Source organism: Populus trichocarpa, chromosome 7 (assembly GCF_000002775.5).
Source record: "Populus trichocarpa isolate Nisqually-1 chromosome 7, P.trichocarpa_v4.1, whole genome shotgun sequence".
Lineage (NCBI taxonomy): Eukaryota > Viridiplantae > Streptophyta > Magnoliopsida > Malpighiales > Salicaceae > Populus > Populus trichocarpa.
In genome coordinates, this window is record NC_037291.2 from 8585586 (window position 1) to 8646828 (window position 61243).

The following is a 61243-nucleotide window of genomic DNA, read 5'->3' on the forward strand; positions in this document are numbered from 1 at the left end:
CCAGTTTGGCAACATCAGGCATATCTCTCAAATCGTACATCGGATCAAGATGAAATTTTACAGGGAGATCCTAGACATATAAAAATATGTTTTGGTAAGCTTTCAGGTCAAATGAAGTCCAATGACATATATTTTAAAGGGTTGAAGTTACAAAATGAATCTTGTCAAATCTGTCAAACTAGACCTCCATGTATTGTTTTGAAACTATCTGGAGCTACACGTTGCCTTTTGTTGCGATTAAAGTTGGGATGAAAACTAGATATCTCAAGCTTTCCAACCATATATTGTAGGCCTAATAATTCATCCAGAAAAAAAAATAATGTGTTTGAAGTCAAGACTAAAATCCGCTAAGAATGTACAGAAATTGGAGATTCAGGCTACATGGAGAAATTTTAGCTGAAAACTTTGTTTTTATTATCTTATTTTATTTATTTATTTTTGAATAATTATTTTTAATTTGGGTTTGTTCTGATCTATTAGACATTGTTTAGGGGTTTATTTTATTATTGAAATTATGCTAGTTAATTATTAGTTTAAGCCCATTAACTTGCACCAAAAGAGGTTTATTAGGGTTAGTTAGAAGAGATCATATTATTTTTTTGAGCTGCAAATTTAGACAGCAAGTGGAAGAATAAACGTGATTTTTTCTTTTGTTTGTTTGTGGCAAAACTTTTCTTTGCAAGGACAAAGATCATATACTAACTTATTAAAGATTAACTGGCTTAGTGGCATTATTCACATACTTAGAGTTCTTAGATATAAGATTATCTTTGGGACCAAGTCTTTTTCCAATACATTTGGTTTTTAGGTACAAGGTTACCTCTAGGTCAAGGTTATATCAAACCTGATTGTTGGCTTTCTGGGTTGTTATCTATTTTGTTAGGGGTTACTTGACCACGTGATCAAAAGCTTCGCATAAAAAAAAGGTCGAGAGGTTGTCTTTATGCTTTGTAATCTTGATGAAGAAGGATGAGGATACATATATGCATCTCGTTAGCTCATTACTTATCGCACTGCACTTGCAAACGTGGGAGAGACATTAACTCTTGATGATATCATGGTCAAGGATGAAGCCACTTAGGCTCCTACAGTTGTGCTATTAATAAACTCGGCCCATCCATTATACGACATACGATATTATGTTGTGTTGTTTTGTAATTGTGAGTTTTATGTTGTGTTGTTTTATTAATTATGAGTTTACAATTAATTTTAATATTTTTAGTATAAATAATTTTTTGGATTTATGGTTTTTATACGATGTTTAATTTTATAAGAAAAGAAGTCTAATCCAAACGATGTTAGGATTAGTTCACTATCACAAAGGTTAATCATGAATGGAAAAACTACATGGATAATTTTCATATGGCTTAGATCTCCACAAGTGTTTAAATATTTTGCGAAGATGAAAGTTTTAAGCTAAAAATAAACTTAGTAAGTTTCATTTTTAGATCATTAAGATAAAAATTATGTGATCATGATAAATTACCTTATTGTCCTAACACCAATAGCCCAATTGCCCTCACTTGTTGAACATAGACAAACACGATAAGCAATTCCTTTTATGCCGTTGTCATTTAAAGATTATTTGTGATTTGGTGGTTGTCACTGTTTTAAAATATAACATAAACGAGACATTTATTTTATGTCGAGTTTTTCAATTGTAACTTTTTTATGTCATATTTTGAAATTGTCACAAGTACAAATTGTGTTATTTCCCTAGAATTTTATTGTAGCTATGTTATTATATCAAAATTTCAAGTTTTCTTTTACACACACATATACCACTGCAGGGCAGTGCAACATGCAGCTTTCAGCATTCAATTGCTAAGATAGTCTTGGGAAAGTGAGACCTTACAGTGAAAGCGTGTGCCATGGAAGCTTTCTTCAGAGAATTTTGAATGGGGTATCTGGTTCAAAAAGATTTCTTTGAAAGAGTTATCTAAACATATTGCACAATCTTTTGTTATCTTTAGAAGAAAGGAAGAAAAAAAAAAGATTCCTGGTTTACCTATACTGTATCAACACAGATTTAGATAAATCAAAAGGGCAACATGGGAATACAAAAAATACAATGAAACTGCTAAATAAAGGACACTAGGGGGGTTGCTTCTAGTTCAAAGGTTTATCTTTTCATGAGCCATTTGCCACAAAAAGCAAAATGAGGAAGAGACAACGGAAGAGATATGAGGATTTTTTTTTGTTTAGACAGTACTCATCGTATCAGGTGCCTCTGCCTGCCCTTCCCTTCATATCCCATCAACCAACTTAGCCAGCAATCCCGTGATTTTTCTGCCCACTTGTGTTTAAAGAATGGTTCCCTCCTTAATTAAGCGGTGTTCTTATTTCTAAAAAATTTACATATTCCAGAGGGGGACGTAGTTTTTAGATATTTCAGAGGGCCCAAACATGGTTAAAAAATCCTAGAGATTATATGAATAAAAGCAGCTTCTTTTTTCCTTCTTCCAGAAATGTATGGTGCTTTTCAGTTTTCACCCTAGTTTGCAGCTACAATCTTGAGGTTAGCTATTCTAGATATCTCTTTCCCCACCATTGCCATTGAGGTAACTTAATCCTATATATTCTCTCAATCTACGAAAGAACCAAACAAATTCTCGAGGGAATTGATCACAGTTACTTGTGACAGTCGTACTTAGGGGCTTTGGGGGAGGTACTGTCATGATCTGACAGAATTGCATCTGATGTCTTTTTTATCCTCTCTTCCAAGTGGGCTCTCTATTCATGGTCCAACAACCTCATGTTGGTGCATGAGGCCTGGAAGTGAATCTAAGCTGTATCTTTTTTGAAGCATAAGATCACTACAGCACTTTACCTATTCTTTAATTATTTCAACTCTAGAAGTATTCTTGTTCTATAGAGGACACGGCTTTTGTTTTTCTCTTAGGCATGTTGAGAGGATCCTTTGTTCAAAGATTTGTCAAGCTTTTCTTGTGCAAGCAGCTTGGCAATGCCCCCTGATATCAGGTTGCTTTTCTTGTGCAAATCTGGCAGAAGATTTGACTGAAACAGCAATGTTCGTGCGACAGAAAAAGGACGTATATAAATAAGCATGAAAGACAATCCCTCGTGAAAAGATATTGAGATGTTGCGAAGAACAAATTAATTATTAATCAAGCAATAATCCCCTAATCCTGTTTTGCTTTTGCCAATGGCCTGTTTTAACATGGAGCTTTATTCTGGCATCATGGCAGGGATTGTATATGTTTAATTATCGCTCGATTGCGTTTATGACTGGGGAAAAAAAAATGGGTGCAGGTTCTCATTAAGATTGCCTGATAACACCCGCTGCTTCAACAATTCACAATTTAAGATGCAACTTCAAAGATCCTTCTTGATTGATTTATATTTATTGCAGGTTACCGTTGGAACTCGAAGAGCTTAACAGTGAGGGAGGGGCGGAGGGAGAGAGAGATGAGGTGAGGAGTGATGGATAATGCCACTGAAGAAAATTACCTCTTGTATGAAAGTAAATAAATCAAAATCTTGCGAAGGTAATGTCGACAAGCACTTATGGTCGGGCAGGTCATGCAAATAACTCCGATTATTTACACAGAATATGCCTAACAATTCTAGTTGCTGAAAATAAACAGGTAACTTTTTTTCCGACAAGTCATATGCCTTGGAGAATTTATGCCAAAGCAATCCTCATAGAAGATGGGAACGACTTGATCCGCGACCTACAAAGCATGGCTGTCGGTTGAGTTAGAATAGAACCTGTTCAAAGCTTTGTTAAGATGATAAATATTTGAAATCAGTGATATTAAATTACACAAAAATAGTCATTACTGATAAACTACAAAAACAAAAGGTCTATTTCAGCAAGGCAGCTTCAAACCAATGAAAGTTCATGTGCGAGTATGCAAACACCCAGATGAGAAGGAGAGATAGCCCTAAAAGGTTTCATCCAGGGATATTGGCAAAATCATTTCCTCTTTATAAACCAGAACAGAAACTTACCCCCACACACCACCCCACCTCTGACACACAGACTGAAGACTAGGAACATGCATACCTGATTTCTATCTAGAACCTTGCTAGCTACATGACAGCTTGAGGCCTAGTGTATGTTGCGATTAAGCAATCCTCGGAATGAAAAATAAAGATCTTTGTTATCTGTCCCGAATATCTCTTCTGCTTTCCTTAAAGTTTCCTGAAAGATAATATACAAAAGCATGTTACTCCTATCAACAAACGAAGTATGAAACATTCAATTGCATCAATATATTTTGTAAATTGAAGGATTCAATGCAACCTCTCGAGTTTGCTCTTGACCATTTAGTTTCTTGATGTTAGCCAGAAATGCACTGAACTGTTCATATGATAGGCGACTCCTAAATTACACATGTAACCAAATCAGTGATAGAAGAACACAAATAATAGAGCTATAAATTTGAATAGCTGATACAATCAAAATACTAGACTAACCTGGCCTGACGAAAGAACTCCTTTCCATCCACACGTGGAGCACGCCCTAAAGAAAATTCCATTATAAAATCGAATAATGTCAGATGAGAAAATGTTATATTAAATTGTGATAGGATTGTAAGATTCCATAGACATCAATCAACAAATAACACAACATAATGAGCACCAGAACAGATACCTGCTTGGTAAACTGTAAGAGGAGACTAGACTAACAAACAATAGCAGCAAACAAACAGATGTGTTGCAAATGGTCTGATATTGATATATGAAAATTTGAAATCATAAGAGATATAAACCTGGAATTGGATGTCCCCGGGGAGGAGAATTTGCCGCTGATGATTGCTGGCTTGATGGGTACCATGAAGAAAGGGAAGCTCGTCCATCATATTGAGGCTTTGTAGGAGATGTTGCACCTGAGGTTTTCTGAGGAGATCCAGCAGCAGAATAACCTTTAGGAGATGCACTAGTAGAAATAATTTTTGGGGTTCCAGATGGAGTAAGTCGTGGTGTAATATATGGAGTGATAGAATATCTTTGCCCAGCATGCCTTGGAGCTGTTAGACCAAACAATCAGCTTATAATTCATGAATAACATGTACAGTTAGCCCTCTTAGCAGTAATATTATCATTCAGTAATAACCTCATGTAATCACAAGAAATCACCAGATTTCATAAAAGCTAGCCTGTTTAACATCAATCAACCAATAATCAAAAAATAAAATAATTACTATATATAATACACATAAAAAAGGTCTGCTATAGGATATAAATATACTCCAAGATGCATATTGTGGTAACCATTTAGCGATTGAAGAAATCACAAAATCTCTCACAATAGAATGGGGAAAATTATACAACAGGCAGCAAGAGGCTTGTTTCAGTAAAATTAACATTTTTAGATAAAAGGGTAGAGCTGAATACAAAGAGCAACTTTCTTGATACTCAGTTTCTGAGAATTAAGATAAAAATCCAATTACCACTGGTTTCACTATATTTTTAAGGCAGTCGTATTTGAACAAGACCTTTCCCTCTGAATGATGGCACATTAACGCATTACATCATTAATATAAAAAATTATAGTGTACATTTTCAATTGGAATGATTTGTGCAGATTCTCATTTGCAACTCTTACTATGCTAGATGATGTTGTAGTAAAATGCTACTTTACTACTTAAATAAATGCAGTCTATTGTTTATGTTTGAAAAGTAGCTAAAAATGAATGCACAAAAGGTAACAGAACCCTACTTAAACCACTCAAAATAGATACTCTTTAATACAGGATATCATAACAGATGAAGGGATCTATTCTAGAAAAAACATAACCATATATATTAAAAAAATAATAATAATAAAAGAAGAGCAGTCCAATACCCTCATCAGTGTTTCCCATATCTGTAGATCCATTGAAATTATGGTGGGCCACATAGACATTCATCCCCTCATCTACAAAGCAAGAAAGTGTGGAGATAAGAAAATTGGTAATTTCCAGGGAGAAAACAGTTAGTATGCATCATGGTTTTATTTCAAAGAGTTTACTCAGTAGAAACAAACTTTATCAAGCCAGGTTATTAGTACCTTTTTCAGAATAGGCTCTAGGAACTGATTGATCACAGGTGCCAATATCCACAGTTTCAGCTTGCTGCTAAATAATACAACTAATCAGTGTCTCTTGAACTTCCAACAACAAACTCTACATATAAAAAATCATTATTAACTTGAATTATAAATCAAATGACCTATAATAGCTAAATGTGCCATCTTACCGATGAATTATCATCACTCAGTGACTGCATCAGTTGCCTCTTAAACGTCTCCAACTGCCAATACTCAAAACGTTTTAATAGTTCCTTTCGGCAAATGTCAAACATCATAAGCAACACCCTAGACTAAATATACAAAATGACATTCTCTTATAAAGATGAAACAATGAAGGCTAATCAGCAAACAGCTATTTTTGTTGCTGTGTTTAGGTGTAAGATGTTAACAGAATCCTAAACAGAGACGACCCATGTAAGCAAAACAGGAAGAAAAAAATACAAGCATTTTGAATAACTAGAAGTCTAGAATCTCACCTTTGCCAAATCACGTCCAAGTTTCTTTGCAGTCATTGCCAATGAATCCTTTTCCTTCGAAAGTTTCACCTTCATTTAATATCAAAACAATGATCAGATTCAATTCTGTTAACAAATACTAATAATCACCAAATAAGATTAGAAAAAATATATATTGTCTATCCCCTTCCCAATAAAACAAAAAACCCACCATTTATTTTCTAAAACCCATATCAAAAATCAATCAAATTAAACAAAATACCCCATTTTTTTTCAAACTCCCATTTGAAATATATGTAATAGCGATTCTGTTCCTTTCTTTTCCCCCAACAAATTCAAAACCAAAAAAAGGAAAAAGAAAAAAGAAATCAATCTTTTATCTTCCTTCCCCAACAAAATACAAAAACCCACCATCAAATTCATTTAAAATATATATATATATATATATATATATATATATATATATATATATAAACTAAACAGCCAAAACCCAACAACAAAAAAGGTCACAAACTTTCTCTCACTTAAGCCTTTATGAAGACCACCTACTCACATTTTCATCAAGTGCGAGACTCAATTTAGACTCAGATTCCTGGCAGACACGTTGCAAGTGACCCAATTTCTCTCGAAGCTCAAAAATAATCCGATCCTTATCGAACATCCTCTGCTTCATCCGACCCCTTTCAGATTCCAAATAGGAGACGCGGGATGCAATTGCCATGGAAGTAATCTTCCGTGCTAGATCCAATTGATCATATGGGTCCATTGGTATCACCGCTAAGATCTCATCTGGTAAGCTAAAATCAGTCCCTCCTGTTGTAAGCTGTGACATAGTTACTGATTATTAGAACAGAGATGAAGTTATGTTTTTTTTTTTTTGGTTTTGGGTTTGGTTAAGGATGGTGTTGTGTTTTTTGTTGCAGGAGGGAGGAGAGGTAAAAGGCAATAATAATAATGATAGTAATAATAATAAAAACAAGTGGAGTTTTAATTTAAAAAAGACGGAAAGATGTGTGTTTGGGTTTGGTGGTGGTGGTGGTGGTGGTGAGTGGTGGTGGTGGTGGTGGTGGAAGGTGGTGTTGGTGTTGGTGTTGGTGTAATAAATTTGAATTATTGGAGGGTTAGTTGTCTTCCTCTAGGTTTGAAACTTGGACAGGGAAGGAGGGAGGGTTTTCTAATCTAATTATCTAAGCCCAAGTTTCAACTAATGTATGGCAAGTGCTCGGCTCCAGCGCAATATTTAATTAAATTACTAAATTATATTTTTATGATTTATGATACATTTCTATTTTTATAACCCGGGGATTGCCGTTTGAATTGGCTCACAATATACCTACTAGAAAAAAAATAAAAATTTTACTTTATCTAAAAGAAAAGTAAAATTGGGCTTAGATAAGAAACCATTGAGCATACATATTAACAAAAAAAACTAAACCTGCTCATTTCATTGTACAAGCCCACAATAAAACGCTGTTTTTATTTTTTTTGGTTTTCTATTGCCTTTATGGGTTTTTTTTTTGCTTTTTTCTTTGTGTATTTTTCTTTTAATGAATTTTTTTTGTTTAATTTAGTTTGTTAATGTTAATTTTTTTATTTAGTTATCAAATTTTCATAACACGGATCCCGGGTTTGACGGGTTAACCTGATTTGACGAGTTAACCCGAATTTTTTTTTCTTTTCTTTTTAATTAATTGTAATATATAATAAAACGGATCAGTGTTTTACTGTGGACTGCACAGTGCAGTCCACAGTAAAACACTGATCCGTTTTTGGTTTTTTTTTTTTAAGTTGTCTTATTTTTTTAGCTGTTTTTTATGTCTTTCGAGATTTTTTTTTTGCTTCTTTCTTTATTTTTTTTCTTCTAACAAAAGTTTTTTGTTTAATTTGGTTTATTAATGTTAAATGTTTTTTATTTAGTTATCAGACTTTCATGACACGTTTTCCGGATTTAACGGGTTAACCTTATTTGACAAGTTAACCCAGAAATATATTTTTTTTGCTTTTTTTCTTTTTAATTAATTTTTTTCATTTAGTTTAGTTTGTTAATGTTAAATTTTTTTCTATTTAGTTATCAGACTTTCATGACACATATCTCGAGTTTCACGGGTTAACCTGGTTTCACGGGTGAACCCAGTTAATTATGGGTTGACCCGTCAATTTTTTTTTTGTTTTTTATTTTCATAATTTTTTTTGATTAATTTAGTTTGTTAATGTTAAATTTTTTTTATTTAGTTATCAGACTTTCATGACATAGATCCTAGGTTTAACGGGTTAATATGGTTTGACGAGTTAACCCGGATTTTTTTTAATTTTTTTTGATTAATTTTTTTCGTTTAGTTTAGTTTGTTAATGTTCACTTTTTTTTATTTAGTTACCAGACATTCATGACACGGATCCCGGGTTTAACGGGTTAACCTGGTTTGACGAGTTAACCTGAAATTTTTTTTTTTGCTTTTTTTTTCTTTTTAATTATTTTTTTTCGTTTAGTTTAGTTTGTTAATGTTAAATTTCTTTCTATTTAGTTTTTTTTATTCTTAGAGGTTTTTTTCTTTTATTTTTTCTTTTTAATTAATTTTATTTAATTAATTTAGTTTATTAATATTAAATTTTTTTCTAAGTAGTTCTCGGCTGATGCCTTTAGTTTTTCTTTTTGTTTTTTTGTTGTTTTTATGCATTTGACTGTGGACTGCACAGTGCAGTCCACAATGAAAAGGCTCATCCTTTTGTTTTTTTTCTTTTTAATTAATTTTTTTTGTTTAATTTAAATTGTTAATGTTAATTTTTTTCTATTTAGTTATCAAACTTTCATGACAAGGATTCCAGGTTTGACAGGTTAACCTGGTTTGACGAGTTAGCCCAGTTAATTCTGGGTTAACCCATTAGTTTGTTTTTTTTCCTTTTTAATTATCAAACTTTCACGATATGAATTCAAGGTACGACGGGTTAACCTGGTTTGAAGGGTTAACCCAGTTAATTCATATTTTTTTTCTTTTTCTTCATTAGTTTTTATTTTCCTGTTGGTTTTTTTTCTTTGTTTTTTTCTTTTTAACTAATCTATTTAATTATCACACATTTATGACACGACCTTGCAGCTAGACCCACGTCCAATGCTATTGGGTCTGGTATTGCAGTCAAACCCACTTAAATTTAGGCCATGCAAGTTTAATGTTATTATTAATATTATAAATATTACTCTTGGATTAGGCGTTATAACCTAGTATCATCTATTTATCTTCTTTTGTTAAAGTATATCAAAACAAAAAATTTGAGAATTAAATGTGATATCTTAAAATAAGTGGAATAGTTTAAAGCTTTCTAAGTGGCATTGAGTATTTTTTTTTTTTTAATGATTGTATAAAATGTATAATGTTAATCATCAATCATTGTTGGGTCTATTTGGGATTGTGATAGCGGTTGCGGTTTAAAGTGTTTTTCGCTTAAAAATACATCAAAACAATTTTTTTTTCATTTTAAAAAAATCATTTTTGAGATCAACACATCAAAACGATCTAAAAACGTAAATTTGACGATTTCAATTTTTTGATTTATTGAGTTTTACTTTTCTAGTTTTACACTTGTTATTTAAAGTTGTCCTTAATATTACTTTTTTTGCCTAAGAAAAATCACACCTTGCATTTTTATCTTTTAATTTTGACTCATCAACCTTTTTCGTCATTGTTATCTAGCATCTAGTCCTCTTTGATAATTGTGAGTCCTTACTTATGACATTGTGATTGATTAATCATTTACACTTAAGGGTCTAGCAATACACGTTTAAAATTTTGTTAGTGTATTTTGTTTTTGGTTAATCTCCATATTAAAAAAAAAAATTAGTTTTATTTTTGTATTGTGATTTTACTTGTAGAAATCGTATGTGATCTCAATTCTATTTCTATGTTAGAGTTGCATGTATGTGTGAATAGTCATCTAGTATCCAAATTTAAGTTTACAACTACCATGGATTCGACCTTGAGTGATATCTTTAGAATCAATCATAAACAAAACATCGTAGAGTTTGAGATGATGAGATTAGGTGTCGTTAGATATGCCTTGACACAACCTGAGGAAACTAAAGATTGGAGAAGGACTGTTATCTTTCACACCTATATCAAGTGTAAGGATAAGGGTTGCAAGATTATCATTGATAATGAAAGTTGTATCAATGCAGTATCTTCAAATATTATAGCTCACTTAGACCTAAACAAATTCCCCCCATCCTAAGCTATATAATACATCGTAAGTTAATAATAACTCCTTAGTAGTTAATGAGAGATGTTTGTTCCTTATCAAATTCCTAAAATATTACGATGAGATTTGGTGTGGTATGACTACAATTAATGTAGGACATGTCATTTTAGGTAGGCCATGAATATATGATTTAGACATCACCATTTCTAGTCGATTAAATTTATGTTCTTTTTCTTTTAAAGGTAGAAATATCAAACTCATTGGATTAACACCAAAACCTAGCAATAAAAACAAGAAATGAGATATTGAAGGAACAAGAACTTAATACAATGAGTCTAAATGAGTTTGAGAATGAGGTTAAGGAACACCTTTTTTGTATCCGGTTTAGTTGTAAAAGAAATTTCAAGAAACTCTTTAGTGGAACTACCTAAGAAGGTAAATATGGCTAGCTTAATAGGTCCAAAAAGTTTGAAAATGAAGTTCATAAAGAGTTAGTTTTATCTATTTTAGTTGTAAAAGTTTCTAGAGACTCTCTAGTAGAGTTACCTAAAGAAGTAAGTACAATATTAGGAGAGTTTTAAGAAGTATTTATTATGAGTTTCCTAATTCCTTAATCACTATGTTTGACACCCAACTTGTCATAGATTTTGAGCAGCCTCCCAAGCTTCCTGATTCTTCACACCCTATGCTTGATATCCATCATATCATAGATTTTGAACAACCTTCTAAGCTCCCTAATGCTTTTTTAAAATGATAAAATTCCCTCGAGAGTTTAGAGGAATAATTGATATGATTTATGTAAGGATTAAACAAGAAAAATTGGATTTTTGAGTAAAATCACTTACTGACCAGTTTTATGGTATCAAACATAAATCTTGATATGACTGTTAGATCGCGCTGTAATTTTATGAGTAGACTCCTGACATGTTGTTCTACCTTGGACTACAATTTCAGAGCAATTGGAGTTTGAGAAGGCTATATAAATTGGTAATAGTCGAACAAAATTAAAAAAAAATACCATACAAATTTTCTAATGGCAATTTCATAAATAAGTGGAAAACTAGGAAAAATTCAGTTCTTCCTCTATTTATAACTAATAGGACTACTGGAAAAAAAAATAAAAAAATGAGAGGACGAGAAAGCTTAAATGAGGAGAGAATTCAAGGAAAAAACATGGAAGTGAGGAGTGAATGAGTGATTCTAACTAAAATTTCTCAAAGAAACAAAGGAAATAAAAGAAAGCAAGAAAGTTAGTTATTTAAAGTGAGGTTTTAGTGATATCTAGGTAAGTTGTTTTTATACAAGAATTTCATGTTTAATTATGTTTTTGGAGTAAAGTATAGAAATTACTAGATTGTGAGGAAACTAGGGTTTATGAAATTATTGAAATTGTGTAAAGTAGATGTTTTTCTTGTGATAAATTATGATGATGATGATGATGAGTTTAGATGGTGTTATTGAAGAAAAGTAAAATTATGGGAGATGAAAAAATTTTAGGGAGTGGGCAACCAAAAATAGGTAAAAAAGAGGAGAATTATAGAACTAAAGTGAATGTTTAATTTTTCTATGTATTTAGTATAAGATGGTGTGTTGATAATGATTAGAATTGAATTAAATTAATTATCAAATTTCAATTGATTTTCTTGCTAGTATATTGTGAATTTGAATACATGTATAAATGTTGAACGATTGTATTAATGGGTTAACATTTAAAAATTGAGTTGGATAAACATGTTTTATGATAAATTTATGAACAATCGAAGATTGAATTGTGGAGACCTTGATGAGAAAAATGATTTATGGTTATGCAATTAGTTTAATTGATTAGGAGTTTATATATATATATATATATATATATATATATATATATATATATATGAATGTGTTTAGCAATAATGTGTGGGAAAATTAAGGAACTTATCGGTAAGAAATGTGAATTACATGTTAAGAGCATATTTTAGAATATGTAAAATGGAATTGTTGAATTAATTGGCATGACAAATAGTTAACTTATTAAGTGTAATTATATGTTAATGGTAAGAATTAACATGATTAAGTGGGAATCGAGAAAGATGGAATGAATTCTGAATTTTGGCTAAAGTTGATAAAAGTTCGGATAAAAAAGTTACTTTGATTGATGGTTATTCTAAAATGGAATAAGGTATGGAAGAAGGCTTTTTTTGGCAGCCTAAATAGAAAGAAAAAAGGGTTGTTATGACAGCCCAAATTTTGACAAAAATAGGGGCTGTTTCGGCATCCCATAGATATTAGAACTTGAAAATAATAAAATTTAGAGTTGGTTTCTTTAGGAAAGTTGTAGATATAGATGTTATCTTTTAAATGATATTGTGCTTGATTAATTTGGAGTGATATAGCTCCAGATATGAGCTAAAAACTAAGAAAATGTTCAAACCAAACCAACTCCTAAACATATTTCTGATGTTACTGTAATTGTCGATCTTGAACTTGAAATGATGCAATTTGGAGTTGGTTTCTTTAAGAAAGTTGTATATGTGGATGTTATTTTTCAAATCAAATTGTTCTTGATTAATTTTGAATTATATGATTTTATATATAAGCTAAACATCGAGTAAAGGTCCAAACAAAACTAAATCCTACTAGAAAATTTTGTTTTCTGACTTCTAGTTAGGTTTGGGACTTGCTATTGATAAATTTTGAAACATTCTTCTCCATGAAAGTTGTAAATAAGTGTGTTAAATTTCAATCAAAACAAGTTTACTTTATTTGGAGTTATATAAATTTAGATATGGATGAAATACTAAAGAGGGGTCAGGCTGTATGTCACATGATAAGTTTTGCTCATTAATTTTTAGCTAGATTTGAGACTAGATAGTGATAGACATTTGGACATGTTCCTTCATGAAAGTTGTGCTTGAAGATGTTAATTTCATTAGAAACTGACATTGCTTGATTTGGAGCTACGAAACTCCAGTTAAGGACTGAAGGCCACAAACAGGCCATGTTATAACTTGATAAACAAATTGTATGTGTGTGTGAAATGAGTAATGTTTAGTATGCCAATACCTGAATTTGATTTCTCTTCCCTCTTAAAACTAAATATACATGTCTTAGCTTTCAAAATGATTAAACCATACCTGGATCTAAGTTCTAAAGGTTGAGTTATGAAAGAAATACTAAACAATGTTCAACATATGTGAGTTACATTGATTTGAGTAAGTAATAATTATTTTGCTTGAGAAGTTATTCTTGATATAGAAATTTGAATAAATGATTGTGAGGATGAAAATGAAAAATACATGAATGAATGAATATACTTAAGTTTGTGCATGTGTAATTTTGAAAAAAAAAATGAATACTTTGAATGTAATTTTGGTATGAATGAGAGTTATTGATTGTGAAATTAAATCTTGTTATGGTATAAGAGAGGTTGCAAGGATAAGACAATAGTAGGAAGCAACAGTACGTACATAAACCTAAGGTAGGTGCCTTGCACCTTGATCCTTTTATTTTGTAAAATCTGTAAGAGTTGATTTATTGTCATTTCTTTAAATGTGTTTGTGTATATATAGGATTGTATATAACAAGGAAATAAATGTGATCGACTAGCTACCCTGAATGAAGCTTGTCATAACCCATTTTTGGCTTATTCCTCAAATTCACTTTTTCTCTTCCAAAAATTAAAAAAATATATTCGGATTAAAAAAATCCAAAAAACTAATAACAGTAAGAAAAGGATGTCGAAGCGCCGAGAAAATGGCTAGAAATTGGTTGAGGAGGTTCAAAAATACAAAAATTGAAATTTGACAGTATATCGTTGACTGATGAGAGTTTTGTTGACAAAGAAAAATTCAATTTGAGAAAGAAATGTTCAAAATCAAATGTTTATGGACTCAATTAAATTTTATTGAAGGTTTAATTAAGTTTATGGAGGGTTTGATTACAAGAAAATTTGTTTTTTAAGTCAATTTGAGCTTTAATTGGAAGAAATTAAAGTTATAGGGTCAAATTAGAATTTTTGAGAGTTGATTTGGTCAAATCAGGGGCTTAATTGCATAAATATTAAAGTTCGATGGTCAATTAGGAACTTAATTGAATAAATTCAAAACCAAGGACCAAAGGAAAAATGGTGCTGAAATCTGGGGTTTGAATTAAAGTTTGTCAGGAGTGAAATTGAACAAAATTGAAAGTTTGAGGCCAATCAGGGGTGAAAATTAGAGATAAATTACAAATTAAAGGACTAAAGCGTAATTGGCAGAAAAAATACTGTTCATTTTCTTCTTTAGAGTGCCTACCCGACGGGCCTCATTCCCAAGGCATTTGACGCCTCGTTTCTTCACCAAATTAGATGAAACTTGCACGTAAACGATCCCCTGACACTTGACTACACGATAGTGTAAGCTGTTCGAGTTCATCGAGGCTATAGAGGCGGTGGTATCGCCCCAAAGTGGTCAACCCGACCATCCATTTTCCTGCACAAAACTGATAGTTCATCATTGTTACTTTGAACCAATGGTCGGGATGCTTTCGGGTCGATCCAAGGGCTGATATTTGGCACTAGAAGAGACAAAGTGTCCCTCTTCCATCGCCTATAAATAGATTTTATTTTCATGGTCCAGAGGAGGAGATTTTCGGGTCCAAAATCAACAAAAAACTAGCCTCCCCCCTTCCTTTCTGCTGCCAGCCGAACCTCTCTCCTCTCTCTCTCTTTCTCCATCGCGGCCTCCAGCCGCAAAAACCTTCGCCATCGGTTTGACTACCTCCATTGCAGCCAGAAGAACTTCCCAGAAGCACCGCCAACGACAGTAGCACCACCGTAAAAAACAGAAGAAGAAACAGAGAAGCGGGGGAACATAAATCGAAAGAAAAAGCAATGTAGAAATAGGGAAAAAGAGGAGTAACCGCCACCTACCGCCACAACACCGCCACCGTGAACGACAACACCTTACTACATGTCCGCTTCTCTTCCTCCTCCTTTTCTTCTTCGCCAGCCTCATCCTCCACTGTTCATGTAGCATGTGAACACTGGAGAGTTCTCCATTGTTCACTGGGTCAGGCAGCGCTGGCCCAAACCAAAATTGTTGGGCAGGGTTCGGCCCACTCCAAGAATTTCCAAAAAAAAATTCTTTTAAAAAATTTTATGATTTTCCTGTATATTTTTTTTATCAATTTCGCGTAATATTGGTTTGTATTTTTATACTGTAAAGATACAAGTCTGATATTAAAATACCCAGTTTTCATTGAAACATTGCAAAAAATTATAAAACAAAAAAAAATATCTTGTTTTCATGCATATGGCCCAGTCTCTCAAAGATAAAAAAAAAATCATATCGTATTTGCATACAGAAAACAAAAAAAATTTAAAATATGTTTTAGCATGCATTTTGGCTTTAATAACCAGTTTATTAAAGTAATGAGAACTAGGCCAATATTTCAAAAAATACCCAAAAAATATTTTGTTTTCTTTTAGTATCTAGGATTATGAATTTACACGTAAAACATATTTTTGATATTAAAAGGATAGTTTTTTTTTATATATATAGACATTAGAACGAATAGGCTTTTACCCGATAAGATAAGGATCTTCTTACGGAGAAGGACTTTTCTTGAACCTTAGATTAACCAATAATTAGAAAATACGACAAGACCTTTGTTTTTTATCAGACAATTAAACAATGCAGCTTACCTTAGGTAAGGCGTATTTGGGGTGCTCATACCTTCCCTTTATGTAGCCAATCCCCATACCCGATCTCTGAGACTAGTTACCAAAATACTAGGTGGTGACTCCCTTTCCCGCTTTCCACTAATAAAAGACAAGAATTCCTTGTCTGCCCTATTTTCCCGATTACCTCAAACCTACATGATGAAGTGGAATATCGTCGCGACGCCGCACACGTGCGACAAAGCTAAAGGTTGGATTAATGATAATATAACTGAGATGAAATGTAATAGTTGTTATCTCAAAGTGAAATTTGTGTGTTATGAATAAAGTGTCAGATTTTAGATTAATAAAGTGATTTTTATTGTATATGTAGTTGTTGTGTAAATGTAAGAATAGATATATGGAGAAAGTAGTGCCTGATGATAGGTTGTTGGAACTAGTGATCTAGTAATGGGGCTAGTGCCCGGGAATATGCTGTTGGATCTAGTGACCCGGTAATGGGGCTAGTGCTCGGAAATAGACCAAGGGCATCAATTGATTGATGTATAGGAAAATTGATATGGTAAAATGGTCCTATTGTGCCATATGATTGATTGAAAAGTTGATTTATGATCATGATATATTATTGAAAAATAAAATGATGTTTTGTAAAATTAATTACAAGGTTTTGGTTATGATATGTAATAATTTCAAGACCAAGATTGTGAATTGGTTAGTGGCCTTGTACGAAACTATTAATGCTTGAATTATTGACTCATCAGATTATTAATGAGACGTTGTATAAGATTCAACAGTTAATACAAAACTATGGTGGTGTAATTATGTTAATGGTAATAAATGTTATATCAATGAAATTGAATTAATAAAAACATAATCCCCGTGAAGGATGGAGACAAAGTTTGTATTAACTAGGAAGAATACATGAAATAGTTGATAAACTAATAAATCTAAGAGAAAATGGAAGATGGCCTTTATGAAAAAAAGAATAATGGTATAATGTAAAAGTTCGATTAGAAATTATAATAATAAAAGTTCATTGACTATTGGGATATGGTATAATCAAGGGTATTTATGATGTATGTGTATTGCATTTCAAATTATTGTGATAAAATATAATTGATACAATATGATAACCATTTATTGTATAATTGTAGAATGCCATATTAGTTGTTTTGTGTAATGTAATTATGTCAGAATAGGGGTTGTATGATTTTTGACATGTTATGAATTTGGTGGCAATTATAACTGTGGAATGAAATTTTGTTAGCAATGGCGATGACTACGTATGACCAGTGGTTTTCAATTGTCCTGTTCAATATAAACAATAGAAAAGTACAGCTAGAATATTGGTTGTGTAATAAAAAATTTGCTATGATAATTTTAATTTCATGGTAAATGAACTACCAAAGTTAGAAATTAAATATGTACTAGCTATATGGAATTTAGTAACAAGTAAACTTATTGTAACTTAAATGGTTATGTAATTATATAAGGTAATCATAGAACAACGATATTAAAGTGTTTGACCTGAATTACTATGAAATTGTTAGGATGATATCATGAAGGCAAGTATTTTAAACGATAAAAATAGAGAGATGGAATTTAGAAGAACAACTCTTTTTGTTAGTATTCTTATAGATAATGTCATTTTTAAGCAGATGACACAATTACCTCGTAAGATTAAATGGTTTATTTTATGATGAATGAAAGACCTCGAATGAGAGATATAAAGGATGAAACATTAAAAAGGTGAGATTAAAAGATCTTATGCATGAATGTACTTTTGAGCATAATGAAATAAAATATGAAACTGGTTAACGATTTGTTTCATTAATATGATTCAAATATTTGTTGAGTTGAAAATTGAAAGCTAACATAAATAACAAATTTTGTAGGATACATTACCATTACGATGAAGCTAAGGCACGAGAAATTCCTAGTATAGAACAAATTCTTACAGGTTATTCGCGAGATGTATTAAGTTCATTAGACAGATCAACCAATAAATATACTATGGTCCAGTTAGGTAAAAACTTCGTAGAGATATCCTTTTTATATATAAAAATTACATGTTTATTTTTCAAAAGTGTTATAAAAATTTCGGGCTGTTACATGATTTGTCCTCTATGCTTGAAATCCAACATGTCATAAGTCTTGAGCAGTCTATTAAGAATCCTCACCTTTTATTCATGATAAAGAGAATAAAAAAGGCTTTGGTTCACTAGGTTATGTCCAATTTATATTCATCCAGGATTCAAAAAGTGTGTGTTCCATTCTACACTCCCAGTCATATAAGGTTCATGGTCACAAACCTAGGATGCAAGTAGATCTTCCTCTTTTATCTTCTCATTCTAAAATGCTTGATTCAACTGAGTCTTTTGCATGCAAAGTTCATAATCTGCATGTCGAGATTATAAAACATATTCAAGCAAGTAATGAACAATACAAATTTCAAGTTGATTTACATAAGTATTAAGATGCACTTAATGTTGAAGATTATTTCTTGTACATATAAGACCTGAGCAGTGTCCTTTAAAAATCAATCATAACTTGCAAATGAGTAGTGTTAAATCATTCAAAGTGTTGTGAATGATTGAATCAAATAGTTATGTCATTAAATTGCCACTAAAGTTTGATATTAGCTCTATATTTGACATGAATGACCTCGTTATATATAAAACATAATAGTTTATCATTGATGCTCCTTTTAATACCCCTACCACATTATCTTTATCATTGGCACAAAATGAACATATTAATGCTACTTTGGATGCACAAGTTGTTTTTACCAAGGATGGTGAACTTCAGCGAATCTATTATATAAGCTAGACAACTAGATTCAGACTATACTTGTATTATCAGAGAAACATCATAGTAGCTTGATCATGATTTTTGGGAGAGCATTATTGGAGCCACCTTGAACTATACTTGACGAGGTTGATTTTCTCCAATCTCGGGAGAATTAATTGGGACATCAGACCTAAAATATTGTTTACGCACTCATACAATCATAGAAGATAGAGGGTAGCTGAAACCATTAAGAGATTAGGCTTCAAGTTATGTTTTGGTTTAATTTATTTGAACTTTTAGTCGAGGTTTATTAATTAGATTTTATTTGTTGGGTTTGATTTAATTATTGTTAGGTATTTTATTTAGTAGGCTATAAATTTAATTACTTATTTTAATTAGAGTTTTAGTATTTATATTCTAATTTTTTAAATAGTAATTGAATAAAAATCTGCAAAGTGCATACTTTTCAAGTCTTATTATTCTCTTCTCTTTCTTTGGCTTTTTCTCTCTAGCTTCTTTTTTCCTTTCTTATTAGGCTTCAAATATTCCTTTTGTTCCGCATCAAATTATCTATATCCGCGTATTTGAGATGACCTGTTGCTGTATGATGGAATGCATCACTTATCATTAACATCAACTTTTGTCACTTCTTTGTCCCAATCTGTGTACTGGTTGCGTGTGTTAAGGCTTCTTCGTTTTTTATTGATGCATAGTGATCAAATTTTATGTGATATTTGTATTTGTTTTTTGTTTTTAGCATAGTGATCAATTTTTATGTGTTCTTTGTATATTGTTTTTGACATATGTTTGAATATGCTCCTCTTATTTTTACTTGATGATTATAATGTTTTTTGTCAAGCCAGGGTTGGAGACCAAAGAGGCATGTGAACAAGCATATTTTAAGGTATTGGAAGGACTGGCAAAGTATTTTTCTGTCAAAAAACTTGATTTGTATTCTTCTTTCTGCATTTCTGATTGCCTTGAAATGCCTTTGTTTAAATAAGTCCATGGTTCCTAGGGCATTATAACAGTTAATTTTAGGAATGTCATCAACTAGATGTATCGTGAGGTATTTTTGTGTTCCTACTGAAATTTTATATTTAATTGCTTCATGGCAGATGGATAATGCTTTGATTGATGATAGAAGGATTCATGTGGGTTTTAGCCAGAGTGTTGCAAAACTGTTGTCTCAGGACAGGCGCAAAGACAACCAACCAGGTAAAGGTAAAGATTGCAATTTGATTAATATTTCATGTAAATACACGTATGTCGAGGGAAAAAAGGAACTTAATAATGAATTAAACCTGAGTGCTAAAGAACTGATTGGGCATAAATCGAGCAGTCCCTTTTCAGACAAGGAAGATGGGATTATTGTAAATGCAATGCCTAACGAGCTTGAAACAACCAAATGCTCTCTCTAGGAATTCTGCCAAATATAAACTGTTGTGTTTGTATTCTATCTTATTGACAGCAGGGAGAGGTTGCTTCAAATGTGGTTCTCCTGATCATATGGCCAGGGATTGCACTGGGGATCCTGCCAATAAGCATCATCCTTTAAAAAACATACTAAAGGACGATGATATGCAGCATGGTGGAGATAATAATTCAAGGTTAGTAATAATATGGCTTTTTCCCCCTTTCCTCCCTCTGTTTGTCTAACAGAGAAACAAGCTTTTGTAGATATGAAATGGTATTTGACGGAGACACTCCAGAAAGTCCTAGGCCAGAAAAGAGAGGAACAGGCATAGTGACAGAGATAGGGGACATGGAGAGGACAGACGATGTCCTGAAAGTAAAGGAAGTCAATATTCTGAGGAGCGACTTGATAGAGAAAAGCATATGGATAGAAGAAAAGAATGAAGAAATGGAAGAAGAGACTATGGAGATTACAGAAAGAAAAATTCAGATAGTCAAAGAGGGTGGTAATGACCATAAAGATGATCAAGATTACAGAAAGAGAAGTTCAGATAGTCATAGAGATCATGATAGCCATAAAAAGAGGGATGAGCGAGACCATAGACATAGAAGTGCAGAAAGTGACAATGATCGTGAGTGTCATCGAGACAGGAGTAATCGAGATGACAAAAGTAGTCGAGCTCTAAGATGATGCACGGTACTATTTTGACTTCGGTTTTGTAGTTCTTGATTCTAAATATTGTAGAACTTAGTTACATTGTACAATCCTCAACAGTAATTTAACTTGCTTATATCGATTACATTGAGCCTCCTTTTCTGCCTGAAACTCAAGCCTCAATGGATGTTGTGCATTTAGTATGGGCACCTCTGCGCGCCCCCCCCCCCCCCCCCCCCCCTCCTCTCTTTTTTTTAATCACGTACAAAACACATTTAGTTCATCCCCATTCTACAGAACAACCACACATTCACTTCAATTGCACAAAACATATCTACAATGTCATCCCCCATTCTACAGGGCAACCACACACTCCCTTCAATGGCACAACCTTTTCACTGACACTGGATCATGTAGTAACTGCCAAAATATATCCACCGAATCCTCGTGGGCTTATTGTATTGTAGCAACTAGCAAGTGCTAGCCCTCACCAAGCGCGTGAGGCTTTGAAGATTTTATTTCAATCCAGGAAAAAAATGTGGATTCTTTTTCAAAAACAAGTTCCAATGTTATCAAATTTAAAGAAAAAGGAGGAAAAGCAGCAAACAGAGTCATCGTTGAATATGCAAATGAATTCCACCAAGCTTGCAATCTAAAACCATTATGATTACTAGATTATCATCATCATCGTTTCTGTACATGGATAACGATCCCAAGTATTCTACAAGAAGATCAAAGGAAAGCACAATTAAGAACATCCAAAAACCTCGCTTCCATTCTTATAAATTACGTGGAAGAGTTTAATCCAACCATCAACTATAAGATAGCTGCTAAAGGGCTTAGACCTCACTAGAATCATCCTTTCAGAACAGGATCCTCCAACAGCTGATATATTACTTCGACTTACTGCAAAGGAAATACAAAGCGACAGTGATCTCGTTTAAACAGTTACCAGCATCTGAGAGAGAGCTTGACACCAAGAAGTGCTCCAGCAAACATTAATACCTCAGGCATGATTTTCTGGGACATGTCTTTTATGATCTCTCTCCATATAACCAAGCCGGTTCATCCTGTTTCGATCATCTGTATAATCATGATGATTATAATGGTGAGACCCAGGCACATTATCATTCCGATGCTTCCCCTCAAACTTTCTGTCACGTGGGCTTGATGCCTTGTGTTTGCGGTTGATCAGCTTAGGTGAGGGAAAACCCTGGTCCATATCATCAGGAGCAGGCAGTTCCCCATCTTCAATGTTGTTCAGATCTGGCTTTTGAGATAACTGTCCCCTCATTCCATGATGTTTTTCGTCCCTTGCATCAATATTCTTTCCATGATGCGAGTTCTCATATTCTTCCCTGTCCAAGGGCTTGGACCAGCTTTGTCTTCTATCGTGCTTTTTTTTTTCACTTTCAGCAGCCAGTTCAATTCCATCTTCCAGTTCCCTCTCAATTAGATCATCGTCATCCAAGAAGTTTGTTTTTCGAGTCTTGTCACCTCGGGACCTCTTTCTTTTTTCCAAAGCTGCCTTCACTTTGTCTCTATCAATCTTTTTAATAGCATCTTGGGGTGATTGAGCAAACGTACCCTCTCTATGCTCCGCAATTCGACCAAAATGTTTATCTTTTGATTCTCCTGAATCTTTTATTTCACTTCTTGCAACATTCCTTTCTAGATCTTCATTTCCAAGCCCATCCAAGGCTCGTCTCGAGGTTTGACCTTCCCTCGTATTTCCCTGGGAAGGCAATGTCTCTATTTCATAGGGTAGATCATCTTTAGGTTCACCATCCATATTGTGGTCTGAGGCACTTCTCATCTCAGCACTTCCATGATAACTACCATGGTTTTGGCTGGTTCTTGGAGGACCAACATGATTATCTGCAAGAGGTTGCTCATGCACTGGTCTAGACATTGGATTTGAGTTTCCAAGTCTTGTACTAATACCTCCAGTCTGAGAATGATTATTAGGTGCCACATGTTCTTCATTGCTAGATGAAGCTTTTGATGTGGCCCGATGAGAAGCTCCACCTACAATGCTCCCTTCAGCTTCACTGTTAGCTGATGGGGGCACTTGGTTCTGTTCATACAGTTCCAGCATCTGATTGCTAACCTCTGCGAGAATTAATTCCACAATTAAAGATGAAACCCACCATATTCAAAAGTGCTATTGTAATAGTAAACACTGTCAAAGGATTATACTCAGCTCCCCCCCACACCCCCCCAGTCAGCTTCATTCCCCCAAGATGATGAATTGTGTGAGAGATTGTTCTCTCATGAACACGTGTGATTATTAATGAAAACAATATACTTTGTTAATATTAATGATATGATTGGAAGGAAAAACACCAACCCTCCAATTGGCGTGGGGTGACGTCAAACTCTTGCCACCAGACCTTCTCACCATCTGATGGGAGCTTTACTTTGAGGAACTTCGCAGCAAGGAAAATGGCACCTGCTGCAATGTGGTGTGGCTTAAATTGCAAGCAAAGAGATGTACGCAGTCTGCATGCGGCATCCCCAATCAAGATGAGACAATGAAGAAAGGTATGTACATTAAAATAAGCAATTTTCCATACCCATCATTCACAAAATTCCATGCAACTTGAGCAAGGGCATTCTGAGCAACCTTGAATTTCTTTATAGCATCAACAAGAGGTTTATATGGATGGAGCAAATTTAAATCAAAACCAACAGTTGCAAGTACAACCCTCTCTCCATGTAAAATTATTTCCTTCTGCTGTTCATATACCTCCTGCACGAGAGATGTGGATAGCGAGTTAGGAGAAAGAAAATGAATTGTGCAGGGAAACGAAAGGAATGTGAACAGAACAAAGGCAACATATATATACAGGACAGCTGAATATGATAGGGATATACAGACGCAAAAGCAAATATGCTGAACATTGAATATCAAAACAACCACAAACATGTTGTAGATTATAATCTGTATGGTCTAAGGGATTGACAACAAGACAATACAGTTTGGCATTTTGAGTTCAGACACAACATGCTTGGGCTTTAGATCAATTGTTGGGGTGAAGTGGATTGTGTAAATCATAGTCAAATCTTAAAAATCAGAAAAGGGGAGAAGTGGTGGTGGGGAATCCAAATCCCACTGCTGGGAGAAATAAACAAGTAACAGAAGAAGTGGAGAGCATCTTTGCACAAGCAAATTACCTTTTGCTTGATCCTCTGAACTGCTTCAGGATCCTTTTTATGGATAATTTCATAAGAAACGAGAATAACATCTTTCAGTGGACGGGGAGTCTCCTCCACCTTCCCCGCAAGAAACATACAAACTGTAGCGATAGTCTGTGAGACAATTTGAGCGAAATTAGACAAGATGGTCATTTAATGAAATCTAAACATCGGTTACAAATTCAGGGAGTGGGTACTACATAAGGAAAACACCAAAAAGAAGGAAGAGACAATTGCACTGGCTATTACCTCAGTTACATGTCATCCCGGATATGTATTAAATAATCATTTCCAACAAGGAGAAAAGGATTTGACATTTAATGAAGGAATGTTGACTCACCCTCCTATCATTCTTCGCATGGGATTGATGAAGAAAGAATCGGTGACAGAAAATTATTGCAGTAGCAATTGTTACCTGGGGCCTGCATTTCAAAAAATACATGATTTATCTCACACGTAATTACGAAGAATACTGTGCATTCAATGTGCAGTATAACAACAATATATCAAATCACCCGCTTAAAAATTTATGTAGTGTAAACAGAAGAACCATTACTCCTTTTAAAACTCTACCTTCTCTGTCTCGCCATCAAATAGTGTGCATTCTGGTTTGAATTCTTTGTTATACTTCATTCAAATACTCTATAAATTCAACATTGGTAATCCCCATATACTACTATCTAACAAAAAAATTAAGAGATAAAAGCATAAACACAGCATGTTCTCATCGCTGACCAACCAAAGGGAACAGGAAATTATCTTAACTTGTAAATATAGATTCCATTTTAATCCAATTTTTATATGAAAGGGACTACCCAAAAAACATTCATATAATACAAATTGAAAATTCAGAGACGTTAAACATTTAGTTTAAGCAAAATGAGATAGAGTACAACATAATGTGTCAAGACTCACACTTTAAGTCTCATGCCGAAATCTTGTAGAAACGTACAGTATGACTTGCGTAGATAAGCCTCTTTCTTTAAGTCAATGCCATCTTGTCTAGATGGAGAATTCTCTTCAATTTCCTTCCTAGAAAAGTACCAACAACCACCTTCTTCAAGTTTTTCCTGAGAATATCTATACAGTCCGCCATCATTCATTCCGGAATGAGATGAATCACTAGTCATTAAATTTACCATATGTGTCTGCCACCACCAAATGTTATGAACAGTCTATACAGGCCCTGTATGAACTGAAGAAATCAATGTGCCACTAGGCCATAAAACCCTGCAAACAGATTTGCCAATACACATCAAGATCAAAATAGGCTACGAAAGCATGCACTTTTAGTAAAAAGAAAAAAAGAACCATAAAATGAAAATCAGAATCTAGAAAAAAAAAAAAAAACTCAAAATTTAACTAATACTATAAACTATAAGCTTCAATTCCGACCTGAAAAATTTACAAACAATTTGTAATAATTGACAGTCAAATCCCTTCTAAGATTTACTAACTCTCCCATGCAATCAAATGGTCATCCATTCTATGGGATAAACTATAAGGCGAATTATAAATCCAGACCCATTATGATTATAAAGCTTTCTGGCAACATACAAAATGAACTGTTGGTAGGAAAATCGTAGCCAAGTACATAAATTTAACATACTCCAACAGAAAAATAAGCCAGATTCCCGATTAAGAACCAATTCAAAACCGAAAAATCTAAAAGATTTTTTTAAAAAGTGTTTTCTTTACAAGCCCAGAACATTAACACAAAAACAAAAACTCACCCGTACAATCTCTTCCTAATCTTTCACAAAAAGTAAGTTACTTTCCACCAAACCAAACAAAACCAAGATGCCATGTACAATTTCAAAGGAAAAGGTGAAGAATTATACCTTGTATAGTCACGAGAGCAGAACAAAAGACAAAGAAAACAAATGAGTTTCTCTGCAATTACCAAGAAAACAACATGAATAATAAACCAAAACATGTGAGTCTGTCAAAATAATAGTTGAAGGAGGAGGATATAACCTCGAAAAAGGGAGAGGAAGAAAGTGAGTGAAGAAAAGGGATGTTTGTGGAAAATTTTAGGGTTTATTAGCATGAGGAAAGAATGAGTGGGGGATAAAAGAATTTGCCATGCTATTTTACTAGGGACCGTTGTTTTATTTGAGTTTATTATTATTTTAATTATTATTTATTTTGATGGTCAGTAATCCCTCTTTGTATTTTTAACTTTTTAATAAGGTGCGATCCGTTGAGGTGTCATCCATGCTTTAAAATAAATGATTGTAACTATATAAAAATCTAACTATACTTTATTATTTCTTAATTTCGAGAGTATTTGATATTGTAGTAGGAATTGTTTTTTAAAATATTTTTTATAATATATTAAAATAATTTTTTATTTTAAAAAAATTATTTTTAACATCAATATAATTTAAAAATATTAATAAATTAATTTTAAATAAAAAATTCAAAATTAAAAAAAAAAACCATATTTTTATAGATCTCGTATAAGATGAACCACTCAAACCGTCATTCATCTTTAGTAATATCTATTAGTTGCATTTTTCATTATTCTTTATATATATTATAAAATTTTAAGTAATAGTATTGAATGTGATCACAGAAAAAAAATTTTATTTGAATTTAAAAATATAAAAATAAAATTTTATTGATATGGTAGATTCATTGACTATTAAAATAATATACACAAACGAACTTATCCATTCTTTTACTGTTATACATCACCTTCTTATGTGATAATATTCCACAAATTAACTATTTAGATGGTGGTCCAGTAGTAAGAGTTTGGAATCAAAATGTTTACTCTCTGTGGTCTCAGGTTCAAGCCCTGTGGTTGCTCATATGATGGCCACTGGAGGCTTACATGGTCGTTAATTTCAGGGCCAGTGAGATTAGTCGAGGTGCACGCAAGCTAGCCAGGACAGCCACGTTAAACTAAAAAAAAAATATTCCACAAATTATTCATAAATTCAGGTTAAACCTTATTGTTGGTTATTATAGCTGGTAACTGTATTGTTGTCGTGTGAGAAAAAAAAAAAAAAAGCAGCAGCCCGTCTCTACCATGTTACAATATTCGATAATAAAAAAGAATGCGTAAGCATTTCTAACGCATTTTTTAGCATAAAAAATTAATTTTAAATAAAAAAGTAAATGTATATATCTAATTAAATAAGTGAAAAATTATATGTGTAAATAAAAAAAAATTATGTATTGAATGCACAAAGATTTGAAAAATTATTAGATTTAATGAAAGAAATTTTACATTTTTCATGAGATTAGACTGTCTCAAAATCTAATTTCCATAAGTAGACCTACTTCATTAGTACCAGTGATGGTGAAGCAAGTGACTTGTTTTTAGAGAAATTATTTAGAGATTATAATAGAAATGAAATAATTTGGGTGTTTGGAAATGCAGGTTAATTCATGTTTTTAAATAATTTAATATTTTTTTATTAAAAAATAATTTTTTATATTTTAAATTGTTTTAATATCCTAATTTTAAAAATAATTTTTAAAAAATAAAAAAATATATTATTTTAATATATTTAAAAATAAAAAATATTTTAAAAACTAACCACAATTCTATTTCCTCCAAACAGGCCAGTAGATATACCTGGGCAGTGAGGAAAGACAATAATTGCGGCCATGATTTGATTCTGCTTCGGCCTACAACATCTTCTTCGTCTTCAACAACAGATGGGTGTTATGATAGGCTTCTTTTCAAATCTCTGCTTTCAAAAGCAGCCGCCGCCGCCGTGGTAAGAAAATAACAAGGTAAGGAACTGTTTTCTAGACTGCCTCATGAAGGGTTTCGTGCTGACCTTTATACACACACTGCGTTAATAAATGGATTTTTCAAGAAAGGGTTGCTTACTGAAGCACACAAGCTTTCAAGAAAAATGGAAGAGGACGGCTGTGCAAGCAACGAAGGCACCACCTTTAATGTCATCATCCAAGGATTTCTCCAACAAAAGAATCCATCAATGGCGAGGCAACTTGTCAAAGAAATGGGGTTTCTCGGCGAATGCAGCCACCAGAACCTTGTTGAGATTATAGGCAACTTGTCAAAGAAATGGGGTTTCTCGGCGAATGCAGCCACCAGAACCTTGTTGAGATTATAGGCAACTTGTCAAAGAAACGGGGTTTCTCGGCGAATACAACCACCAGAACCTTGCTGAAAAAATTAAATTTTTTTACGTTAATCTTCATAATTTATCCAAATTATTTTATAAGGTTGTTAATGTTTTATAATTCCGAGATTTAGATTTAATAAATTAATCCGTATTATATAATATATTGTAATTTTAATATTTTAAAAAAAATATTATTTAATATATAGCTATATCAATATATTTTTTTAAACATAATTAAATAGAAATTATATTATGAACTTATAATTAAAATTTGTTTTATTAAAAAACAATAATTAAATATTTTTTTACATTAAAAAAACAATCTACCACGCAGCAAACCACGAGCTAATAATGTAAGTGTTGTATTTTTTCATCAATTAGATATTTTTCATCGCAAGAGTAGTTCATACTTCATAGCAATAACTACCGCATTAAGCATCCAAATTACCAACAACCCCATGCCAACCTCATTGAAAATAATACTTGTTTGTAGGCTATTTCCGTCAATTCAAGAAACATAACTGCCTCACCTCCATTTCCCGCCCTCTCTCAGTACTTACAAACCCGCCCCTCTCTCTTTCTGCTTCTTCAAAGAAAAGAAAAATCAAGAACTTGATTGATTGAAGAGAGAAATGGCAAAGTTAATGAAGAGAAAGACAAAGACACTTATAGTTATCTTCATAATCTCTGTGATTCTTTCTTTAAAATTTCCATCTGAAATAGAGGAGGAGGAAAGGGCCAAAAGAGAGAAGCTGGAAAAAGAAGAGAAAACATTTTCTGTTTTTCTACAAAGAGAGAGTGCCACAAGTACTCGAGAACGTGTTGTTTCTTTAGCTGATGAGCTTCACGGTCTTGAATACGATTTTTATCGCCAGAATTGTCCACAAGCTGAGTCCATTGTTAGATCAACAATGGCAAGGATTTACATGCAGCAAAATGATATTTCTTTTGGTCTTTTAAGGCTTCTTTTCCATGATTGCTTCATCAAGGTATGCTATTTTCTTCTTCTTAATTCTTTTTTGTGGGTTTTCCTCAATTGGGTTTCCTTTTCTTTAAATGTTTGTGGCTTTTCTTTTCTCTAAATGTCGATGTGTGCAAGGGTTTTGCTCAATTGGGGTTTCTTTGTTGTAGTTCTTTGAGGGTTATTTCAAGTGGCCAGGTTTGTGGATTCTGTGTATTCTTTCCTTTCTTTGAGGGAGTTTGATCACTACACAGTTGTTCCCAAATGGGGAATTTGGTTTCTTGTTTGTTGATGATCGTAGGGTTCTTATGAATTTGGGATTTTGTTTTTGTGGTGTGCTTGTTTACACGCAAAGTGTGTCTGCCTCGTGTTTATTAGTTTTATGTTATTTTTCTGTTGCAGTAGGCTACTTGGCTCTTTAACTTTTCAGGTCTGTATAGGCCTTAAATTGCTTGTTTTATGAAATTTCTTCTCTTGTTATTGTGCATCCTTGCTTCAATTCTTGGCCTGGTATTCTCAGTTGTTTGGTTCTGTAAATTCTTTGTGGAGACACTTTTCGTGAGGAGCTATCATTGATTGATTGGGCACTCTTTAATTTCTTAGGCAGATAACCACAAATTTGATCTGGATGCTGAGTCTTGCTATTAACAATAAGAATTCTTGTCATTGCATGTATCTAGATATTAATTCAGATTTCTTTTCATTGTATGTATCTAGATATTGATTCATGGTAATGTTTTTTATATCGTTACTTATTACTGATCTTGTGGGATCACTACAATCAGGGTTGTGATGCTTCAGTCTTCTTGGATGATAGCAATGGGAATAAAAACCGTTCCATTGAGAGGCAGGCCGCTCCGAACAAGACCTTGAGAGGTATTAATGAGATTGACATGATCAAGGAGGAGCTTGACAATGCATGCCCAGGAGTAGTTTCATGTGCTGACAGCCTTGCACTTGCCACCAGAGATGCTGTTGTGCTGGTCTGTACTTCTATTGCTTTGTTTTCTTTACATGGACTTAGCACTCAGCAGCTTTAATCTTTTCTTCATTGAGTTCGATATTGAACTAAGCTTTAGTTTTCTTTAGGTTTCGGGTGTTTCTGTTTTGAAAAAAAAAAACGTAGGAAGAGCTTTCGTTAATGACAAGTATCTGAATCTGACTCCTTCTGAGTGAAAATTTCAGTTAATTAGACTACAAATTTTGCAGTCTATGATCTGAAATGTTTAACGGTGATGAAACAGCATTAGGACCTTGTTATTTTGATTGAAGTTTCATCACTTCCCTTCCTTCTGTTTGGTTATTGAAATTTCTGAAACAAAGGAACTGAATCAGTCCTAGTATGCCGCTGCTTTACTCTCATCCATATCTTCTTCACCATCAACGCTGATGGTGTTCGTTCTTGCCTGATCTTGCAGGCTGGTGGTCCATTTTATCCAGTTTTTACAGGCAGGAGAGACAGTACTCAATCCTACTTTGATGAAGCCATGGACGAGATTCCAAAGCCCAATGATAACATCACCCGAACACTTTTCCTCTTTTCCCGCAGAGGTTTTGATGAAAGAGAAACAGTCAATCTCTTAGGTACTTACTGTGCGTCTTTCTCTCTGTTCCCCTTTATGTCTTCCAAGAAATTATAGAATCAATCATGGACTGAATAAATTTCTTGATTCTATAGGTGCTCATAATGTGGGCAAAATCAGCTGTGACTTCATCCGGAATCGCCTCACTAACTTCTCTGGGACAGGACAACCAGATGCCTCTGTAGATCATGATTTCCTAAATGAATTGAGACTTGCTTGTCAGGATAGCAACAGCACCAATCATGATGGAACTGTAGCTTCTATGACATCAAGGGAGATGAGGAACTCTAGTTCGGCAATGATTTTCCAAGGATCATCCGCTTCTATACCATCCGGAGCACGTTTTGATAACCACTACTATCAGAATTTGTTGGGGGGTAGAGGACTTCTATTTGCTGATCAACAATTGATGGCTGATGAGAATACTGCAAGATTTGTGGCAGTTTATGCTTCAGATGATGGAACAACCTTTAGAAGGGACTTTTCCAGGTCCATGGTGAAGATGTCAAACCTTGGTGTCTTGACTGGAACTCTAGGTCAGGTCCGAAACAAATGCTCCTTTCCCACCAGCCAATCTTGAATGACAGAGTCCAGCAACAGTCAACTCTTGTGACGAACGGTAAGATCAGTTCTTTTTCCTTCAAAAGACTACCAAAGAGTTTGAGAAGTAATAATCACCAGGTTGAAGAGAAGGAATCTCATCGCGATTATTAAATAACTTCGCTTTCAGTATCTACAGATCCCAGTCTCTTGTGCACCTGGAACATTCTAAGATTCATTAATTTTAGGGTTCTAGTGAGCTGTTGTTGGTTGTGATAATCAGCCAATAATTGCATTTGCAAATCCGGATTCAGAACTCTTGGTGTAGTGTCTGCAGAATATTCTCACAAAAAGGGCAACACAAATCCCATCACCTTTAATTTTCTCAATGGGGTTTTTCTTGTTCTGTGTGTTTTTACACGTGCGAAAGTTCTCTTTTAGAAGCCGAGAGAAGATTGGGCTTCCAAAATGATCAACTCCCTTGAGATTAGGATATTTCAGTAAGTACATGCAACCAACTTTAATCTTCATTTTAGAAAATTTCATAAAACTTTTATCACTTAGCTTTTGACTTTTTGAAAATATATTAGTAGTTGTTGTTCTTCTTTCTTTAGTAGTTCCTATACTTGTCATGATGGTCCTTGTATTATTTATAATGGTATTCAAGCTCTCATCGTTATATGTGTAGGATGAAATTCCTTATATTTGAATACAAGGAAATCATTTTACGTAATAATTATTTTTTAGAAGTTCTTAAAAATTTAGAAATGTCATATTATTTGCTGATTATATCAAATTTGGTCCTCAAACTTTTGATTGATATATATATTTTGTTTTAAATATTTATTTTTCAATTTCATCTCTTAAAATTTAGTTTTTATATTAACTTTGGTCTTCATTTTTATAATTGTTATTTTCTTTTTCTTTATCATTTTTTATTGAAATTTTTTATCTATCAAATTTGATCCTCATTCTTTTGATTGTTACTTATTTTATTTGAAATAATTTATAAAATGTTAATTATTATTATTTTAATTTCTTCATCTTTCATTTTTTTTTATTTTTTAGATTTGATCTCTATTATTTTGATTATTATTTATTTATTTAAGATAATTTATGAAATTATATTTTTTTTTCAATTTCATTCTCATTCAACTTTTTAATTTGTAAGATTTGTTCCTCGTTATTTTAATAAACTTGAGAAAAATAAAACATTAATAAGTTATTTTACAGCTCATTTTCCATGACATAACCAAACACTAGAAAGCTTTCATAATGATCGCCTATGTCTGATCCAATTTTTAATGGTCGTGCATCATCACCTTTCACCTCCACTTAGGATGCAATTTCTGATCTAATTCCTAAAGAAACTAGACATGGCACTATAATAGCCTGACCCAACCTCCCTTATATTGTCTGCTTTGGGCCTTACTGTCCTCATAATTTTGTTCTTGGTTACGCGAGCCCATCTCTGAGCCTGACGCTCCAAAACACATACAACAGGTCAACGACCAGCACTACTCATAAAGTCCTGGCTCTGAACACTCACTTCCGATGTGGGATATCACAGGCACTCTTAAGTCTACTCATACAAATATATGGTTATGGCTTCTCCTCATCGTTTCCTACCTTCTACTCATCAGTAATCCCGTGCAAATTTCTGCACACACTGTCGCTTTACAAATGATCTTGTTTAGAATCATCACACTCTTTCATGCAATCATTTTCATGAGCTTTGACACATCATGCTTCGCTATCTAAAATCCTCTCATTCTAGTTGCAGATATCGTCATGGGCCTAGGCATGCTATTGAGAATTGTCCTGTGAAGCCGCCTTGTCCTCGTAAAAAATTAATTTTACATCTAAAAAAAAAAATATGTCCAAAAATAATTTTTTGCCAAATTTTTATATGGTGAAAATTACTTCATAAAAAAATCTTTCAACAAATGCTTCGACATTATTTTTCAAATTCTTTAAATGAAAAGTATAAATTTGATCAAATAATTTCTTCTATTTTGATCATAATAAAAATTTCTTGTCTATTTTCAACTAAGTGGTGATTACTAGTTTTTACCTACAAATACTACTTGTTCACTTCATGTGAAAATATTCTAGATACTTGCAAACTCTTTAATCTAAAAAGCTTTTATTTATCTTATAATCCTTTTAAAACCTTAAACTTTATTTGCATCAATTCTCTCTTTGATATTCTTGAGCAATATATTTTTATAAAGATTTGAGTTTAATCTATTGTAATCTTCTTTTTATTGTGAGGTGTTAAAAATCCTCGTGAGAGATAATCTATTGTGAAAGTGTAAGTGACATTTAAACCACTTGGAAAAATATTTGGTTGTGAGCTATTGAAAGGTTAAAATCTTGATCCTTTAAAAATATTGAGATTGAAAGGTTTCTAATCTTGGACCTTAAAAAGATTAGTGTATCGATAAGGTCTCACCTTAGAAGAAGATAGTGTGTTACTAGTGAATACTTGAATGGTGGTTCAAGTAGTGTAATAGGCGGTTGTCTGAACCACTATAAATTTGGTGTGTCTCTCTCAATCTCTATTTTATTTACTTTGTGCACTTTCATAATGAATCTTTGTTTCAACTACTTGAAGTGTTAAAGGATCAAAATTTTAACTTATCAAAATTTCAATTTAGCACCTAATTCACATTTCTCTAAGTGCTTTTAAGCCTTTCAGTTAGTAATGGAGCAAGGAATCCTTGTTAAAGGTTTAATTACCTAGGAGAAAAGATCATGACACTAAAGGGTCAATGTTTAATTAGGGCTTTCTTCTTCAAAGATAAGAATTATGATTTAAAAAAAATTAGGATGCAAACTTTTTTTGAGTAAATAATTATCGAATTATGGGATATTGTTGAGAGTGGATATACTCATCCTACTAAGATAAGTTTGAATGGAGAAGTTTGTCTAAAACCTATAAGTGAACGAGGTGATAAAAAGAAGAAGAAAATATATATTTTTAATGCTAAGGCTATGATTGCTTTCTTTCTTACTTTTAATCATGTGGAGTTCACCATGGTAAAGAATTGCAAAAGGACTTTTGAAATTCAAAAACTTTTAGAAGTCACCTGTTGTTACTTACTTTTGACCTTACAAAAATATCAAGAAAAAAAATAGACAAATAAAATACAAAATACAAAAGGATATACATGAAGAAAGCCTAAAAGATTGCCCAAGTTGGTGGTGAAATACCAAAAAGACAAGTGGAAAAGTTGGAGGACCAACATGTATAAGATTGGTAAAATTGACAACTCAATTCTAATTGTCAAATGGACAATTTAGTGAAAATATTTTTATTTTGGGTAAGGAAATATAATTTTAAATAGGTAAGGACTTAATGAGAATTATAGAAGACTTAATTGATATTTAAAGTTAATTTAGGCTTTAACCGGAAGAAATTAAAGTTTGGAGGTCGATTTGCCATTTTAAAGAGTTAATTTGGACAAATCATAGTTATAATTGCATAAATATCAAAGTTTGATGGGAAATTATAGACTCAATTAAAAAAATCTAAAACCAAGGACTAAACTGAAAAGATGTGTGATTGTAAGGGCTTAAATTGACCAAATCAAGAGCCAAATTGAAAAAAATTAAAAGTTTGATGGTCAATTAAGAGTTTAAGTGCTCAAATAAAAAACCAAGGACCACGATGAAAATGACAATAAACGTTTAGGCTGATGATTGAGTTTGACAAGGGTGAAATTACATGAAATTAAAAGTTTGAGAGACAATCACTGGTGCAATTAAAATCAATTGGAAGAATAGTGACTAAAATGAAATCTGTCATATCCCAAATTAAAAACCCTAATTTATAGGGTATAACCTAGACGACTCATCATTCAACCACTATTTAGCTTCTTCTTCGATAGTTTTGGCTAATCGAGTAAGCACTTTCAGACGAATAAATGTGGCAATTCCAACCACCTCTAATGCTATAATCACCACCATTCAACTAAGAAACACTTTTTTTTACAAAGATCAGCTACTCCCATGAAATGTTTACATCCTATTTTCTTCAATAAACCCAACAACATCTTGTTCCCGATCAACCATCACTATATTGTTAGATTCTATGCTGATCGGGTTGGTACTTTCAAACAAATGAATATAGAGCTACAGACCTTCAAATTGAATAATATTGGATCTAAATAAAAGATGTGCCCCTCTCTATCAATATTAGGTGGTCTTTAACGACTATGAAGTTAGAGTTGCTCCAACAAAGTCTTGAAATTGATAAACTCAGTTATTGATGACTATGATACCCATTTCACAAAGCTACTAATGAACACACTTCAAGCCTTATCAGTGGATTCTTATCAAAGGCTGACCACGTTTCTCTCAAGATCAAGGTTAGAAACAAGTTCATTGGTTTCCAAGTTTGGAAAACCACCAAAACCTCCAATACCAAGTTTGTTGCAAAATCACCATTGAAAAACCAGCATAAGTATAGAGCTTACAGTTGTGAAATGTACTTCAAAACCTTTTTATTTTGATCTTAGAGCTAACATTTCATCAATCTATGTTTGAACCCATAAAAAGCCCCAGCAAAACCTTATAAATATCCCCTTGAAAAATCATAGCACAAGGAGAGGAAAGGTGAGAAAAAGATTGATAAAGGAACTCTAAAGTGTGAAGGTTTAATAGCCTAGCACAAGGATTTTCTCAACTTTGAGATAAAGTAATAAACTTGAAAAAGAAGGAACCAAAAGGCAACAACCATTGTTTAAGCTTGAAAGGTATAAAACATTCATTTATCCTGGTGGATGATGTCTATAAGGCACATCTCTAACATGTTCTTTCTTGTTTTATAGTGTTTTTGAATATTTGTTGCATTATATTGCTTTTAGCTTTGATTTTGATTAATGCATTTAATGTTGTTTTTATCTTTGTTTGATCCTGTTTGGAGTTGTTTGTTAATGTTGTTAGATGTTTAGAATATGCTTGGATGTTTAGATTAAATGAAATATAATGATTTGGAAATCTGATAGTAAGGTTATTGATGCCTTTTTTTTTTTTGTTATTGTGTATTCTTAGTCCCTAGGCATGATTTGGGTTCTAGGTGTTTAAAGTATCAGTTTTGAATTGAAATTTGATATTTTTGTGAGCTGTTTTAAGTTGGCAGTTTTGAAATTTGAAACCTCTTGTATAATTTTGATGTTATTTGTTAGTTTTTTAATTCAAACATGTTTGATTATGGTTGTGTAACTTGTTAGAATGAAGAAATCATGTTTTAGAAGTAAAAAATGCCTGTTTTGAAGGCTTGACAGTGTGCTGAATTTCTGGGTTGCTGGGAGGTGTTTTTCGTGTTCTTGGAAAGAACATTATCTTAACTCTATGATTTGGACCAGTTTTAGTGCAATTCTTTGCACAAAATCCTTCAAGCGACTTCATTAGTCAATAATCTAAGGTTTATTTGAATCAATAACATGTTTTCAGTAGTTTTTTTTTTTTTTATCTTAGGGCTTCAGTTTTAAACCGAAATCCATTTTGATAAAATCAAGGATTTTTAGTGATAATCAAAGTGCATAAATGTTATATTATTGATCCTTGCATGATTTTTAATATGTTTGTGTCCTTGGTTTGTCTGTATCTAGTCTGATTTGAAATATATGTTGTTGGTTCATGTTGAATGTTTTTCATGTTCTTACTTTTTTTAGGTTTTGATTTGTTTTGACAATAATTTTTGAGTTTTTTTTTTAAGTTTGATTTTGTTTTGGATTCTGGTTTAGGTCTTGGTTTGTTTTTCAGGTCAAATCAGTGGACTTTGGTTCGGTTTATGGTCAAACTAGAAGTTTCGGGTTAACCCGGTAAGGTCAAAATCGAGTCAAAGGATAAGATCGTATTTGGCTGGCAATATTTTTTCTAATGGTTTTCTTTGACTTAAGGATGTGTTTGGCAAACACCACCTAAACCTATTTTAACAGTTTTAGTTTTAGGAAAAAATGAGTTTTTGCCAATCATGGCTTTAAAGAAAAAGATTTTTGCTTGTTGCATACTACCTAATTCATAAAAAAAAAATTGCATTTTATTTATAAAAAAGAGAAAACAAATGTTTTAGCATTGTTTTAGAAAATTTTTTGTATTTATTTACATTTTTTATCGAATTTACAACAAGTTTGTAAAATTCTTTAAATATTTGACCAATATTTCAATAACACTAAGTTTTTTTTCTCTGAAAATTAATTGTCAACATTCTGGTATAAATGTTGGACTTACAGATAGACTAATATTTAAATATGAGGAGTTGACTAGAAAAATCTTAGATTGTTTTTTTAATATTCACCAATTTTAATTGAAATTATTTTTTACCACAATATACGAGTTGTGGGAAACACTTTTGTCTTCCAAGATAAGTGAACTCTATTAGGGCACCTACATGAATTCTTGTCATGAATTCTTCAAACGAGCTCATAATAAATTTGAAATGTCATTTTTGTTCATAAATGTAATTCTTTGTTATGAGTCATAGACGAACCATTGGTTAGGAATCCATCAACACCTTTAAACCACATTCAAACCACACAATGCAGTTTACCTTAGGTAATGTGCGATAGAGGTGTTAATATCTTCTCTAGCCGCAATCAGTCTATTTCATTAATAAATTTAGAGGAAATTTTCATTATAATTATATTCTCTCTTTTTCATGTAAATGTGAGAAAAAAAAAAAAAGCAATATTTATGATGGATCTTATATTTGTATGAGAAAAAGAGAGTTAATTGTAAATAAAATAAAAGAGGTGGGTGTTTTACAATAGACTATCTCATACTTAGAAAATTATGGTTTGTTTCTTATAATTTATACTTTTTTATGATTTTGGTCATTGCAGTTTTAATTGTTAAAATTTCAGTTATAAAACTTCATTGTTCTCACATTTCAGTCCATAGATGTTGTAAAATGTTGAATTTAGTCTTTGAAGTTTTCAATGAATTTTTAATTTTTATATTTTTATCCTTGTAGTTTTAAGTATTTACGTTTCAGTCTAAAAACTTTATTTTCATCACATTTCAGCCCTTGAATATTGTGAAAAGTTTGTTTTGGTCTTTAAATTTTTTCAAAAGTTCAAGTCAATCCGTGTGTTTATATATATATATATATATATATATATATATATATATTGTATTCTGATACCTCTAGCTTTAGGTGTTTGCATTTTAGTCTAGATATTTATTTTCCTCATGTTTTGGATCCTTAGATGTGGAGAGAAGAGAGAGAAAGTAGTTATAGAAGAGAGATGAGAGAGAATGATTTCAGTCAACCATATTTGTCAGAATTTTGGATCTTGTTGTCAATAGTTTTGTCTTGGAGAGGAAAGTTCAATTAATATGATTTTCCCCTTTAACCACTAAAAAATAAAGATTGGGGTATATAAAGTTTTTTTATATATATATATATATATATATATATATATATATATATATATATATATATATATATATGCACTGATTAGAGGATGTTTTGAAGTTGATAATGAGTTTAGCAAGTTTCTTGAGTTTTTGTGTTTTTAACTGAAAGCAAATTGAAATTTGCATTTTAAGATCTAAAAACTCGGACCCTGATTTTCTAGATGACTAGAATAAGTTCTAATAGACTACACTTCGTCTACCTAAATGAATGTTCCTTTTTCTTAAGAAAAACTTTAACAGACCACGTGTCATCCACTCATTTTTTTTAAAAAAGGCTCGCCTAAGCTTTTTTCTTTTAGGCCAAACACACAGGCTTAATTTTTTTGAAGCTAAGGCATGTGGACCAGGACTTGCAAGCCAAAGTGCACTTAGATCATTCTTTGAAAACCATGCATACATGGGCTTCATTTGTTTGGCCCTTAAATTATATATATATTTGAAACATTATCTATTATTGTTGAAGATTCTGAAGTAATCAAGGAAATGAAAATAGAAAGTCTAATTTCTTTTCCATAAATCAGGTCCAAATAATAACACCTATTTATGTGTAGTTAATAGCCTTCCTAATATAGATTTGTAGATGTTATATATATTCAGGAATATATTTTGAAATAAAATGAGAAGTCAGGATTTAAGAATTCTCTACATGGTATCAGAGCACTACACCGAGCCCATCTTTTTTTTCTAAGCCTATCTCTCTCTGAATTTGGAATTTCTTTTTTTCTTTTCACATCTGTCCTTACAATCCCCTAGTCACTTGATCTAGCAGACCTGTCCAGATTTGAAAAAACATGTCTGAAAACACTATAAAAGAAACCCAAATATCAGGAGAATTCTAGAGTTTACAGTCATCCTACTGACTGAATGACAGAAACTATCTGAAGTGGTCACATATAATAAAAACCTTTCTAAAAGGAAAAGGAAAGATCAATCATTTGATGGACAATCCTCCTAGTCCAAAAGACCCAAATTTTATACTCTGGGATGAAGAAGACTCTATGATTATGTCATGGCTATGGAACTCTATAATGCTAGAATTTTGTGGGCCTTATATGTTTCTGGTTATAGTAAAAGACATATAAGATGCAATGAGACAGACCTACTCTAAAGTGAAGGATGTTGCGTTAATCTATGAGATTAAAACAAAGCTTTCAATGACCAAACAAGGCAATATAATGGTTATTGAATATTACAATACTATGAAAAGTTTCTGGTTGGAATTGGACTATTACTAGGACTTTAAGATGCAATGTTGTGATGATGCTGTAATTTTAAAGAATTATATAGAAAGAGAAAGAATCTTTGAATTTCTTGCAGGACTCAACATAGAATTTGATCAAATGCGAGTCCAAATACTTGGAAAGGAATCTCTACCCTTACTTAATAAGGTATTCTCATTAATAAGGGCTGAAGAAGGAAGGAGAACTGTGATGCTGGATGTTTCTAATATTGAAGGGTCTGCTACGTTGATAACTAATAGCAGAAACATGAGTGATGCAATGAATGGTGCAAAAGTTGGGAAGACTGAAGGGAAAAAAATTCCCTAATGATGATTTGTTTTGTAACTATTGCAAGAAGACAGGTCATACAAAGGAGACCTGCTGGAAACTCCATGGAAAACCACCAAGGATAGGGCGTAATGGAGGATACAATTGGAATCAGTCAATAAGACATGCACACTTAGCAAATTCATAAAAGACAGCCCGTGAGTCCAGCACCCTAGAAGTGGGAGGGTTCAACAAGGAAGAGATTGAACATCTAAGAACCCTACTCAACATCATGGAGAAACCATTTGGGTCATGCTCTCTTGCTCAAAATGGTAAAATTCTAATTTCTCATGCCTTTAGTGCCTCAAACAAGGACCATTCCAGCATTTGGGTTATAGACTCAGGTACAACAGACCATATGACCCATTCTGCAGTTTCTTTCAGATCATATCAACCTTGTCCTAGCAGTAAGAAAATCACAGTTGTTGATGGATTTCTAACCACAATAGCAAGCCAGGGAACAATTCCCCTTAACCACTTATTGACCCTTAAACAAGTGCTACATGTCCCTAACCTTACTGCAAATCTGTTATCCATTTGAAAATTAATCAAAAACATAAACTGTAATGCAACTTTGTTCATTGATCACTGTATATTTCAGGACCTAGCTACGAGGAAGATGATTTAGGCAGGCTAGAGTCAAGTATGGGTTGTACATGCTTGGATTGCAAGGCAGTAGTAGCAACTCTCATCCTCTATCATTCATTTCAGTCAATTCTAATAAAGATGATGTTTGAAATCATCGTCGTTGTTTAGGACATCTTTCATTTAAGACTTTTAGTTACATGTTTCCATCCTTATTTAAAAATCTTGATGTTGAACAATTTCATTGTGAAATTTGTGAGTTTGCAAAGCACCATAGAGTGCCTTTTCCTATAAGTGATTCAAGATCTGTGTCTTCATTTAATATAATTCATTCTGATATATGGGGTCCATATAACGTTCCTAATATTTCAGGAGCAAAGGCATTTGTGATATTTATTGATGATTGCACCCGAATGACTTGGGTTTATCTTTTTAAATGAAAACTCAATGTAAGTCACATCTTTCCAAACTTTACAAAAATGATAAAGAATCAATTTAGGGTTAGCATTAAAGGTATTAGAACTGATAAAGATAGGGACTACTTTAATCAGATCTTATCACCATACTTTGAAAAAGAAGGGATTATTCATCAATCATCTTGTGTTAATACTCCTCAACAAAATGGGTTAGCCGAAAGGAAAAACAGACATCTTCTCAAAACTACTTGAGCTTTACTTTTTCAACATCAAGTTCCAAAACATTATTGGGGAGAAGCTGTTTTAACATCTAGTTATTTGATAAATACAATACCTTCAAGAGTTATTGGTTTTAAAAGTCTTTTAAACTATTTATCAAAAAAAATTTCCAAGAATAATTTTTATTCTAAAATTCTCCTTAGGATTTTTGAGTGTGTCACCTATGTCCACATTCATAAACATCACCGAGACAAACTTGATGCTAGAGCTCTTAAGTGTGTTTTCATAGGGTATTCCATCACACAAAAAGGTTACAAATGTTATCATCCACCTTCAAAACGATTTCTTGTGTCAAAAGATGTCACTTTTAATGAAAACCAACCTTTCTTCAACCAGCTTTATCTTCAGGAGGGCAACATAGACACAAAAGATAAGCATAAAAATGTTTTTGACATTTTTTCCTTCCAAATCCCATCTCGGCAGCAATCATCTTTGAATTCACCACCCATTATGTCTCCAAACCTTACAAGAGAAACTCTGCAGGGAGAAACTACTACTCACTGACCTCTTCAGGTACATAGAAGAAGGGTACAACCTGATCAGACTCTCTTGTAAGCCCAAGAATCTGAACTAGAGCAAGGTAATGAAACTTCTCATCCATCCTTATCTACTCTTGATACTAATGACCTTGATCAACCAATTGCAATTAGAAAAGGGATAAGAGAATGCACTAAGAATCCCTTATATCCTATAGCTAACTTTATGTCATTCGAAAATTTTTCACCATCATACAGAACCTTTCTCTCAAAAATAAACATCATACCTATCCCAAAAACCTTGCACGAGGCTCTAAGTAATGAGAAATGGAAAACTGTTATAAGAGAATAGATGATGCACTAGAGAGGATTCAAACATGGGAAATAGTTGAGTTTCCAAAAGAGAAAAAAACAGTAGGGTGTAAGTGGGTCTATACTTTAAATTATAAAGCCAATGGCAGCCTTAAAAGATATAAAGTCAGGCTAGTTACAAAAGGGTATACACAAACTTTTGGGATAGACTATCAATAGACATTTGCTCCAGTTGCTAAAATGAACACCATTCAAATTTTGTTTTCTCTATCTGCTAATTTTAGATGGTGTATGCAACAATATGATGTAAAGAATGCTTTCTTATATGGAGAGTTGGAAGAAGAGGTGTTTAAGGATCCACCACTAGGATTCAGTCACTCTCTACTTCCCAATCAGGTCTATAAACTAAAGAAGACACTTTATGGGCTAAAACAGTCACCTAAAGCATGGTTTGAAAGGTTCACACAAGCCATGATTTCAATGGGATATCAACAAAGTCAAGAAGATCATACTTTGTTCATCAAACACTTCATTTCAGGGAGAGTTACTATTCTAATTGTTTATATTGATGATATTATAATAACAGGTGATGATCTTAAAGAAAGAGATATAATAAGAAAAAGACTTTCTGCAAAATTTAAAATCAAAGAGCTGGGGAAGCTGAAATATTTTCTTGGTATAGAAGTAACACATTCAGAAAAAAGGAATTTTTATCCCTCAACAGAAGTATATTATGGACCTTCTAAAGGAGACAAAAATGGTAGACTGTAAACCACGTGAGACACCTATTGACTTAAAGCATATACTTGACAATGATGAAGAAGGAGTCACAACTGATAAGGGACAATACCAAAGGCTAGTTGGTAAGCTGATCTACTCAGCTCACACTCGTCCAGACATTGCTTATACAGTGAGTGTGGTGAGCCAATTCATGCATACTCGAAGGATTTACACCTACAAGCAGTTTATAGACTCCTTAGATACTTAAAGTCTACCCCTTAAAAGGAATCTTGTATAAAAAACATGAGAATCTGAAACTTGAATGCTACACAGATGATGATTATGTTGGTGCCTTAATAGATAGAAGGCCAACATCAGGTTTTTGTACTCTGCTGGGAGGAAATATTGTGACATGGAGGAGAAAAAACATAATGTTGTTTCAAGATCAAGTGCAGAAGCAGAATTCAGATCAATGACACTTGGAATTTGTGAGTTATTATGGATAAAGATTATCCTAGAAGATTTAAGAATCAAATGGGAATAACCAGTGAGATTGTACTATGACAATAAGTTTGCCATTGGAATAGCACAGGATCTAGTACAACATGATAAAACTAAACACGCGGAAGTGGACATACACTTCATCAAAGAAAAAATAAAGAGTGGACTGATTTGCATACCTTATGTGCCTACTAGGGAACAACTTGTTGATATACTTACTAAAGGTGTACAAAATCCTTCATTTAAAGGTATCTTAGACAAGATGGGAATGAAGAATCTCTTCCATTCAGCTTGAGGGGGAGTGTTAAAGATTCTGAAGTAATCAAGGCAGATTTGATTCTGATCTGAACCTGATTTATGGGAAATGAAAATAGAAAGTCTGATTTCTTTCCCATAAATCAGGTCCAAATAATGACACCTATTTATGTATAGTTAATAGCCTTCCTAATATAGATATGTAGATGTTGTATATATTCAAGAATATATTCTGAAATAAAATGAGAAGTTAGGATTTAAGAATTCTCCCCAATTATGTTATTATCTTTCAATAAGATTAAAATTCTTTTATGGTAATATTTGCAATTACTTTAAGGAATATTTATTTATGAATATAATATGTAATGTTTTCCTAAAATATTGCACATGAATGTTCAATGAGTATAAAATATATTTTTGTTATTGTGAATGTTTTATATAATTTTCATGAATTAATGATTTTTTTATTTTTCCATGCAATAAAAATTATTAAGATATAACTTTTTACTCTTTTTTTTCCTAAAACTTGTTTTCAAAATCATCATAAGTTTTTATTTCAAAAAATATGCTCCGACTAAAAAATATGTTTTTTTTTTATCGAAATAAGGAAATAAATGAATAAGAAAAGGGGATTTTGACTAAAAAATATTTTGTTTTCTCATGAGTTTGAATTATTATTTCATATATATATATATATATTATTTTTTAATTCATTATATTAATCACATATATCATGTTTTTATTCTCCATTTAATAAATTTTATGATACTAAAAAAGACATTTATAAAGCTAACACATTCCTTTTTATGTTAGAATATAATCCTTTTCACAACATAAAGCGAGCACGATAAGTAATTTTTTTTTATATACGAGGGAGATTCTATTCACATTACGGGGAAAGAAACCATATGATATGAGTGCATACAAATAGTTGATTTTCTTTTTTTTATGAAAGGCAAATAATACCAATTCACTTGAATACCCAAAAAAACAAATGAAACATTTATATATATGTTAAATAAACTCCTTTTAGGGAATAAAATGAACAAGGATCAAACCAATTTTTTTGACAAAACAATTCCACGTGTCGAGGGGAAGGGAGGAAACATTCCATCACTCGGGTTAAATACAATAATTAAAAAAAATCTTTAGAAATTACAAGGGAATAATGAAATATACTTTTTATGAGCGAGGATCACATTAAAAGATTTTAAAGAAAAGGGGCTGAATTTGTTATATTGTTGAAGTGTGGCAGGCAGAGTTTTGTGCCCTTAGGGAGTCATTTTTTCTTCTGCTGGCCCTTAGGGAGTCCTTCTCCACTCTATAAATTTCCACTTATGTCCTTTAAAAAACTTGAATCTCTGAATGAAAATTTCAAATCTTAACAATTTTGCTATCCCTTGAAAACTAGAACCATTGATTGCTGTGCCTACGTGCATGCCGGTGTATTTGAGATTTTATTAATAGTGTCGGTTTAAAAGTATTTTTTATTTAAAAATATATTAAAATTAATTTTTTATTTTTAAAAATTAATTTTTATATAATATATCAAAACAATTTAAAATCATAAAAAATTTACACACTAGAGAATTCTCCTGTCCCTCTCGGTTCTCTCAAATTTGAGGAGGAGGAATGGACCGGAAATGCTTAGCTTGGCCTATGAATTGGGCTGGTGGACATCACAGTCAAGGCATAATTTTCAGAGTCTTAAATAACAAGTGATGTTCTTGGACCACCTATTCATGTCAACATATATATTAATTAATTTACATTATTTTTAGTTTGATATCTTGCTAAGAGTCAACCTCCATTTCTTCTCTCAATTAATTTAATTATCTACCCCTTGAATATAAAAAATCTAAATTGGGTCTTCTAACGCATAGTTGTCTTAAGGACAGAAATATCAGCTTATTTATAGTTTATTTGGTAAAATTACTAATATCACAAAAGATATGTTCTGATTGCTTTAGAAGTTCTTTAGGACTTGTTATAATTACCTTACTGAATAGTATGGAATTGCTATCAAATCTTACTAAATCACTATTCCAACAATAGACTTAATTCGATCTTTACTAACTGCATGCTTATGTTCTCATTCATGGTAATGAGTATTTGTGACTCAACAGCAAATAAAACTTTTTGTGAAGCAATTGTTTGGTAAGATGTCACACCAATTGCTCAGAGAATGGAGAATTACTGAGGATTTTTCTTCTAACATAAAAATTAGTGATGTTTATATTTTACCCCGAATGTTCATGGTAGGTAAGCAACTTTAAAGACAATTCAGACTATAATTATTTCATTGGCATTTAATGAATGTTAGGTGTACAAAAGAATTGTACTTGAACCGGCCTAGTTCCTGTTTGTTTACTGGAAATTAATTTTTTTTAAAAAATAAATTTCAGAAAAATAAATTATTTTTCAATGTTTGGTAGTGTAATGAAAAATAAGTTGAAAAACACTTTCCAGTGTTTGGTTATGTCATGGAAAATGAGCTGGAAAATAACTTATTAATTTTTATTTTTTTCAAGTTTATTAAAATAATGAGGAACAAATCTTACAAATTAAAAGGTTGAATGAGAATGAAATTGAAAAAAAATATAATTTCATAAATTATCTCAAATAAAATAAATAATAATCAAAAAATAGAGATCAAATCTAAAAAATAAAAAAATTGAAAGATGAAGAAATTAAAATAATAATAATTAACATTTCATAAATTATTTCAAATAAAATAAGTAATAATTAAAAGAATGAGAACCAAATTTGATAGATAAAAAATTTTAATTAAAAAATGATAAGGGAAAAGCAAATAAGAATTATAAAAATGAGGACCAAAATTAATATAAAAATTAAATTCTAAGGGATAAAATTGAAAAAAAAAATATTCAAAACAAAATATATATAGCAATCAAAAGTTTGAGGACCAAATTTGATATAATCAATAAATAATATAACATTTCTAAATTTTTCACAATTTCGGAAAGTGTTTTCCGCCCAAAATAAAAGGAAAACACTTTCCTGGAAACCAAGCCAAATTTTTCTTTGACTGGAAAGTGTTTTTCATTAACCAACTTTTCTAATGGCAAACAAACACAAGAAAGTTTGAAAAGTGGTTTCCCGGAAACCATTTTCCAGGAAACAAACATACCCTAATACCTTTAGAAAACAAAATGATAAACATGTACTTTCACAAGATTTAGGTAAATGCAGCTTTCATTAATTAATTTGGCACGATAGAGTTATGGGTTTTTTTTCTTTTAACACATGCATACAAGTTTGGTTTAACGATTCTAATAAAAAAAATAATTTAATTCAAATAAAAATAATAATTTATTGAAGTAGATTTTTGATGATGTACGTATGAATCCAATAGGCTTGAGGGCCACGTTGACTTTTTGGATTATAAGTTAATCTTTTTTTTTGACGTTCTAAATCGTTCTTCCTAGCCAAGATGATTGTTGGTGGATTCTGTCTGGTGCTTGCAAAAGGTTTTTTTTTTTTTTTTATGTATTTAGGAACTCTTTAATGCTTAAATGAGTATGGTATGAGAGAAAATATACTCATATTTCAAATAATAATTCTAAGAATAGATATGTAATATGGAGTTGTTTTTTCCTTGAAGAAGGATATCCTAATCCCTTTTATAGCTCGTCCACTCATCTCTTTTTCAAGAAAAGGGTTTAAGTGTTAACAAAATATCTCTAATTCACCATGATAAAATATATTTGACTTATCAAAGTAAAATATCTCTAACTGATGGTCTAATCATGAAGCCTAAGATTCTTCGGAGCTAAAAAAAGCATGGGCTCAACATTTGGCTAAGCTTAGAGATTGTGGGTCTGGCAGCTTACCAGACCCACATATGCCTGAGCTCTGCATGTGGTCGAGCCTAAAGATGATTGATATGCCAGCTTGCTAGATCCATATATGTTCGGGCTCAATGATTGGCTAAGTCTAGAGATGGTGGGTCTGGTAGCTTACCAGACCCATATAAACCTAGGCTCAACACTTGGATGAGTTTGATGGTGCCGAGTTATTATCCTATCTTTGGTTACTCTTTTAGAAAAGAAGATCTAGATAAAATAAAAAATGTTGATCCATTAGTAGCCCCTAAATCATCGTGTATTATACATAAAGATTTTGAAAGTCTCTGCCAGCAATAGATGAGAGCCTTTTACCTTCTCCATAAGATTTTGCATATACTATATAGGATTGTTGGGATCTTCAAGTCCAGGTGGCTTGTCTAAAAGGAGGTCCCATGGAAAATAAAATGGTGGCTAACTTTCAATGCAGTAATTGAGTGGATTTTTTGAAATCTATGATGGCATGAAAAGTTTTTCATTCAAATGTAGGAATGAAAAGAGTTTTTCTTTATAACCCTAGTTGTTCTTACCTATGACATTTCTTTTACTTTTTTCTATGATTTTTGAAAATTTGCTCCTCCAATAAGACCCAAAATTATTTCTGCTCTAATTCATGAGGAGAAACACCCACTACAAACATTTCCTTTATTAGAACCTTTTTACCTCCCTTTCTTTTGAATAGAACAAATGGACCCTAGAAACGTCAGATTTTTCTCTAAAAGAAGAGGTGCTTCTGTCCCCGATCAGAGTTTAGGTTTCGACTAAAGCCTGAAAGAAGCAACAGGGGACAATGGTCCATCAGACTGAGCCTCAATACAAAAAGGGGAGTTACACTGGCATCCTCCTCTAGTAGGGAGGAAAGAAGACCTTCTCACAAGAGTCCTTTTACTATCCATGCTAAAGACAATCAGGAGAGTGGGAGGTTGCCTCAGAATTTTAAGGATGACATCCTCGGTATCATATGTATTGAGGATGTGAGATTTATGGCTCACTACCAACTTGGATGGTACGTGGCTCAGATGCATGACTCTGCTGAGCGTATCAGCCAATAGACTCTAGGCTCCACCCAGGGTCATTTTGAAATTGCTACCCCTATTTGTATGTATACAATTGGTTATTCCTTATCTTCACGGGTTTGTGAGGGAGGTGTTCAGTTACTACTAGCTGGGTCTAGGCCAGCTGCATCCTAATGGATGGACAATTCAATCCTTATTTGAAAACTTTAATAGGATTGTTAGGCTCAAACCTACGGTCAAGTCAATGTTATCAGAAGCTACTATCAAATTGTTGCTGACACTAATGGTGGTAATGACATGCAGTGGTTCTTTTCCTTTGCCAATAGAAACAATAACGCCGTGAAAAATATGTTGGCTAAGAAGCCAATGTATGTAAAAAAAAGGGGAGGGGGATATGGTTGGTTATGAGATTTATTAGAATAATCAATCCCAATAAAGGACCGTAACCAATCTAGGGTTGTTCTTACTACTAGCGGGTCCCTCTTATGAAGTAATCAACAAGTCTTGTCTAAGCTTAGACGAGGAGAAGAACTGTGATCTATTGGCCTTAATTTCAGCTGAATATGAAGTCATTAAGATGGTTCTTTGCCTTGCTTTTGACCGTCTTGCAAAATATGTTGCTTCTTGGCCTTGCTTTTGACCTTTTTTTTTCTTTTATGCTATAGTCCTATGGGGTTGACCGCTGTAATATACTTTATTTCATAGAAATTCTCTTTTATATAATTCAATTATCTCAATGTTAGTTTGCGTGGATATATAGCCCTTATATAGAGATTTTATATGAGTCAAATGCCCATTCTTCGTTTAACAATATTGGGTCTAACACCCATACTTAGTTAAATATTTCTTATTTTTTAGCTTCGAATTGTCTAACCTTAACATGGATTAAGAGGGTTTTGCCTCCTTTCTAGAACTGAGAAAAGGTCTTTTTTGTGGGTGTCCTCTTATCAGCTTGGATGTATCTATACTAGATTGTTAAGAAGTCTTATTTATCCTATCTTTGGGGAGTGAGTATATACACCATGGAGAGACCGTATTCATCCCAGTTGCTGAGGTAGTGTCTATCCCATCCTTTGAGAGATGTGAGATCGCACTAGAAAGACCATGTCAATCCCCTCCAAGATAAATTATTTTGTAGCACTAGGCCGATGTTGATTTCTTCTAAAGTAACTATGCAATTACACTAAAGAGAGTGAGACCATCATATCCTTGGAAGGTTGAGGGGTTTGTGCCCTAGGAGATTGTATCCATCCTCATTGCTAAGGTAGTGTCTATCTTATCCTTGCAGAGATGTGTTATCACATTAGGGAGACCGTGTCAAATCCGTCCAAGGTAAATTATGTCATAGTATTGGGGAGATGTTGATGCCTTCTAAAGTAAATATACAATCGCACTAGAGAGAGTCCATCCCATCCTTGGAAGGTTGAGGGGCTTATGCCATAGAGAGACCATATCCATCCTCATTGCTGAGGTAGTATCTATCCCATCCTTGAAGAGATATGCATTTGCACTAGGGAGACCAAGTCAATCAAAGTAAATTGTGTTGTAGAATTAGAAAGACATTGATTCCTTCTAAAATAATTGTGCAATCACACTAGGAAGAATGAATCCATCCTATCTTTAAAAGGTTGAGGGGCTTGTTCTATGAGGAGACTGTATCCATCCCCGTTGTTGAGGTAATGTCTATCCTATCATTAAAGAGATGTGTGATTGCACTAGGAAGACCATGTCAATCCCCTCCAAGGTAAATTATGTTGTAGCACTAAGAAGATGATGATTCCTTCCAAAGTAACTGTGTAATCGCATTAGAAAGAGTGAATCCATCCTATCTTTGGAAGGTTGAGGGGTTTGTGCCATAGAGAGATCATATTCATCCTTGTTGTTGAGGTAGTGTTTATCCCATCCTTTGAAAGATATGCATTCACACTAGGGAGACCATGTTAATCCCTACCAAAGTAAATTGTGTCGTAGCATTAGAGAGACGTTGATTCCTTCCAAAATAACTGTGCAATCACACTAGGGAGAATGAATCCATCCTATATTTGGAAGGCTGAGGGGCTTGTTCCATGGGGAGACTATATCTATCCTTGTTGTTGAGGCAGTGTCTATCCTATCATTGAAGAGATATGTGATCATACTAGGGAGACCATGTCAATCATCTCCAAGGGAAATTATGTTGTAGCACTGGGAATATGTTGATTCCTTTCAAATTAACTGTGCAATTGCACTAGAAAGAATGAATTCATCTCATCCTTGAAAGGTTGAAGGGCTTTTTCCCTAGGAAGCTCTTGAAGAATAGAAAGCATTATTACTTTAGATAATTTAATTTATATATAATAAACTTGCATTTTTAGTAAATGACCATGATACATTTCTATTTCCCCTTAGTGTATAGTCAATTTTATGACACCTCTGCTTAGATCATAGTCTTAGGCCTAAGAGGGGAAATAATAGAGTTTCTCTAGTGGATGTCTTCCAGGTGGTCACTGAATAAACTCATCTAATGATATAGTTTAAATCGATACTCCACTTATACTTATTAAAAGCTTTTTAAAATCTCGAGGCTCTAACTATGCTCATAGAGTGTACATATATATAACTTGAATTTTCTCGCCTTACTAAGCCCAAAAGCAAGTAGTAGAAAGTCCTCCCTTGACTTATAATGATTAAATTACTATTTAGACTTTTGTATGTAATGAAAAATTGATGACACATCGACGAAGCAAGTATGCCAGTAGTTGTAGGAAAGTCCATGACACATCTCATTTTAATAGTGCTTTAATGGTCTACATTTGATGGTGATTAGGGAAGTTGATAACCAGACCTTTGAATAAACAAACAATGGTTTTTTTTTTATCAGTTTTCCACAAACAACGCCATTAATGATGTCCATATGAATCCAATAGGCTTGAGGGCTAAGCTGATTTCTTAGATAATAGCTTAATCTCCTAATTCTAATGATCTAGATCGTTCTCCCTAGCCATGGTGGCTAGTGGATCCTGTCTAGTACCTGTAAAAGGTCCCCTCTTATGTATTTAGGGACTCTTAGATGCTTAAATAAATATGGTTTAAGAGAAAATACAATATTTTAAAGAATAATGATAAGAATAGATATATAATATAGATTTTTTTTTTTAGATTAAGCAAAGATCAACCTTTTAATGAAGGATATCCTAATCCCTTTTATAGCCCGTCCGCTCATCCCTTTTCAAGGGAAAAGGGTTTAAGTGTCAACAAAATATCTTTGACTCATCAGGATAAAATACCCCTACTTATCAGAGTTAAATATCTCTAACTCATGGTTTAATCATGTAGCCTAAGTTTCCTCAGAGCTAAAAAGAGTATGAGCTCAATGCTTGGCTAAGCCTGGAGATGGTGGGTTTGGCAGCTCACCAGACCCATATATACCTAGGCTCGATGAGTGGCTGAGCATAAAGATGGTGAGTTTGACAGCTTGCTAGAACCATATATGTCTAGGTTCAGCCCTTGGCTGAGCACGAGGGTACTAGGTTATTATCTTATCTTTGGTTACTATTTTAGAAAAAAAGAATCCAGGTAAAATCGAGAAATGTTTATCCATCAATTTTGAATCTCAATTACCTTAGCTCAAAGCTTTTTAGGCTTTCGATGAAAAAAAATAACAAGAAGAATTAAAGGGTTTTTTTTTTCTAGAAAGTAAAATATTAATTTTATAAATACTAAAAAAAGTACAAATAAATCGCAATTCTCACAATACATGTATTTGTATTGAGATAAAACAAATAATGAAATTACAATTTCCAAGAATTATAAGTTTTGATAGATGAATTATTAAGTACTATTAATATATTACTCTTTCATTCATTAAGAAAAAAATGACTTTTTATGGATCATATTATTTCTATATAAGTCAAGGAGTTAAAACTTAAAAGTACTTAATAATCTATGTTTTGACATATAATGATGCTATTTACTTGGAAACTAAATAACTTTGCTAAAAGTAGATAATTAAGATATTCGTGGAATTAATGTTTCATATAATGCTTTAAATAATTTCATTTTACATTTTTAAAATTCATTGTAATTATACACTCTCAAACTATCTATTACATGTTATTTATAGGTGTTTATCTTTTGAGAATGTAGATCTATGTCCTACTATGAAAGAATATGGAATGTTGATAGAGTTTCCCAACCATCTGTATAGGGTGTACTTCCCCTTGAAAGATGACAAAGTGGTTCTTGAGTTGTTAAAACTACTCATAGTTCCTTATCTGACTAAGTTCTTAGAGAAGAATGCTAGTGGTCTAAAGTGGAAACTGTTAGAAGCTAAGTTAGAGATGAAAAAGTCAGAACATGGATTTATGATGGAAAGAGACAAATTGATTGCTTTAGGCATATTTGGCCTTATGTTATTCCAAAACTTGACGAGTGTGATAAGTTTAGAAGCTGTCATTGTATTTAAACAGTATGAAAACACCCAGATTAATCTTGTTGCTATTATATTAGCTGAAACCATCCTAACCTTCAGCCATTGTAAAAGAAATGAAAATGGGGCATTGAGATGTTCCACATAGTTTTTATATATATGGATGATGAGTCATATTGAAACGAAGAAACTGATCTTCAATAATTTTTTATGGTTTAAATAAAGGCCTTTGAAGCTAGTGGAAGAAGAAGAATGAGGAAGATTAGGTGATTAAGGTTTGATAGAGAAGAGAGATGCATAATAGCAATTTCAATTGGAAAGCTTTGTGGGTCATAATAGTAGATGTCTTGATGAGTTATGGACAAAGAGATTAAGTGCTTTTAGTCGGGTTTACATGTTATGTAAGTTATGCTATGATGCTTATGGTAAGACAACTAAGAGGCATGCAATACTTTCCGAGAACTATTGGACTTGCCTAATTTTTCAGGTTATTTAAAGATCCTGTCGTATAAGAAGTCTTAGAGATTGTCAAACAAGATTGGAAGCACTTGGATTTGATCATAAAGGAGTCTGAAAGTTTGAGGGACCTAACACCAGTGAAGAGTATACAAAATAGAGAGATTTGGCATTGGCTATTGTTCCTAAGGCACCACACTTTAAGGATGGACCTTCATAAGTTGTAGAAGAGTCAATTAAAAAAAAGGTCAACAATATGGAGGAGCTGAGAAAGTGACACGATCAAAGAGTTGATGTCTTATCCCAAGTGCAGGAGTGTCAAAGTAATAAATAACCCGGCAAGACCGAGGTCGATCCACAAGGAGGTCAACTATATAAATTATAAATAATATATATAAATTAACAAAGAGTTAAAGAGATCTTCGAGATGTGAGATTAATGTGTGAATTAAACAATGATAAAAACAATTGTCAAAGTTAGAGGATCCATTAATGGTATTAAAAATAAGTATAGTATAAACTCTTTTTATTACTCAACTAGAAACCACGCACAAAAGAAAATAAATATGAAGGATCAAGCATTTATTGTACCAAGTGTTATACAACACAAATCTAGAATAATCATTTAACAAGTAAGGTATTAAGAATTAGTAAGATAAAAAGATAAGGCATATTAATAACAAACTTTCTTGGATATAAACATTGAAGTCTATGTTGAGTTTATATTATACTTATTATAATACCATTAGTGAAACCTTTTCACTTTGACATAATTAACTTAGCTAGACATAATGAAAAAGAAGAACATAAATAAACAAGATAAGAACATAATTATGATATAAGTTAACTAAGAGTAGTAAAGAAAATGAAAAGCATAAACAAGAGATTAATATAACATGAAAAAAAAACTTGAACATTAGAGAAAGCAAGAAAATGATCTTGATATGAAAACCAAGATACCTAAATGAATGGCAAATGCCTCCTTTTATAGGCCAAAAAGAACTATTTATTTGGTAATTAACTATTGAATTAGTGGCCAACTAATGACTTAGTGGACTTGGTGGTTTAGGTATGGATTTGTTTTCTGGACGAAATGACATTTCTACAATAAGAATTTGGCAAAGTGGTCTTCATGAAATTTGTAGGAATCTGTCTCAGCTTTCCACCAAAAAAAGAATGAGCTCATTTAGACTTCTAGAACTCGAGATATGGACTGAACACTGAACAATATTTGGGCTGCAGGACAGATTCAGACTTCTCTTTGGATTCCAAGATTTGGACTCCAAAACGGTAGAATTGAGTCTTGGACTCTTCATGAATGTTTTAGACATATGTCTTAGCTTTCTAGCCATATAAACCAGACTGAAATCCAAGATCTATAGCTTCAGATATGACCCAATAACTGAATGGTGTTCCAGTTTGAATTGAACCAGCATCTCTTTTCTAAGCTTAGCCCTTTCTTTGTCCTTTCACTTTCAATAGTTACTCACATCAATCAATCTTTTGAATTGTAATATATGCCTGCATTTAAAATGAGCATTTACCATAAATTAAAGCTATCTTACATTATCAGACTTGTTATTATAAAACATATTTAAGTTAGGGAATTTAATGATACTAAAAGTACAACAATATGATAATATAAAGCCTTATTAACAATGCACTTTTAAATACTAATCAGAGAGCAAGTAGAAAATCTCCAAATAGAGTTGATTAAGAGCAAGAGAGACAAGACAACTTTAGAAATAATGATGCTAAAAGGGGACAAAATAAAGGTATTTCTAGTTGAGAAAGTTCAATCCAGAGATGCATGAATAATAGTACTAGAGATGCAATTGAGTAAATAGAATTGGGTTTGAACTGGATGTATTGAGGTCTGACTTCAATGATTATCAAGGAAGCACTAAATATTATCAAAATAAACTTGCACAAGTTTAGATAAAGTTGGTAGCCAGAATTGAGAAATACAAGAGCTAAATAATATATGTGATGATGGAAAACCAACTAGCCAAAGCATAAAAGGTAGCAAGGGTTGAAGGCAAAAGAAAAAAAAGTTGAGGTTGTTAAAGCAAATCTAGTGATTATGAAAAATGAAATCAAGGTGCTGAGAATGAAGCTCAACATAAAATGAGAAAAGGTAAAGCACTTTAATGAGAAGTTAGTAGCATTAGAAAGGCATAAAGACCATATCAACGCCAACAACAATGCCTTGAACTAAAGCAACATGCTGCTCATAGAGCAGATGACTAAGATGGATGAGCAAATGGAAAAAGCTATCGGACATGCTTTGATTGTTAAAGCTAATTCCTAAAAGGTGGGAAGGTATATCTTTCATCACCGGCAAAGCCTAGTTAAGACTGATGCTTTTAAAGGAAAGATTGAGAACTATGTTTTTGCTTTCCTACCTTTGGATAGATATGAGTTTAAAGAGAGAGATTGATGTATTTTTTTTTATATACTTTTCCAAAAAAGAATGTAATGTACTTTTCAATATTAATGAAGAGGGCTTTAACCCATATTTTGAGTAAAAAATATCTCGTGATAAGTGTGATTTAAGTTTATCAAAGTAACAACTTGAGTACAATCACTCCTAATAAGAAATATGATAAAAGAATCCACAATCATTAAATAAGTGGTATGCTTTGGAAGAGATATTGAGAGCAGTTAAAGGGAATGATTTGTTTGAACATATACGAGTAGTTAAAGCATGTTTGGTGCTAAATATTGTGGTGCCAAAGGAATTTAGAGTTCTAGACTTCATCAAGTATACCAGACTAGAATGCCCAAACACCCATCTCCAGTAATATTACAACAAGGTGGTTGAAGTGATCTATAATGAAAAAATGCTAATTTATTTTTTCAGGATAGTCTCACAAGGTTCGCTTTGAGGTGGTATATGAGACTAGATAATACTAGAATTAAGAAATAGAAAGACTTGGTAGATGCCTTTCTAAAGCAATACAAATTCAATTTGGAAATTGCTCTCAATAGAACTAGCTTAATGACCATGGAAAAACAAAGTCAAGATTCAGTAAGGGCATATGTACAAAGATGATGAGATGAGGCCACGCATGTTCAACCTCGTTTGATAGAAACATAGATGGTAACTTTAAATCCCTTGATTATAAATATTTGATGGGTAGCTCATCTCAACATTTATACGATGTTGTATGTGTTGTTGAAAGGATAGGCAATGGATTAAGTCTAGACATTTAGCCGAGCCAATGAAAAAGAAAGGCTTTGTTAGGAAGAAAATGGATAGTAATGTGAACAACTTAGAAGGTGGGTATAATGGAAAAAATCATTTTCCCTAAACCAAACCAATCAATCAAATAGCCAATCAAATAACCAAAAAAAAAAATAACAAACACAAGAAATACCCTAGAGTAACTACTACCGGTACATATGCTCTTGAAGGAGTTGTATGCCAAATTACTAAGTATTACGCACATAGATCCTATCCCTTTACCACCATTACAATCACCTTTTTTATTTGGTACAAACTAGAATTAACTTGTGAATATCATACTGGAAATCTTGGCCATGATATTGAAACATGCTATGCTTTGAAGAAAAGGTTGTTAGAACTAATCAAAATAAAATGACTAATTTTTTAGGATTTGCCCAATGTTAATTTGAATCCTTTACCTAACTATATTGTACGTAACAATGAAGTGAGTGTGGTGGAAGTTGGTAGTAAAGAAAAAATGTTGAAAGTGTCCATGAAGAGGTTGTAGAACATGTTGGTATAATCATGATTTTTAAAGAAGGTCACTGAGTGTCTTCTAGAGAGAGGTGACTATTGTGAGTTTTATGAAAGAAAGGATATCCCATTGATGAATGCATTGAGTTCCACTAAAAGGTTGCAAGAATGTTGACCCTAAAGGAGTTAAGAATTAAGGCCATGAAGGATAGTGATGAGGTAAGGATGATGGAGATTCAAGAGAAAATGTTGGAGGTGTGTAGGGTTTAACCAATAGTTAATGGGCCACCTAAACTCATCTTGACTAAACCTTTATGTAAAAATAAAGGGGATTATAATGTATGCCATACAATTATAGCCATATCTCTGGTATCAAAACTCTTATTCCTTTATTCCCAGATGAGATAATTGGGTTGACCTGAAGTGGTTGTTGCTTCACGTCTGAAAAGCTAGAAAAGTACAGAAAAGCTAAAGGCAAGGAGGTGATAGACCTTGGTAAGGAACTTGAGGTTAAAAAATCAATAATTGAGAAAGAGACGAATGAATTTCTAAAGTTAAAGCATAGTAAATACTGCATAATGGATCAATTAAAAAACAATTTACCAAGATCTTTATTATGTCTTTGATACTCAGCTCCGAGTCACACCAAAATGCTTTATAAAAGGTGATAAACAAGGCTTATGTACCTCAGGACATTGAGCAAAAAACCATGGAACATTTGATGTGGATAATCCATACGACTAATTTGTTGTATTTCATGGAAGATTAGTTGGATGTCGAGGGAACTAGACATAACAAGCTCATGTACATCACTATCAGATGCAAAGATTGCCTTATTAGTAAAGTGCTAATTAATAATGGATCGGCTCTCAATGTGCTGCTAAGACACTTGCTAGAGGAGATGCTTATTGATGTCTTTCATATGAAACCGAGTACCATGATGGCAAGGGCATATTGTTGGAAACTGAGTACCATGATGGCTCACTAAGATAAAGAGTTTGGACTTTGAAAATAGAGTTGTATACAAGTGTTTCTGATAACAATACAAGTGATGGACATTCATCCTTCCTATAGCATGTTGTTGGAAAGACCTTGGATTCACACGACTAGGGCAGTAACTTCATCATTGCATCAATGTTTAAAGTATATCATGAATGGAATGTTGGTAGTAGTCAAAACTAAAGCAACCATTTCCATGATAAAAAATGTGGTGGTACTTTTCATTGAAGTACAAGATTGTACGGATGGAAATGTTCATGCTTTTGAGATTGTGAATATAAAGTGGGTTCCTGAAAATACTAGCTGAGAAAGCCAAAAATCTTTAAAGTCGCAAGGGTGGCGTTAAATGTTTCCTAAAACATGGAATTCCATTTCATTATAAACGTCACATTGAAATGCCAGAAATGGTCATTTTAATAAAGATGAAATGTGTTGATCAGAGATTTGGGCTTTGATATAAGCTTAAAAGGGAAGATTATAGATGAACTGCTAGTATGAAAAGAGAGAAGAGAATGGTTAAAATAAGGGAAAAGAGCCTTAAAAAGAAGAACTAGTCATCCCTCTAATCAGGGTTCCATTCCCAAAGGCTAAGGATTGTAAAACCTTGGTAAAAAACTTTCTACAATGAGCTTAAACATCCTAGAGGAAGAAAAGGTTGAAAGGATTACAAAGAGTACAAATTTTAGAAAAGAAGGTAAAGTACTACCACAACTATCCATTCATACTTTAGAAGAATTCTCCGCCAAGACCTTCATGTAAAAGCTGGCTAAGGGCGAGAAGTTTCAAAATCGGGTGACTCGGGAAGTTTTACTGGTATTTAACTAAATCAACATTTCTTGTCTTAAAGTGTTTTTATCTCTGTTTTTGTTTGCCTATTTTTCTTGTTCCTGATTGACAATCGAGGCTTAAAATGTCAACTTAATTTTATGTTGTTAACCCAACCTTTTCTTTTAAAAGTAATAAGATCATGTATTTTCCAAAATTTTCTTTTTTTTTATTTCTTATTATGCATTTACACCGAACATTTTTTGCTTTTAAGAACCCTGAAAGTGGATCTTCCACAACACCACATATACCTTGTACCAAGAATGAATAACCAAACTTTAATGATTATATAATAGCTATGAAAGAAGAAGAATGAAATGAAAATAATATTAGGGAATTCATAAAATTAATATTGTAGCATAAACATGCATGGAAACCTATTATAGAAGAGCTTAAGAGTATAAACATGGGAGATAAGTAGGTTAAGAGAGAACTAAAAATAAGGACCTTGATTACTCTTAAAGAAAGAAAATAAATGATCACCCTACTATGAGAATATGCAGATGTTTTTCCATGGTCTTATGAGGATATGCTTGGTTTGGATATAGATATCATAGTACATAGGGTACCACTTGTAGAAGGACACACTGACACACTGGTCAAACAAAAATTAAGAATAATCCACCTAGATATCTTGATCAAAATCAAGGCAAAAATTAGAAAGCAGTGGAATGTCAACTTTTTTGAAGTAGTGAAATATAAACAATAGGTATCTAACAGAGTTGTCGTACTAAAAAAAGGAGAAGATTAGAGTTTGCATGGACTTTAGAGATTTAAACAGGGGTAGACTCAAAGATGACTTTATTTTGCCATATATAAATGTTTTGGTTGATAATGTTGCACGCGGTTCCATGTATTCTTTTATGGATGACTTCTTGAGGCACAACCAGATAAAAATAACTCTAGAAGATAAAGAGAAAATGATCTTTATCACACCCTAAGGAACCCTCTGTTACAAGGTTATGCTATTTGGGTTGAAGAATGCAAGAGCCACTTACTAAAGGGCCATGATGACTCTATTCTATAATATGATGTATTGAAAAATCGAGGTGTATATGGATGATATGATTACCAAGTCCAAGAAAGAAGAGAGTTATATCTAGGATTTAAAAAAGTTGTTTGAGAGATTAAGAAAGTACAAATTGAGGCTCAACCTTGCAAATTGTTCATTTAGACTAAAATCTGGAAATTTATTGGGATTCATGGTAAATGACAGAGGGATAGAAGTGAATCCTAATAAAGTAAAAGCTATTCAATCCCTGTCAACTCCTAAGATTGAGAAAGTGGTAAGGAGATTTTTAAAGAGATTGAACTATATTGCCTAGTTTATATCTCAGCTAACAACAATAGGTGAACCAATCTTCCAATTATTGAGGAAAAATGATCTTGAAACCTAGAATGAGGACTGTCAAGAAGCCTTCGATAAAATCGAACAATACTTACATAATCCACCTTGGCTTGTTCCTTCTGTATTAAAAAGGTCTCTAATATTATATTTGATAATGACTATAGGATGTGTACTGGGCTAGTATGATAAAACTTAAAGGAAGAAAAAGCCATTTACTATCTAAGTAAAAAGTTCTTAGAATATGAGTCCAGATACATTGTGATAGAAAAGTTATGTTGTTCATCGGTATGTGCAACAAAAAATTACCACAATACGTGTTGTATCATACTACATGGTTAATTTAAAAAGTGGATCCCTTTATATATATCTGCGAGAAACCCTATCTAGCAAGTTGAATTGCAAGATGGTAAGTTTTATTAGCAAAATACGACATAGTGTGTATGATGAAGAAAGCTGTGAAAAGGAGTGCAATTACTGACCATCTAGCTGACAATGCTATTGAAGATTATGAGCTATTAGATTTTGACT

At 32.7% G+C, this 61243-nt stretch overlaps 4 protein-coding genes across 15 annotated transcripts; 2 read left to right on the forward strand and 2 right to left on the reverse strand.

Annotated features, from left to right (window-relative positions):
- Nucleotides 1-3458: 3458 nt before the first annotated feature.
- LOC7462567 (uncharacterized protein At4g15545) lies at nt 3459-7586 on the reverse strand. Of its 5 annotated transcripts, none has more exons than XM_002310062.3 (10): nt 7049-7586; nt 6517-6585; nt 6208-6261; nt 6020-6083; nt 5816-5887; nt 4740-4997; nt 4444-4489; nt 4271-4349; nt 4031-4168; nt 3459-3695 (listed from the first exon to the last, which is right to left on the reverse strand). In XM_002310062.3, the coding sequence occupies exons 1-9, from the start codon at nt 7325-7327 to the stop codon at nt 4076-4078; spliced, it is 1014 nt and encodes a 337-aa protein (XP_002310098.1). In that variant the 5' UTR covers nt 7328-7586; the 3' UTR covers nt 3459-3695; nt 4031-4075. The 5 variants fall into 5 exon arrangements, with proteins under 5 accessions (XP_002310098.1, XP_024460767.1, XP_024460764.1 ...); XM_024604999.2 differs by having other exon boundaries at nt 3459-3708; XM_024604996.2 differs by having other exon boundaries at nt 6020-6086.
- Nucleotides 7587-19626: 12040 nt separating this feature from the next.
- Nucleotides 19627-21356, forward strand: LOC7456335 (peptidyl-prolyl cis-trans isomerase CYP59). 4 transcript variants are annotated; one of them, XM_024604840.2, is made up of 4 exons: nt 19627-20018; nt 20233-20338; nt 20586-20724; nt 20795-21356. In XM_024604840.2, the coding sequence occupies exons 1-4, from the start codon at nt 19950-19952 to the stop codon at nt 21219-21221; spliced, it is 741 nt and encodes a 246-aa protein (XP_024460608.1). In that variant the 5' UTR covers nt 19627-19949; the 3' UTR covers nt 21222-21356. The 4 variants fall into 4 exon arrangements, with proteins under 4 accessions (XP_024460608.1, XP_024460609.1, XP_024460610.1 ...); XM_024604841.2 differs by having other exon boundaries at nt 20589-20724; XM_024604842.2 differs by having other exon boundaries at nt 20233-20332.
- Nucleotides 21357-21830: 474 nt separating this feature from the next.
- Nucleotides 21831-26509, reverse strand: LOC7456334 (cyclin-T1-3). 5 transcript variants are annotated; one of them, XM_024605783.2, is made up of 9 exons: nt 26361-26509; nt 26225-26276; nt 25523-25613; nt 25299-25453; nt 24724-24805; nt 24363-24497; nt 23762-23937; nt 23536-23687; nt 21831-23297 (listed from the first exon to the last, which is right to left on the reverse strand). In XM_024605783.2, the coding sequence occupies exons 3-9, from the start codon at nt 25523-25525 to the stop codon at nt 22192-22194; spliced, it is 1809 nt and encodes a 602-aa protein (XP_024461551.2). In that variant the 5' UTR covers nt 25526-25613; nt 26225-26276; nt 26361-26509; the 3' UTR covers nt 21831-22191. The 5 variants fall into 5 exon arrangements, with proteins under 5 accessions (XP_024461551.2, XP_052310653.1, XP_002310097.3 ...); XM_052454693.1 differs by having other exon boundaries at nt 21831-22385; nt 22416-23297; nt 25299-25613; XM_002310061.4 differs by having other exon boundaries at nt 25299-25613.
- A 2499-nt stretch (nt 26510-29008) lies between these two features.
- LOC7456333 (putative Peroxidase 48) lies at nt 29009-31965 on the forward strand. The gene is made up of 4 exons (XM_024604839.2): nt 29009-29481; nt 30239-30436; nt 30872-31037; nt 31132-31965. Exons 1-4 carry the CDS (start codon nt 29125-29127, stop codon nt 31614-31616), a joined length of 1206 nt encoding a protein of 401 aa, XP_024460607.1. The 5' UTR covers nt 29009-29124; the 3' UTR covers nt 31617-31965.
- Nucleotides 31966-61243: the final 29278 nt, after the last annotated feature.

Coding starts and splice junctions, on each gene's coding strand:
- LOC7462567 (XM_024604996.2), bottom strand. CDS start 7,327: ATGTCACAGCTTACAACAGGAGGGACTGATTTTAGCTTACCAGATGAG. Junction 6,262..6,516: donor TTGGACGTGATTTGGCAAAG/GTGAGATTCTAG, acceptor GAGTATTGGCAG/TTGGAGACGTTTAAGAGGCA. Junction 4,350..4,443: donor GAGTTCTTTCGTCAGGCCAG/GTTAGTCTAGTA, acceptor TGTGTAATTTAG/GAGTCGCCTATCATATGAAC.
- LOC7456335 (XM_024604840.2), top strand. CDS start 19,950: ATGATTATAATGTTTTTTGTCAAGCCAGGGTTGGAGACCAAAGAGGCA. Junction 20,339..20,585: donor AGACAACCAACCAGGTAAAG/GTAAAGATTGCA, acceptor TCTTATTGACAG/CAGGGAGAGGTTGCTTCAAA. Junction 20,725..20,794: donor GGTGGAGATAATAATTCAAG/GTTAGTAATAAT, acceptor AAGCTTTTGTAG/ATATGAAATGGTATTTGACG.
- LOC7456334 (XM_002310061.4), bottom strand. CDS start 25,525: ATGGTAAATTTAATGACTAGTGATTCATCTCATTCCGGAATGAATGAT. Junction 24,806..25,298: donor TTCGGCATGAGACTTAAAGT/GTGAGTCTTGAC, acceptor TTTGAAATGCAG/GCCCCAGGTAACAATTGCTA. Junction 23,938..24,362: donor TTCAGAGGATCAAGCAAAAG/GTAATTTGCTTG, acceptor TCTCTCGTGCAG/GAGGTATATGAACAGCAGAA.
- LOC7456333 (XM_024604839.2), top strand. CDS start 29,125: ATGGCAAAGTTAATGAAGAGAAAGACAAAGACACTTATAGTTATCTTC. Junction 29,482..30,238: donor TCCATGATTGCTTCATCAAG/GTATGCTATTTT, acceptor CACTACAATCAG/GGTTGTGATGCTTCAGTCTT. Junction 30,437..30,871: donor CCAGAGATGCTGTTGTGCTG/GTCTGTACTTCT, acceptor CTGATCTTGCAG/GCTGGTGGTCCATTTTATCC.